The sequence below is a fragment of the Megalops cyprinoides genome, chromosome 10 (assembly GCF_013368585.1).
Source record: "Megalops cyprinoides isolate fMegCyp1 chromosome 10, fMegCyp1.pri, whole genome shotgun sequence".
Classification (NCBI taxonomy): domain Eukaryota; kingdom Metazoa; phylum Chordata; class Actinopteri; order Elopiformes; family Megalopidae; genus Megalops; species Megalops cyprinoides.
The window spans coordinates 10361583-10419859 of NC_050592.1; the positions used below are offsets into that span (position 1 = coordinate 10361583).

Below are 58277 nucleotides of genomic sequence, written 5' to 3' on the forward strand. Positions count from 1 at the left end.
GAACTGTACTGGACTCCCTTCTTTCGGCCTAATTCGAAAAAGCTTTACTGGCATTACAATATTACAAGTTTTGCCAAAGCATTAACAAGACAGGCCATTGCCAAAAGAACAATACAGGGGAGCAATAAATGCCTTCGTTTTAATTTTCAAATTCACGTTTTGACTCTGAGCCTCCCCCCCTCTCTCTGCGCAGGGGTCATCTTTATGGCCCCCTCTCCCTCCCCCTGTCCCTGTCCTGACCCAGGTAGTTGGGGCTCGACCGTCTTTCCGTGATGTTGATGGCGGTGGCTCCCAGGGGGATGTCCAGGATGCGGTGGTACCCCAGGGGCACGGTGGTGTTGAGGAAGCTTCCCGTCACCCGGCGACAGGATGCGTCTCGCCCTCCGCACACCCCGCATCTGTCCCGCACCAGACCCGACCCCAGCACGCCATCGCAGCCCTCACTCTGTGGGAGGGGGGAGGTGGGAGGGGCACGTGGAATGAGCAAAGGATGGAGAAAAGGGGGGGAAAAAATCAACAGGCTGGTTCCCCAAATTCCGGAATGTCATCTAGCAGTAAGAATGGAGGGACACATCCACTCCTGTGCTCACCAGGCAGCGTCCCCCCACGCAGACGTCATTGGCGGTGTTGTTGGCGCAGGGCGTGCCGTCCCTCACTGCCTCGGCCTGGCGAACGTAGAACCTGTAACCTGCTGGTCTGCAGGTGAGCTCACACTGCTGCTCCTGTCCCACTGAGAGCGGGAACGAGGCCGGTAGAGGACAGAAAAACATAAAATAAGAATGAAAAAGACATTATTCAAAAATCTTTAAAGCCTTTGTTGAAAGCCTTTGTTTTAAAGCAAATCATGGCTCAGTTTGTTCCTTACAGTCTTATCGACGTGGTTTGACTCTTGCCCAGAATTTCACGTTTGTGTTGTAGCGTTTGTACGATGTACGTGTATGATCGGTGTGCAGCAGTGTTAGCATGTGTGTAATCAGCGCGTGTTGTAATGTAAGCACGTGTATTATCAGTGCGTGAGTCTGTATGGTCTGGAATGGAGCAGACAGAAGAACACGTGTACACACTGAAGGCTTGGACCGAGAGAGAGATTTGAGTTAATTTCCATGTGTACAGGAAGCTGTAGTCAGACTCATTTAAACGCTGTCACACAGGCAGAGAGGGAGGGAGGGAGAGAGAGAGAGAGAGAGGGACAGACGGGGAATAATATCTGTGTTGTGCTGAGGATTTTTTATGTCTACGACAGAACGTGAGTGATGGTAAAAGAATTATGAAGGAAACGAGAAGACAGAAAAGAGGAAAGATGGAATGATGAGAAGAAAGGGAGAGCTGGCGACAGGGTATAAGAGAGAAGGAGGGAGGGAGAGAATGACAGTGAGAGCTGAACCACAACAGACAGAGAGATGGACAGAAATATAAGCAGCTTGCATACCCTTTTAACAGTGTTTTGCTTTAAGTGGATTGTCATTATATAGGGGGAAACCAGCATGTCATGGAAAAGTGGGCTCTATCACCTGGGTCCAGTGTGAAAGGGGGTCTTTATTAGGAAAGATAACCTTCCTTTCTGCTTCCCTTCCATTACACTGCACTATATTAATACCTAATAAGCTTCATCAGACTCAATTCAGCACATTTCTGTTGAAACTGGGGATGTCTACCATATCATATAAGAAAGTTGGAGGGAACAAACAGTCTATTTAAGTGGTAATACTGTTTGTGGGGGACATTACCTTAAATGCAGTACTGACTGAATTTTTACATATTCACTGACATATGTCTAAAATTTCAAAATACATCTTCATTTGGTTTGATAAATGCACGTATATTCACATAATAAATTCATACATATGGTTAAGTGCCTCCCCATTAAGGATCATCTGCCTTCTCTCCTCTTCACAGCAAGTGAGCTGGACGCAGAGACGAGCGCCACCGAACAATGCAAGAACGAGAGTCATTTCCAGGGGAGCTGGCACCAGGCGCTCACAAATTCAAAACTCATGGTCTCTGTCGTCCTCTCTGCCTCTGACTCCCTTCCTCCCATAATGCTTCAGTTGTCACTGTTGGCTCGCAGGACAGAGCGTGACAGAGAGAGAGTGTGTGTGAGAGAGAGTGTGTGTGAGAGAGAGAGAGAGAGAGAGAGAGAGAATTCCCACCCCTCTACCCCCCCCCCCCCCCCTTGCGTTCCCTCTGCCTTTCTGTTACAGTTATCTTTGTGAGATTAGAGTGGAGACAGTGACAGAAAGAGAGAGCCAGGGGGGAGAAAAGAGGGAAATGTCCCGCACCCCTTGGCATCCCCCTCTCTGTCCCCCCCCCCCCCCTCCCCTCTGCTGTCTCTCCCTCTCTCTGCTCGCTCTTTCGGACTGAGATTAGTGCTCAGACAGTGGAATATATTTTGTCTAACCATACTTCCCCGCTATCTCCGTCTCTAAACAAACTCCAAGGGAGAGGAACCGGAAAAGGGACAGAGAAATGACTCGTAGCATGCCCAACAAAAATTAACAGTTGTGACACCTGTCAGTAATCGCTCTCAATCAAAATGCCTACAAAACAGAAATGTATGGACTAGCTCTGCAGTCCAATCCCTCATTTATTTCAATGAGTTGTTTCGCATTTCTAGATTCTTACATTAAGGTATTATATGAAATATACAGTCTACACATGAATTAGGTAACTTTAACAGTATACATTTTACTCCAACAATGCACTGTAAGGACAGCAGTGTGAAAGCAACAGTGCACTAGCAGCTCACAATAAGATTCCTGACCTAAACTTGGCAGACAACCTTGCAAAATAAACATACAATGTGCTGTACATCATCCACCCCTGAGTTGATATCTGCAGAGTGAAAGGTGTGACAATCAACAAACCGATCAACCGAAACAGCTGAACGAAGTTAGAAGCCTCACTGTGAAGGACATAAATGGAAGTAAGAGCAACGAATGATCATTAAGTTATTTTTGTATTTTTTTTTTATATTTGCATGTATCCACTTAATAGGTGTTTTGCATCTTCTTAGATTGTGATCCCAAGCCATGCTGTGAAAGCCACAGCTTCAGACTGCACAGCTGGTGGTGTTGGCCACTGTCACCAGTGCTGTTTTGGTCCCTGTGTGTGCTGTGTCTGCAGGGGCTGCTGTCTTCATGTTGGCCTGGACCAAACATCACCACTGACCCAGCGGTGAACTCCAAACCTAGTATGGCTGTCACCACGTTCACTCTGACCAGTAACAAAGCTGTCATCAGTACATTGTTGGGCATTTGTGATTAGAGGCAGAGTCAAAGTTTTCATTGAATCAGAGCCCTTGTCAAGTCAATATATTACAGCACCGGAATTGAGACAAGGGACACACTCTCTATCTCTCTCTATCACTCTCTCTCTCTCTCTCTCTCTCTCTCTCTCACACACACACACACACACACTCAGGTTTCATTGTAATCTTTGCTGATTTTGAGATCTGATCCCTGGATGAGAGATTACACTCATGGGTTCACAGCAGGCTTTACAGGTTACAGGTTCCAAATACCACCCTGTCTCCCCTGTCACTTTCAAACATGTAACTGCCACACACACATTCGCACACGCACACACAGACACACACGCACACACACACACCGACTCTCACATACTGTCTCTCTGCCTCACACACATCTGTGTGAACAGTAACAAATACTGATGATATCACTCCACAGCTGTGTCTCTCCCCCTCTGCTTCTCTCTCTCTAAATCCCTGTTTATAACAGTCTCCCAACTCTACTGTCCTCACTATCCATTTTCTCTCTTGCTCTCTTTCTCTCTCAAATTCTTCCTCAGTTTTTCTCAAAATCTCAGCTTTCTTCATTGCTTATCTTTGTCTCCCTTACTCCCTCTCTCTTTCTCTTTCTCCGTCTCGCTGGGTAAAATTCTCTCTCTGCTCAGTCAGAGTTGGGTGGAGAAAGCTGGCAAAGAATGAGAGAGGGATTTTGGAGAGATGAGGGGAAAAAGAAAGGCTGGATAATGTTTCTTCACGGGAGTCTCGTTTCTCTTTCTTTCTCTTTATGACCCCCCCACACCCCCCCACCTCCTACTTCCCTGACTGTGGCTGGCACATTCTGCCCTTTTTTCTTTCACAAATTCAAACTGAATTCAAAGGCCCTGGTGGGTTTGGCAAACAAATGAGGCATGCCAAATCTTACAAAGAACTACACAACAGCAGCATCCAACAACAATTACACATACAAAGCAACGGCAAGAATGACATCGCCCCATTGCCTAACCTCTCTCATGTGTCTCTGGAAGCCTACGAGTCATTTCAAGGGTATCCCCTTGAATCCCCCCCCCCCCCCCCCACATTCTTCTACCTGTGCTTCTCTATGACTCTTCAGTTCCACTTGTTCAGTCCCCTCACTAGGTCACCCACTTTCTCCTCTTCTCTATTCTGCTTGGCCCAGCTCATCTCTCTTCCCATTGCCAGCTCCAGGCACCAGTTCCTCTCTCCTCCTCCTTCTGTCCCATTCACACTCTCTCCTCCTTAAACCCTTCCGTCCCTCCCTCCCTCCCTCCCTGCCTAGCTTACCTTCGTTAAAGGGCTCCCAGGTGTACAGTCTGCCCATGAACTCCTGGCTGTCGAAGGCTGAGCACTGCTCCGCTCTGGGGTCCACGGCGCGACCCGGGCATGGCTGAGCAAAGAGAGGGAGGGGAGAGAAGGAGAGGGAAAGAAGGTGAGAGAAGGAGAGAGAGAGAGAGAGAGAGAGAGAGGAAGGTCATGGTTAGCTGAAGCATTTAAAAGTTGGAAAAACCTCACTCAGTTATCACACACATACTGGTATGTATATATACACACTGTATATGACTGATACACTGATGTATTAATGGCCATATGGAAATAATAGAAGTCTGGAGCAGGGCAGAGTCATAAATACTTGCTGTTTTTCTATTCAAGGCTGAAATGTTCTGGGACTCTAAAATACAGACAAACTACAGCGAACTGAACTACACTGAACCCTACAGTAGTCAAAGTTTGACTACACCCTGCAGCAGTGTACCGCAGTGCAGTGTGTGGTGTTGTATTGCATGGGTTCTCTGAGGCAGTCCAACTCAGTGCAATCCAGTTCATATCCTACATTATCAAATAATTTTGATATCATCTTGAATCCTCTTGCACTTGTCTGTTGACCTTGTCTCTCCATCTGTGTGTGTGTGTGTGTGTGTGTGTGTGTCCATTCCAGCTCACACCCCCCTCTTATTCTCAGCAAACTGTTTCCCAGTCCCTCTTGTACACAGCTGCCACAAGCAGCTGGACAGTTGACACACACTTTACCAAGCTGCCTGGAGAGAGACATACACACACACACACACACACACACACACACACACACACATACACTCACAGAGAGACACAGAGAAACATACTGTACTGTACATTCCTAAAGACTGGTACAAATGTAGAGACACCACGTAACTAACATGACAACAAAAACAGATGCCCATACATTCCCACATTTGCACATACTTTCACAGAGTGTATCAACCATTGCCGTGCAAACTAAATTTCACACACAGGCATTTATGCCCTGTATGACCCTGTATCACTGAGAAAGGACATATAGCAAAAAGTGTGCTTCATTGTGAGAGCATGCAGAAGTACACAACTGATGACGAGGCTGAAATGTATACGTGTGTGTGTGTGCGTGCGTGTCTTTCTGAGCGCGTTTTGCGTCAGTCAGTGCTTAAGTGTGTATGAAATGCGGTTAGTAATGGTTGTAAATATTTCTGTGTGTGGTATAAACACTCGATGACCCCACGCTGACTGTCTGAAACTAAGGCAGAGTGCTGTGAGGAGGGCACTTTGAGAGACAGAAAAGGTAGAGACAGAGCGTAGACGATGGAGAGCGAAGGGGAGAGATGGTAAATGGGATATGAGTAAGCAAGGACAGGGAGAACAGAGTGACTAACTGTACTAACACTGCATTCCCACACTAGAGGCTATGGGGTTATTGTGCTCCTCTTTAAACTGTCTCTGTAAACAGTACACTGGAGCTCAGAGAGAGTAAACTCAGAGGGGCCCCTGACTGGCAGACTATGAAACACACTGTACACACACACACACACACACACATTGCATACACTCTCACACCCACAGTACATACATGAATACATATACACACACAGTGGACATACTACAATGTATCTACAAACACACACACACTCTGTATACACACTGCATGCACAAATACAGTGTATACTGACTATATACACACAGACTACATAAATATACTATACACACAGGCACACACAAACGTACACGCAGACACCACACGGGCCCCACTTCCCAAACACATAACCGTGCATGCGCATCCACACGGACACCCACAAGCAAGCATGCACATGCATATATATGCAAGCACACATGTGCACACACCTACAAAACCCCCGCACACAAGCTACACGCACAGCATGCTAGAATAACTGCTGTTGGTAGTTCAGATTGGAACAGATATGCAGCACGTCCACCTAGGCTAGCCATTGTTTTCTTGTGCTGCTTTGTCCCATGGGGAATAATCACATCTTGGAAACCATTTGCTACAGCTGGGTTTCAACAGAGGCAAACCGGGTGAAGGCCAAAATTACTGTAATGTCCCATCCAGGACTTCCATTTGATTTCTTCCAGTCCCACTCTCCTAACTTCCCTTCGCTACCTACCACAGCTGTACTTATATTCAGTTATAATTACAAGTTTTGGTAATTATGGAAGATTGCGGTATGACACTACTGTAAGGGTATGCTACAAACACCAACATGATTCTTTAGGTTGCAGGCGTATGCCAATATTTTCTTCAGCAAACGTCATTTTACCACAGGTAATGACGCACTAACCCAAGGTGTGTGTACTATACCTGTTTCCTATAACAGCTCTTAATTAACCGCGATTTGCTCCTGAAGTGTGGCTAGCGCACAGCTGCACTTCAGAGCTTGGGGGTGGTTTACCGCAGTATATCCGATGGTAAATTTGGCTGATCTCATCCCTCCTCATTCCTCACGAGGTATTGTGCGAAGCTTTGCCCTTTGACACAACAGAGTAAATATTTGTTCAGCAGTAGGGGAAGGGGAGGGTGGAAAAGTTAGAGAGAGAGAGAGAGAGAGAGAGAGAGGGGCAGCATTTCTCAATGGTCCTATTCACTTCAAAAGCCCGATCAAAGTTTACCGATCGGCCTCCCTGCCTCCCTCTCCTTCTCCTTCAGTGCCGTTCCCCTCTTCTCCGTTTCTTTCCCCTCCACTCACTTCTACTTTCCACGCTCCGTGTATGTTTTCTTTTCTCTTGCTTGTATTTTTCCATGTATCCCTCTTTCCCTCCACCACATACTTCCGTTTTCCTTCCTGACTCTCTCTCTCTCTCTACACTTGTTCCCTGTGTGTGTGTATTTCTAAAAACAGTGCGCTCTTTCATTCCACTACGACTTAGCTGCATCATTGCCCCATCCCCCCCTCCACTTTCCCTCTTTCCCTTCCCTCTTTTACTTTCATTTCTCATTTCTGTGTAATACACATACACACACCCAAAGCTCACACGTCTAAAACCCCATGTGCCCACAGTAAACACACACTAAATACAAACACTCAAAGACAACAGAGATAAGACAAAAAGCATAAGCACACACCAAGCACACAGTCGCATACCAACAACCATACATGGTCATACAGATAAAGAGTAAAAGACAGGCATGCGCTCTGAAAAGCTCACACACACACACACACACACACACACACACACACACACGCACAAAAACATGGAACTCAGTGACTCAGACACCACATGACTATTATTAATATTACTGGCTGAGAGTGACCCTTCCTATTCCAGCATCTAAACACCATTAGTATCACAGTCCACTGTATTCCCAGTTCTAGTGACACCCATGTACCCTGCAGACTTAGGAACATTCCACTTCACTGTGCTCTGAGGTGCAATACCCGCTATGGGACCATCTGTGTTTGAGGAAACTTTGTGCGGGTTTAAAGCCACAAATTAATAAGCCCCTCCTGGACTGTACATGTGGACTCATAGGGCTCTCTGGGAAAACTGTGGGTTATATACTGCAGGGACCTCATAAGAGCGTGTATAGGCCAGGTAAAAATTAAACATGTTATACCAAGAGGACCTTTGTCTCTGTGTTCTCATCATATAAGCCAATGAATACACTGACTCAAAACTTTTCAACTCATAAGCTATCTGAAAGTATGAATTTGTAGATTTCTTTTGATTCCATATTGTACAATCATCCAGAAGACAAATACATTTCCATTAATAAAGAGTTCCCCTGCTTGACACAGGCTCTTTGAGCACCATGTGCTTAGCTACAGGGGCTATACAAGGGGCAATACAAGGTTAAATATGAAAAGTTACAGAAAAGATCAAATATTGTAAAAAGATGTAAACTTATATTGAACCACTTAGACATGATTCTCTGCATTTTCGGCTTGGCTGTTTTCCCCACCATTCTCACTAATCTCTGAAAACCCCATTCATGGTCACAGTCTCACCGTATGCTATAACTTGCAACTTCATAGTGCTGAACACGAGATATATAAAAGTGAAAATCAAAGATTTACAAAGATATGCAAAGGGGCAATGTCACACATTAAAGAAGAAAATTATTATAATTTGGTCAATAAGGTACAGCAATTCTCAGATATAATAAAGCCATATCAATAAATATGGAAAATTCAGTTGATGGCTGAAATTAGCCAACAGGTAACCAAGTGCCTGTCTCTGATATTAAACAGGGTGCAAGAGTATGGGTAATTCAATTAATTAACCTGTCTCTATAAGTCAAATGAGGGGTAAGTGGGACATACCTGTGTAGTGCACCTCCGGTACTCTTTCTCTGCCCCAACGCACTTGAAGTTTTGGGGGAGTACATGGGGCCCCCAGCTGGCCCCAGCTGGCCCTCTTAGTGGCCCCCCTTCTCTCTCTCCGCCAGGGAGAGGAGGCTGCAGGAGCCAGATGTCGGGGTTGTGGGGGCCTGGGGGTAGCTGTGGGCTGCGAGGCTGGGGCAGAGAGGCAGAATAGCTGTAGGGGGGCTCTGCATGAGGCACAAAGCGGTTGATAGGTGGAGAGAAGGGGCGAGAGACGGGAGGAGGGGCCCGTCTGTCAATTTGTCTTTCACGGTTTGTTTGCAAGAGTCTGGGTGTATGAGTGCCAGAATGTGTAGCCCTATCTCTTTCTGTTTGTCTGCCGAGGTTCCTGTCTGTGGGTCTGTCTGTGTGTCTGGGGCTCTCAGTGTCTGTGTTTATGTTGGTCTGGCTGCGCGTCTCTCTCTCTGAGTGTCTATCTGGCACTGTGTCTGTGGTTCTGGCTCTCTCTGTTGGTGCCGCTTTGGCTGTCGGCGCAACGGTGCCCTCTCCAGCGACCCTGTTACCCTCTTCCCTTTCTCCCAGCTCGGCCGTCTCTCTGTCGCCCTTTACATCCCCGTCCTGTCCTTCCCCCTCCTCTCTGTCCCTATGCTCTATCTCTCCTTCTCTCCTTCCCTCACCCTGTCTTTGTCTATCAGCTTTGGCCTCATCCGTGCCACTGCCCATGCTGACCACCCCCTCTCGCCCCGCTTCCTCCAGCTCAGGGCCAGCTGTGGTGCTGTTGTCCCCATGGGCGGTGTGGCGCGCGTTCCGGTTTGGCCGATGCAGGGGCAGAGAGAAGGGCACCCTGCCATAGCCAAACTGGCCCGGACGAATAGCAGAGCCGGAGGAAGAGGATCTGCGAGTGAGAAAAGAATGATAGAGGAGCAGGAGGATTAACTCTGACAGAACACAGTGCCTTTGCTATTTCACTACCGGACCATAAAATTATTGCAGGAAATCAAAGTAATCCACAGTATTAACCTGCTGAAAATGGAGATGAAACAAATATTAAGTAGTATGTGTGTGTGTGTGTGTGTGTTCTCTTTAGAACATTTCTGGTTATTACTGTGTTGCTGCTCCTGAAAAGCATTTGCACCAGTAAGCAAAGGATGTGTAACAATGGTATGTGAATTTGCAGTGTTAATGTTTCTGTACAAAAATAATGTTTTGTTAGCCAACAGCCTTTGTTCTTAGTATCAACAAAGAACACAATTCTAATCTGAAACTGAAGAAGGGGGAGATTGCCTCTACAAACTCAATATATGGCTTCTTGACTTTCTGGAAAAAAAACTATTTTGCTAAAAAGAAAAATCAGCCTACCTTCTCGAAGACGCAGCATCTCTGCTGGATGCCACTGACCTCCTGCTCCCACCCCCTCCAGTTCTGCCTGACCCCTGATTGGCTGGCCGCCTGGAGGGCCTTCTTGTCTGACCATAGCCAAGTGAGGAAGAGGGGAATGAAGGGGGGTGGTAAATGGAGACTGGATCCTGATTGGGTGGGGTGAATTCTGGCCGATACAACGGAGCCCCCTGACTGGACCGATCCACGGCAGCTGCTCCGTGATTGTTCCTGTAGATGGATATCCCCGCATTCTGATTGCTCACCGACGGAGGGGGGTAAAAAGGTGGCCTCTCACCACCTCCGAACTGGGATGGGTCAGACAAGGGAAACTGCGAGGGGTAGTACGGGCGTATCGCAGAAATAACGGGGGTGTGGTTTGGGAGACCCGGGGGCAAAAAGGAAGAAGCCCCCCAATTCTGAGGGATGTGGGGCGGGGCCAGGCATTGTCTCCGCCTCTCTGACACCCCTATGCCGCAGCTTTGAGAGCAGTCGGTCCAGGTGCTCCATGGACCCCACACCCCCTCCTGCCCCTCTCGTTCAGGGGCCTGACGAGACTTTCTGCCAGTCACCTGCAATAAGCATGTAATAAATACATATCAAGCACAGCAGTGTGGCTGCAATACACAATGCACTAATCAGAAGCATTCATTTATCAGTAACACACTGTAATGGCAAAACCATCCATCAAGACACTGACATCAACAGAAGCAATTTTTGTACGTGAAAAAGCTCTTGTTACACATTGTATCACATTACAGATAGTGTTTATGCAACATTTCTGAAAGCTTTTGGGACCATTTCATCATCACAATACTGCACCACACTGGTGGTTGACAATTCAAGGAAAATGGTCTAAACAACAATTACAAGAGGTCATTAAACTGCAGTTCATTCCCAAGCACCGCAAGCCTCAAAAACAATATTGAAATAAAATTACAAAAATACTTGGCCCCTTTTAAACTTCATTTGGAACAGGCACTGTAACAGATCTATCAGAGCTGTATAATTACATCAGGTACACAGCTGCCACGCAATTGCCAGCTTAACACTATAAAATCGTTACACTAAGTGGAGCACACAGCACCCTTCCACTCACTACACAGTGCTGAGTGTCTGTCGTAATTTTGTTATTCACACCATATTACAAGGGACTCTCTCATGGCCCTGTATGATGGATATCATAGCTCCCCATTTAGCTAGCATATTCTGAAGTAATTATTGATCTATACAATTGCAATTATCATTATTATTGTTATTGTTGTTATTAATATTAACTCACCTGCTTTTCTGCTCGAGTCAGAGATATACTGATCAACAGACAACTCCACAGCAAGCAGAGTCTGAAACAGAAGGAGCAACAGAGATGGCATAAGCAGGGTTAGAGAGAGCTGGAAGGCATCAAAGCACACAGCGCATTTCTGTCGCATATTTCCACATTCTTCAAAAGAAGAATGTTTGTGGAACACTTTATTGAAAGGGGAGTCGAAGCCGAGTGCTTTCAGCAGTTATTTTTTCATACTGTAATGAGTTAAAATACCACACGCAGCTGGTATTTGCAGATATGCCATTAAATCCTCCGGGACAGTGGCTGGGCTAAAACGAACACATCATGTGTCGTTCTTTCCCACACCCATTAATGTGTTCAAGAACAACAGTTTCTTTATCTCAGTGGGGTTCAATAAAGACTCCCAACTCATCCTGGGGACTCAAGAAGGTGTGAAAGTAATGAGTTCGGACAACTCCACGCTTGTCTTTATACTGACTCATTTGGGATTTTTTTTGGGCACAGTTTTCAAACTTTCATGACTTATACATTGCACCACATCTTACTGTTTGTAGGTCCGTTTTGATTAAAAAAAGGGTAATGCTGGACATTTGGACACACACGTGTTTTTTTTTCATAGAAAACACTTTCCGTTGATTTTGACATTAGTTGCACTCATCAGTTTTATTCAATACAAGTTAACAGAACATGCGGCGAACATCAATTCCACCACAATCCAAGAAAATATACAAAAAATGGATTCTACTGTACCATCCACCTCGCGGTAACAGCTACCATGACGCACGCTTCAGCCATCTGCGGGCTGTACTGCACTATGCGAGACTAAATAAAAAGAAGACTACACAATTAAATAGCGAAAAAAAGCTCGCAGAATTACAGTCCACTGCAGCTGAACAGAGTCGCTGAAGCCGCAATAACGACCCCCTACCCCTGTCCACGTTTCCCTCGCTGCAACAGTTGCATATTGCAGAATAAACTTAGAAACATGACAAAATCACGCATACTTCAACAAACCTCGCCCGGGGTTGAATTCCACATTGGAACGAACAACCGCGGGGCAAATAAAGCACCGAAAGACGCAGTTCTAAGGTATAAACTAATTCAGCAACATCTCTCAATGTAGGTGGTAGATGTGACAATAACCCCTAGACCACGCGATTTCAGCGTTTACAGACATACTATTTCGTACCGGAGGAGTAAATAACCAACACCGCGGCGTGCACGAACGGCAACAACGGTAGGTTACTCGGTCAGTCACCGTACTTACCTGCGTTGAATTCCGGTCCCCATTCTCTTAATCGCGTCGCTTTCTCTTTCGTCCTCGGTCAACGTGTTTGGGAAAAGAGGTAGATGTATCCAAAACCGTTGATCTTCCAACGTTAGTTTCTTAAAAACCAGCAACTTTTCTGAAGTGGTGAGGGGATTTCCTTCCCAGCACCAATCTCTCGCTGACCCTTCTCTCTGTCACACACGCACTCCCCCTCTTTTCTGTGTGAAGAAAAAAAATTGCGGATTTTTTCTCCCCTCTCTCGTTCAGTCGACAACTTTTTTGTCCTTGTTTTAAATTGGTGTGACGTCTGGCAGCTGGGGGGGCCTGGAAGGGCAAGAAGGGATTCAGAATTTGCAGATTACACAACTCACACACACACACCCTCTTACTCTATGCAGAAACGCACACTAATCTATAGTTGAGTAAGAGGGTGCTTGAGTTAAAGCTGCTTTCGCCGTCTAGTTGCACAATAACAAATTGAGATGTGTTATTATGATTATATTGATTAGACTATTAATGGTAGTTGTCTTGTAAATGTCAATCAGTGTGTCAGGTCAACACTTTATCCTTTATTGGATGAATTTAAAGTACTGTTTTCACAAATATACGTTCGTGCATACCAATATAGAACCAAGAGGTATTTCCATCAATAAAATATCAAAGTATTAAGCATGATAATAATACATACATGGCGTTGTTTTACATAATTATATGCTTCCATAACGTTCCATTCTTAACAACTTTTAGTTCTGCTAAGCTTCATCTTTATGTGAATTTATCTAGTTGAACTATGAGACCATAGGTTCTAATTGAAATTTTAACAGTCCAATGACCTAGAATTCATAAATGGTAATGCCACCAATCAGTTTAGGTATGCCATCTTGGACTCAATTTCCACGAAGATTATCTGAAGAAAATTAAAGCGACATGGTCCGCATAGAACGCCAACGCCCGGGCGAAACCATGACCGCTCTGAAGCAAAATTTGGAACGGCTAATAATCATGTCCCAGGAGGGAAGATTATGAGATGAAAGTGATTTCTCTTAGAACAAACTATTAGAAAACAGAGACGAGAAAGTGTCCGCATTTGTTTTTTCAGCTGCCGATAAGCCTTATACCATTTCCTGGCAATAGACTAAAAGCAACGGGCACGCAGTGTTGCCGAGTGTTGGTCGGGGATTTGGTCGCAGGTTTGTATGCTCAGATCTTGACTGGGACGTCCCACAGTGATAGGAACATTCCAGAACGTATTCATACCGCTTCTGAACTCAGAGTCAATGTGATTTACCTTCTTTACAGTAACAACAAAAAGATGATAAAGACTCGGCAAACAAATCAAAAGTGTTTGGTCTTAATTTTGATTGTGAAAGCAAATAAGTTCAGATTTATATTAGTATGTAAAACCTTTACAGTATGACATTTCTCAATTCATCAATTTAAGCATTATGACACAATGCGTTTTAAATGCCTGTCATGTTACTGGCGCTGCATATCACGTTCTGCAAAAAGGGTTATATACAAATTGTACAAGCTGTAATGCTGGAAAATGTGCAGGAGGAGGTCATTGATCAATGAAACCCTAAAAACATTATTTTTCCATCTTGTGATGTTTTAGCACCATCAACTTCTGTTACAGTAGAGCCAAACCTTGTGTATGTTTACCGAATAACAGCAGAGTATCAGTCATGTAAAGGGTGTGTGTATCCGTGTGCCAGCATGTCCAGCCTCAGCAGAGCTCATTTTAAGCCTGGATCATTTCTAAGTTCAGTGCCTTTCCCATTTTTATCGCTGTGAGTCAGCTAAATGTACACCCCCGTACCCCACCCCAAGACAGGAATGGAGCCTCTGTCTATATTAATAATGCTTCATGTCAATCAGGAAGGCAACAGGCATCATTTGTGAAATTTTTGTGTAACCTGCGCTAACTTGCAGGCTTTGAGTTTTTTGAACTGGGGAAGCCAACCCACAGGTTCACTGAGACAATATGCTGGGCTGGACTGCTGCACTGTAACGTGTAATTTGTTTATCAGCGAATCACTGTTGGTATTAATGTGCCTATCAGCTTGTATCAGCAGTGGTGTGGCGCAGGAGTCTGTTATTTGTCTCAGATTGCTGGCTGTGACTAATTACATCACAGGCCAGGGCAGTTCCCTCCTCGGGGGCCATTATTTCACCCTCCATCAACACCCCCTTGCTCCCCTCATATGTACAATTTTGGAGGAATGCCCTCCCTCAAAACTGAAAGGTTCAATCCAACAAGTCTAGCTGCAGAATTAACTGTTCCTGCAGTATTCTTGGTTGCAGGAGTTTTCAGAGTTAGAGGGAAAGAAAAGGTAACTTAAAGCATTACGACTGAAGTCTTTGTTAACCGTTGTTACTCAAATGCACACAGAGCTCTGGGAACACTGTAATTTGATATACAGTTAGGGAATTAATAATAATTATCTGTTAAATGACATTCCTATGACACACAATAATTACAGCAATCACACATAGATTGATGATAGTTACTATTAAACAACCACTTAAATTCAAACTGCCCATTATCATAACAGAGTAATAATACAAATAGTAGACTCCAGACTGCTGATAGTGGAGAGAGAGGGAGCAGGACTGGCAAGCAGTTCTGAATGTTAGGAGGGAGAGAGAGAGAAAAAAAACAAAGAAAGAGAGAGAGAGGGTGATTTGTCAGGGTCAGATGGAGTCAATATTTACTTCATTCCAGTGATATTATTGCGGACTAGATCAAAGGAAGGAGTGTGGGTTCATATATGTATGCTAGAAAGGCACAGAGGATGAACTGAGATCTGAATTTGAATTAGAACAAAGAGGAAGAGAGAACGAGAAAGAGGGAATGGGGCAGAGAGAGAGAACGCCGTGGCCGTCTGTCATACGAAAGACGGTGACTAGTTAAACAGGAATAAATCTGCTCGCCCAGGGAGGACGGTAACAATGAGTTGTAGCAGTTTGCTACAAGCATGAACTCTGTTCATAACCTTTAGAACATGCCTTTCTATGTTACTTACTTACTTTTAACATTTACACTCTTTGTGGCACTGGATATTGCTGCATTGCTTTGGCAACAAATAATTTTGTCATGCCAACAAAGCTATGTGAATGTTAATTAGACGGAGGGAAAGAAAGAGAGGGGAGGGAGAGAGAACAATAGAGGTAGGGAGAGAGTGAGCACCGCTGTTGTTACCACCATGGCCACTTTCAGAGTGATGTTAATTGGCTCATGAGGCTGTTTAATGAATTTGCTCCAATTATTGGACAAAGAGGGATTCATCCTACAGTATACATTATAATGGTATTTATAGATGTGCTGTATAGACATATATAAATATAGGCATGCATACATGCAATAATAACACACAGAATGGTCTGAAAGTCTCCAGTACCAGGTATCATTGTTTTATATCTTATGGTATGGCCAATCAACTGAGTTATTGTAATGTAACCCCCTGGGGTTTAAGGTAGTGTATGCTCTAAGGCCAGATGTTTTTCTAGGCCTTTTTGCTTCCGGCTCCGCAAGTGCATCTCTAGACTAAACTAAAAGCATGAGTATAGATCAGGATGTTAGGTCTGTGGATAAATATGAATACCGGAACATACCACTAGGCTAAACAATTCATCCTGGTGCTACACAAGTGTCTGACGCCATGCCTAGATTGTACCTGTCTGTAGGACAATTCAGTAGATCAGAGAATAGCGCGTGGTACAGTCCAGTTACAGTTGAGACCCGGCGTACATGTAAACTCACTGGATTTAGGGGTGAGTTTATCCGACCAATCTTCCACCTGCTCTGTATTAAAACACCGTATTCTCACCAAATACAGCTGTTTTTACTCATCTTCTGAAACATTATGTAACTTTACAGAAGACCAAAATAATCCAAAGCTCACAGAGGACTATAAACCACTATAAAGTGCACTGATACAAAACACACACTACTTACCAACGGAAACAGAATTAGTTTAATACTCAGTGCTGGCTCTTGAGAACAAAAATGTTTTTTTATTATTCTTATTATTATTCCAGTCCAGTGCACATCTCTACAAGTACGACTTTATTCCCACAGAGTTTGTTTTTGATGTTTTTTTTATCTCCAAACAACCAATCAGAACAGTCCAATAATTACAAAAAAAATCAGTTGCAAATTTAGTAACCACATTTGTAATACTTTTCTAACTGTAACTTTGATATTGATGGGCAAAGAACATTTAACAGTTGAGTACATTTCCAGCCTATCACAAGTCATAGAAAAAATGCTTTTTGTATTGTTTTTTTTTTTTCTTTCAATTAAAGTGTCGAATTGAGTTTGATAAATGTTCCTTTTAGAATGCTGCCACTGAAGGATTAATGAACATAGACTTTCTGGAAATGGACCTCTCTTCTCTTCTTCATTTTACGCAAATGTATTAAAGGAAAACTTCGTACTTTTCCTGCCAAAGGACTGTGCAGGGCTGGGATTCGGTACAGACCTACTTCATCTTGCTCAGCATTCGTCCTAGACTGACTCCGTCTGTAGTGATGTCATAGAGTGGTCTGTCTCTTTGGAACACACGCCCACAGGCACCTCTGCTTGTTCTGTCCTGTTTGCACAATTCCCATCTGAAGTACACGGGTTACACTTTGTCAGGTGGGTGCACTTTCCATATTGTGTCCATTGACCAGCACCGGCGCCCAAAACCACTGCATAAATTCTCTTTGTGACAACAATACAGCATGAGAGCCGGACAGCCAGATGAACGGTATTGGATGTCAGAACACGAATCATTTCCACAGAAGCTGGCACAAAACACACACCCAAATTAAAAACTGATGCTCAGCATCTCCCTCTCTCCCTCTAAAATGCATTGCCTACCAGGCATGCATGGCTAAGATCTTACTCAGCTACCTTAAGAAAAAACACTTTTTTTTTTTTTTTACACTCAATTATTGTTTACAATGTCATCATATTTCTGATGAAAACTTCATCTTCCAAGCTTTTTCTTGGTCAGTCCAGCACTTTTCTCACTTTCTTTCCATGTCTTTTACTCCCCTGTGCCTCCTTTTTCAGAGAAAAGAGAGAAATGGGATTCTGCTGGAATGGCATTCACTGACTGACAACTAGACAGAAAGGAAGGAGACAGTAGACCGTTTCTTTTTTTTTTTGTTCGTCTGTGCCTCCATCTCTGATTATGTCTCTCCACCGTCCTCTGTCAAATCAAAACCTCGCTCTTTCCATCTGTCTCTCCCCCCCGCTCGGTCTCAGAGCAATAGAGGATACGTATTCAGGTCAGCTCTCTGTGTTGAACATAGCAGGCATAGCTGAGAGGGGACCATAGCCAGAACTCTCACTGTACTGCACTGTCTTCGTCTGTCTGTTCGGGTCTGGCAGGACTTACTGAGCGTGCAAGGCTGCACCTATTACTATCAATGCAGAGCCAAACCTGAGCAAATATCTGCATTCAAAGGCACTAACTGCAGACAATAAAAGTAGTGTGGGGACCTCGTAGGAGCCAGGTTAAACAAAAACTTTGGACCATCTACAAATAAATCACAAACTCAATTCAAGTTTTGGGGTGGGGGGTTTTTACAGGCCTCTGAGATGTTAAAAGAACCCCGTGCGGGTGGGCCAGAGTTTTGGTTTTATTCCAGTCAAACTGGGTTTTGTCTTGCTTTTCTTGCCCAGTTTCACAAAGAAGAATGTCATGTGACTGTAACTGGGCATATTGCTTCGAATCAACAGAAATACAGCGCATACAGCACAAGTCAAGCTTGTGTGTGCATGCTAGTGTGTGCTCATTCACCGCAACAAATGTTGGCACCCATAAAATAGACCCGAACAAACACTCACACAGGCTCTGCTATTAAAACCCAATTGCAAAATGCAGTGTATAATCATGAGGCTAATTTCGTTCGGACAAAAACAAACAAACGTTCATGACACAGGCCGCAGCGCGGAGCAGGTCCCTCTCCTTGGGCCCCTCTTCGTCCGAGAGAGGAAATCTGAAGAGGGACTTGTCCGTGCGGTCGCTGTCATTGTTTGGTGAGAAATTCCATGGACCTCCTGTTATTGTTTCGGTGGCCCGGGGATCACGGCCACCACACAGTGAAACGCGGGTTATTTTTAACCAGGTAGAGGGGAAGGGCAGCACAGGCACACGGGACTATTTAAAGAGAGGGCCTTTCAATCACCACTACTTGACATTTTCATCACAGTGATATCAGGCGCACTTCGCCCTGCAAAGAACAATGAGGGCAGCGCCTGTGTTTGCTTCCCCATCCTCCCACTCTACAGGCACCCCATTTTCCAAACTGCCCTCTTTTGCTTTGATGTCACCGTGCTCCTTAGTTTCAAGCTCCTCTCTTTCCTTACCCCTGTATTTATAAACTACATGCCTATCTGTTGACATCTCCCATGATCTTTATCTTTACTGCCCCCATTCCCTCTTCCACGATGACTCACTCGATAAAACTTTTCTTTTGCTTTGCTCGACTACTGCACCCGCGTTACCTTCTATTGCTTACGCTTGATCGTGCACTTATTTTCTCCCTCCTCTTCCCACCATCTTCAGCCCCTCTCCATCCTTCCCTCCTCTTTCAAACCCTTCTCTGCCTGCTCTCCACTTTACTCTTTCAAACCCACTCTCTCTACCCCCTGGCTAAAAATAATTTCCGATGAACTCTGAGCGACTCCGAGTGTCGAATGAAGGATTGCTTTGTGCACCAGCAAGAGGGAGAGAAAAAGAGGGCGGGAGAAGGGAATGAGAAGCAAGGAAGAGAGGAGCGAGTGATATTGTTATCTTTAAGCTATGCTAATGGGAGTGTTCATGATACTAATGGTCTATGTCACCACTCTGGAACTGCTGCAACAGCTGGCCAGGCCAACAAATTGTTTTCATTTTAAATTTCAGAAGCAGAAAGGGAGAGGAGGGAGATTGAAACGGGAATTTCAAGAATTCAAAAATTTCTCCAGTATATCCACAGCTTCGTGGCTCTCTAAATCTTTTTCTTTATCTCTCCATCTGAACTGTTGTGGCAACTAAGTCAGCTATATTATTCCGCCTTAACCTCCCCTCTCTCTGGGCAGTCCAAATAACTGCAGTAAGTCAGTCAGTGTAAACGCTCCCAAATGACCCACATGTCAGAGTTCATGAAGTCAGGAGTTCATGTATCACCACGTCCTCCATATATGCCCATTCCACGCTCCTGCTTTCTCCATGTGAAACGGAGACGCAGTGAGGCCTGCCAACAGAAAGCACACTGCCTTAACAATGACACTGAGAGGGAAGGTTGAGGCAGCACTGTGTCCAGACTGGTCAGCGAGTGTTTGCTTTAATGACTGCCCCCCCCCCCCCCCCCCAAAAAAATGAACACTGCCCCCCCCCCCCCATGTCACCGTGACTCATGTCCTTTCCATTCCGTCGCCCTCCCTCCTCGCTCAATTAAAAAGAGGGGGGAAAAAAAAGGAACTCCCCTGTTCCTGACCTCCGTTCTGCTTTCCTGTTTCCATTAAAAACACACTTCTCTCGTTGTCCGCTCTCTCTCCTATTTTAGTCAAATTTCATCCCCCTCCCACCCATTTTTTCACCCCCTCCTTCTTTCTTTTAAAGGTATGCTTTATTTCCCCCACTGACACTCATAACAATATGTTACATAATGAAGAACGGGGATGGAAATACATGACAGTTGTGACCAAGATTATAGCTGAAAACTTCCTCCCAAAAGTGTTACATAATTGAAAAGTATGTTCCCATCAAATGAAACATGTATTTATATTTATCCCATAATCATCGCTGAGCCCGATAGCGTTTTAATTGAAACAAATCTATCTTTGTTGCCTTCACAAACCAATGCAATATTACATGAGCATACAATTGCATGTATTTTACATATTTTACAGTAAGTAAGTCCAGTAAACATATTTGACAAAACAATATCTTGAGCATGATCAGGTACTCATTATTATGAAATACAGAAACAACTTAAAGAAGGCTGAAAATCCTTACCAGTCTTCTTTATTGCCACATTATGCAGTTTCAGGGTCTTAAAACCATATGCACTCCGATATGCAGTTAATGGAGCGCCAAACATCTGTGTATTTGGAGAAATGCACTGGGAATGCAAATCGGGGCTACCCAGTGTCTCAGTAGTTAAGGCACTCACTTTGAGCGCAAGCTGGGCTCTGTGGCCCAGGTTCGACCCCAGCCGTGCTGATGATGACTGGGAGCCCAGTGCTGCGGGCTGTATTCCATGGGGGATGGGGGTAAGCAGGTCGGCCCACCCCTCGTCTCACTGCTTTAAGGCACCCTGTGATACACCAGGCACCTGCAAATTGGTCAGATGATGTCATCAAAGTAGTACCTATCCTCCCATGAGTGCCCCCTCCATTGTAGTGTACTGGGTTACTTGCAGTGGGAAAAATAGCTGTGTACCACTACCAGAGGCTTGCATTTGTCTCACTTCAGTGCTCCTATATGATTGCAGTGGTTGTCCTGGTAGCATATTCAATTGGTGGCTCAAAAATATAAATATAAAATATAAGTAAATAAAATAAAAATCAGAGAAATGCAAATCCCTCCATGCTTAACCAAAACAAAAAAAAAAAACAAAAAACAAACAAAACCAAACAATTATCAGCAGTCAACTTTCACAATGCATTATTTTATCTGTATCCATATTTTTTCTGTAAAAAAAAAAATTTCAGAAAACACATTTGTGGTATTGCAAAATGTGCTCCTGTTTGTTGATGTGTTACTGTGTGATATGTGTGCTTAGTGTTAGTGTTTACATTTACATTTATTCATTTGGCAGACGCTTTTATCCAAAGCGATTTACATAGGTTACAGTTCTTTACAATGTTATCCATTTATACAGCCAAGGCAATTGTGGGTTAAGTACCTTGCCCAAGGGTACAGCAGCAGTGATCGAACCGGCAACCTTTCGGTTGCGAGTCCTGCTCCTTAACCATTGTGCTACACTGCCACCCCAGTGTTTCATCTGTACTATATGTCAGTGGGTGGCTGTGAGTCTGTGTGCTATGCAGCATTCGGTTTATCCACGTATTGGTGGAGCAGTGCTCGGGAGTCCTCCTGGTTGCTCCTGTCTTCCCCCGAGCTTTGTGAGCCATCGTCAGCACCTCCTCTATGCCCCTCTGTCCCAGCGGCTTGCCTCCTCATGTCCACACGCTCACCATCTCACTCCCTTGCTCCTTCTGTCTCCCCACTGACTCCCACACACACAGACAGTGACAGGGGACGGGGGAGGAGACAGAAAGAATGAAGTCAGTTGCAGACGACACCCAACATGCACCCTTCCATTTCACATTACATTGCTGTCATTTAGTAGACGCTCTTATCCAGAGTGATTTACAGAGGTTACAGTTTTATCCATTGATATAGCTGGATATTTACTGGGGAAATTCTAGGTTAAGTACCTGGCCCAAGGTGCAACGGCAGTGCCCTAACAGGGAATCAAACTAGGTGAGTCCTGTTCCTTACCATTATGCCACAATGCTGACCAAATGTATTAGTTTACCCATTTTATACCTCAGGAATAAACAAGGAATCTTGTTCTGTCATAGTTTCCTTACATTCAAATTTTAATCTCCTCACAGTCACAGGTGTTTTCATCCCTATCCCATATGCTTTTTTCCACCTCACTCTACTTGACTCCCTCCTACCCCACAATCGCTAGTCTTCTCTTCTCCACCCAACTGCTTTGGGCTCTTCTTTCCAGCCCTCTCCTCCCACTCCTGTCCTACAGCAACGTCTCCCACTCCTCTCTCACATCCTTTCATCTCTCTTACCAAGTATGTAGCTGGACTGTGCAAGTTGTGCTGACCAGATCTTCTTATTTAAGGTGGCACCATTATCTGCATCCATGTCAGCCGCAAAACCAACCTCCTCAAATCTTCTCCCCACCTTAATAACACCAGAAAGCAAGAGTTAAAACTGGCACGAATCAGTCTGCACTATGACAGCCACAAAACAGGGCAAAAAAAAGGTTCTTTCATGATGGATAATATCTGTGTAATTAGGTGCTAAAGTAAACACTGTGTGTAAAAACTGTGTCACTGTCCACTTCAGCATGCCTGTCTGTGAGGTGAGGTGCATATCGTACCGTGCCAATGATAATAAGTAAATGGTTGTGTGTTACATGTGTTTCTTTTGAACTGACCTGTTGTGCATAGTCATCAGTGTTGGCTCCTACAGATATCGCCATCACCTGAGCGGGGGGGTCCACAGAGACATAAAAAGCCAGAGGAGAGAGAGTAGGCTAGTGTATTTCAAAGTTCACTTCAAACCAAGCAACAACCCACTGGTCAAATTCTGGCACCATAATTCTGGTGCTGGCCTGATTACAAGCAGGCCAAAGGACAGGGTTAGCTCAGTCGACAACAAAGTGTTTTTGGAAAAAGGAAACATGACAGGAGATTTTTTCATTGTCACTACATGAAATATTGTTATTCATCTGCTATATCTGTCTGTTAGAATTTTAAAAATTACTCTAGCCCTGTGGATTAATACAGATGAGTGACAGTTATCAATCAATGTAAACTGCATCATTCTTACAAACCCACTTACATACAGCTGAACACACACAGACACACTAACTTTTCTCACCATTTCCCCCAAAACTTCTCAGTAAGAACAGCAGTCATCCTCATGAGTGACTCCAGCACAGCTGTGGATCATTACAGGTTTGTACACCTCTCCATCCACACTATGAGGAAAAAATAGAGGAAATGTATGACTTGCCTTCATTACGCACAATCGATATGTAATAATATAGTTAATTATTATTGATATAGTAGAGGTACCATCATCAGCTGTCGTAGAACAGCATTCACTGCCTGGTACAGACTCAACCCACAGGATCAAAGGTTGAACCTAACTGGCAGCTGGAAGCCCAGCTGAACTGTGGCGCACTGGTGCTGTTGACCAATCTCATCGTGGATCTTAATGTCAATCTGGAGCAGTGCACAACAACAAACATGATGGGGAAATGACAAACTGCATCCATCTTTTGCTGTTCCGCGCCCTAAACCCACTAAGCCACAGGAATCTTAACGGTTCGCGCTCGGCTGAATTAGCGTTCTACAAAAAGAACAGCCCTCATCTGTAAACTTGCAGAATTTAATCAACAGGCACTCGCGTGGCAAAATAAATCCAAGGACAACACTGGCTTTCTTTTTTCTCTCTTCCTTGCTCTTTTTTCGCATTGGTCCCTCACTTTCTCCTGACCTTTCAGACCCCTCCTCTGTGTCCCATGCCTCCCTCTTCTGCTCTTCTTTATCTCCCTCTATCCACACCTCCTCATCCCTATAGGCACCTCTCGTCCACCCCCCTCCTACCCCCCCCCCCCCCCCCGGTCATCCCTTACCTTGGGTACGGTAGTAGCAGGCCCCATCCCCAGGATTGACTTCCCATGGCTCTCAAAACAGCTGCTGTAATGAAACACCTGAGAAAGAGAGAGAGCAGATGAGAGAGCGTCATCCCTGTGTGTGAACACGCTTCGGCTCCTCCAAGAACCTCCCTGCCATTCATCCAGAGCGAGAAAGACAAACACGCGGACTGACGAACTGACGCCGTAACACACTTGCGATTTCTGTTATAGGCGCCCTGGCCTGGCAGAAGTCCACGGGCAGGCGAAGACGGATTTACACTGCGTCGAGATATTTAATTTCCTGCACAGCGTGGTCTATGCGCTTAGCAGGTGCCCTTACGCAGGGTTCACTCACAGCATTCACACGTTTACTCAGCTGGGTGAGTAGAGCACTAAGTCAGCCGGTCGGACGACAGGAGCAAGTGCAAGCGACCGCGGGCCCCTCTGTCCCTCACCTGCCCGGTGCTGTCCCAGGCGGGGGGGGGGTGGCGTGTGGAGAGCTAGCAGCGGAAGGAGAAGCCAAACACCCTGTATACACTGCAAACAAACTCCAGACAGGATGGGATCTCCCATAACTGAGAGTCGGGGGAGAGAAGACATATAGGGTCGGGGGCAGAGGGGGAAGCACCAAGAGGGATTGTTGAAAAAATGTCAAACAGTCCTGTCAAAGTCAAGATACAGAGAGACAGATAGGTGAGAGCTAGGCCAAGATGAAAGAACACAGTGGCTGCAGTTTCTCTATGGAAAGAAGTTTAAAACAACAAACAGAAAACAGAGACAGACAACAATTTCTGAGAGGTAAATGCTGTACTTTAACCCAGATTATTTAATGTGCATGCTCTACGCTGAACTGCCTCACACAGGCTTCATACAACCTCAGATACTGGGTCCATTGTTACAGTTATAACTAACACTTTCTCTCTGTGTTACCTTTTCACCCTCCCTCTGTCATAACCCTCTGCCTGTCACTGTTGCATCCTCTAAGGGACAGAACAGAGGAGGGGAACGGGATGTACGTGCTCGGGGGTGCGAAAAATATGTGTTGTCCTGCCAGAGGCGAAGAACATGGGTCAGCCCGTCCCGTGCCTCTGACAGCTCATTGCGATGGTGTGCCCCAGAATCTGCCACCCTCTGTTCAAACATCACACTGGGGGTGGGGCAGGGGGAGGAGGACAGAGATGTGAGGTGTGACAGACAGTGTTGCGCAGCGACTAACTCATACCCCCAAACCAGGGGACAGGCACACCATTTAATGCCAAAACACTGATTAACACTGATCCCAAGTAACTGATTAACAGCTGACATACCACAAGACTGATACACTGTTTGATTAATAGGCACTGTAATTGAAAGACACTGTGATCAACAAGGACATATTGAAAAATGATCACGCTATCTACAGCTGGCAGACACAACCGCGGACCCCCTACATTATCACCCTCTTTACCAGCAGGCGCAGGGTTTCAGGGTGTAAGCGCCAGGGAGGTAATGTACAGTGAACATGTTCCCGCTGTAGGGCTCCCAATGGCCTGAGCAGTCCCATAATGCTTTGCTGTAGAGGGCAGGGGTCAGGACCTCTCTGAATCCATGCCTTTGGTACACAGCCTGAGAAAGCAGAAGATGAGGACAGGCAGGAAGGAGGAAGAGGGGGTGGAAAGGGAGGGGGAGGAGGAGGGAAACACAGACAGGAAGAGATGGGCATAAAGAGAGAGGGTCAAGTGGGAGGTCACAAGGCATCAATTTCTAAACGTCAACAACACTGGAGCTTTGTCATCAGTTGCTAAAAACAGCGTGCGTGTGATATGTGCTGGTACCTTGTTAAAATCGGAGAGTGTGTTGTAGCTTTTTTTGGCAGGAAGAAGAGGCCACCTGGAAGCTACCTCCACATCAATGAAGACCAGCTCCCTGTCCTGGGAGGTAGAAAGAAGCACAAGGATCAATGAATACCACTGCAGTGATGACACGACGGTGCTGAGTCAAAACACCACAACACTGCCCATACTGAAAATGAAAAGAATAGTGACACAGAACATACTAGCCAAATATGTGACCTAAGCATATCCACATAGAATCACATTCATGAGATTATTACCATATAACTACAGCTGTCACGTTTGTGTACACACGCACGGACACACATGGCCACACACGGACACACACACAGGCCTCCTCTCTCTCTCCTCGCATCTGCAGTCTCAGCGTTGGGCTTCCTCTTACTCTCCCTCCCACTCCTCCCATTCTCTCTCACCAGGGAATGAGACACCCAGCACTCGAAAAACACCCACCACACCCTCTAATACTTTCATTGGCCGATAATGCAAGAGGGCCACATATAACATCATCCTGTCCATCACAGCGGTCATCGTTAAAAATGGCCAGCAGTTGTGAGTACAGATAAGGAAACTAGACTTGGGACAAGAGCACTCCTTGATGTGACACTGCTAACTACGACTCTACTCTGGTACTCAAACACATTTCTTTAGTATACAGCAATCTACTAATCAAATGGCAATTCTTTAAAAAAAAGCTACACAACTCACCCTGCATAATGGCGTCTGCCAGAGGCAATATTAAATTTCCCAAACAAATCTACGTAATTAACTTTAACAGCAGTGGCATACCTAAAAAGGCTACAATTATTTTTCAATTTTTACGCACCAGTTACCAGCACCACAGTGTATGTTGAGGGAAACACCAATGAACATAAGCATCTCCCTAGCAAATCTGCAACATTTTTGAGATATTGAGAAAGCCACTGTGAGGGAGCAGAGGACCTCCACACACCACCGCATCACAACTCTGCATCCCCACAACTGAGCCACAGACATGCCTCATAAATGAGGAAGAGTGCATACACAGGCAGGGGGCTAGCTGCGAACTGGTATGCATGCTGTGTGGAAAGAATTATATGGGCGTGTAACAACCCTACACATTAGTCTGTTTTCATTTTTTTCTTTCTCTTTCACTTTTTTTTTTTTTAATCCCAGACGGACCTTATATAGACATTAAGTCACTCTGTGAATAATGTTCCAACAAGGTCAGACTACTGAAAACAGTCCTGTGTGACAAAGGGCTCCCCGAGCAGCTCGTTAAGCCGTTCCGCCAGGGACATGGGTGGGTACGTCGGCATGGGCTGCCCGTCACACTGCTCTCAGGCACCCTGTGACCCCTCAGGCGCCTGCATGTTGTTTCGACCACGTCAGTGAAGCCGCGCCCGTCCTCCAATAGGTGCTTGGCTCGCTATTGTGTGCCGGGTGACGCGCAGTGAGAAAAACGGTCACGGTTGACGTGACTGCATTGGCTACGCCCCAGTGCTCCAGGCCTCTGAGACAAGCCTAATGCGTCCAACTAGCCATTCGAAAGGAGGGCTGCGTACATGAGAAGCATGCTCATGCTCAACAGGTACGCAAGGACCCTTCAGCTACTTAGTACCTTAAATGAACCAAGTGAATCACCGCTACCAATTGGGAAACTGAATGAGTAGTCCTACAACATACGTGTGATGAATGTCTGTGTGATTTGCCGTTTTCTTTGACAAGACCTGTGGACAGTCATGGTGGGACCAGTTACCACCCCCTCAATCAGCTGCAGTCTCATGCAACACAACGAACACACCATTTAAAAACAAGTGTCATACCCACAGATGCACAAAAAACAAGCCAACTCACACCATACATAATCGGCTAAGCTGCAGTTCCAAGTTTACCCAAAAAAAAAAAAGAAAAAGTGCCAAAAATAGTAGGCTGCATAGTGCATCTACAAAGTGTGCACTCCCACTTAACCCTCCTGATAGTGCAGTATGTGGGCAATCTCTGAGAACTGTTATAGATATCATACAAAAAAAAAAGCACATCGTGCAAAAATTCCTTTTGTGCCTCCATTAATTGAAACTAGGGCAACAGCACCATCTTGTGATTACTGTTGGACCCGGACCCAGACCCAGCTAGCAAGGTAACAAAAGACAATGTGTTAAAAGCTGCACAGAGGAGGCTAGAAGCCCATCCCATGCTGTCTTGCACACAAAGACTGTGCCCTTCTCACAAGGTACCCTTATTTCTAAATACCCACGAGGGAGGAAGAGGGAGGTAGGTCATGGTGCAGTAGCTCCAGGTTTCGGTTATACAGTCTGGTGTTAGTGGGGCGTGCTTCCAACCTCCTCTGTAAGCTGATAGAAACCCAAGGGGGATTGCATAATCACAGAAAAATGTGCAAAGGAGATGCATACAGTACACGAGGCAGGGGGAGAGACCATTACCTCAGAGAGCCACTGACACAAACCAGACTGAAAAACAGCTTCAAATAAAACCAAAGAGATATACTGTACCTTGAAGGGCTCTTTCAGCTACTGAATATGGAGCTCCATTCTGGAGAAGGGAAGCTTGAGGGAGACTAACTCCCTGTTCCTCTCCTTCACCTCCCCTAGAGAGAAAGAGAGGGAGCTGAGAGAGAGAGAGAGAGAGAGAGAGAGACAGAGAGAGAGAGAGAGAGAGAGAGAGAGAGAGAGAGAGGAGGAGGAGGAGGAGAGAAAACCAGGTTACTGTTCTCTGAAGGGGTGATTACAGCAAACATTCTGTTTCACAGTTGCAGTCCTGCAAATGTAACACTTAAGCAAGATTACCAATTCACCTCTGAACAATGAGATAACTGAGTCAACACTGAAAAAGAATATTCAGAATGCACTGGTATACATTTACTTTACATTAGGAACATGGCTCATGGCTATTTTGCGGTGTTATGACACTTGGCCATCACATTCCATCAAAACTGAGTTTTAGCAGGGAACTCTGACCAATAATTCAGTGTGGTGCCACTGACCTGCTCTCCAGCTGGTAATCCCAGCAGAAGCCAGTCTCTGAACTACTCTCCCAACACACCTCTGCTCCCACATGTCCCTCCAGACTCCCCTAGCACACAGTCTGCTGACCGCCAAGCCACCTCAGAAAAAATGGTGAAGGTGGTGGGTAATATATACTGTCTATCGCTGTGCTACACACTGTGTGAGATCAACATGCCCTCCAACCTCAACAAGTATCTTTTAACATTAATTTTTAGAATTGTCAGGTAGGGGGGTGGGGTGGGGCCTGAAGACTTGTTTCCTTACTTTGTCGAGGAAAAAGGAGAGGAGTTTGAGGCAATATACAATGGAAAAATAAAATTACAGTAAAGTAGTTTCATTGTATGATAAACAAGCCACTTTATTTATGAGCAGTGCGACACTACACTCCGATTGATAAAATTGAGCCACATGATGGGAGAAAACCAATCAGTGGCCACTTTATGCAGTGTATGACAAAGACTGATACCATCTCCCAGACAAAGCTGTAGGGCACTCATTTTACATTGTCTCTATTTCAGTATTACATTACTACATATGGTATTTGCCATCTATTACAAATATGCTAGTGTGTACTGTGCGTCTCAGACAACAAATCAAATCCTCTGCTGGAGTAGCAGTCTGCAAGCCCACCACATAGAAGCACTTAATCACTCCCCTGCTCCTGTTGGGAGTGGCGTGTTCCTCACAAAGCCCCAGAATGCTCAGCAATATTTGAAGTAACACTCAACAGGCCTAAGGGCAGGGTTGTCAAATCCTTTTTCTGGAGAGCTGGAGTCCTTCAGATTTCCTTACCACCTGACCCTTTAAGCACATGACTAACTTAACTACTTAGTTTAACCAATTTAATCGCTTCTCCCAGCTGTGAGCCAGCCACTTTAAAGAGAAATAAAAACCTTGCTGAGCGACTGCCCTTTGGGACCAAAAATGGGCGCACCAGCCTAACAGTACTTCTACAAAAAATGAATAGAAACAAAAATAGGAAAAATAAGTCATTATACTCAAAATCCCCAAAACTGTATTTTTTTTAATCAAAGACAAATGTATTCTGACATCAAAGACTTTAGTTTTTTAGTTTAAAGGAGCCCTAAGTAGTCACAAAAATGCCAAAAGAAAGATATTTAATGGACTGTGTGCCAAGAATGATAGAAATCTAAAATCTAGTTGAGCACAGCTTTGGATGAGAAAAAAGCAAGCTTTCGGAAAAACAAATCTGACGTGGCGTGTGAGGCTTGTTCACACAGAATGACCCCACAATCTAAAAAAAGCCACGGTTTTAGTGTTCCCAAAATTCCCAAAAATCAATTCACATCAGTATGAAGTTCAGCCCGTACCTGATTGCCCTCAGCACCGTCAAATCCCAGCAGGTGCAGCTCAAAGTCTGCCTCCAGGGGGCACTGCAGCTCCCAGTTCTCCATCCATCATTCCCACCACTGCACTTTGGATACTGTGAACACACACAGAGCCAAGAGCCTTAAAACACTTCAGCAGTGATTCTCACACTAACGCACAAAGCACTGCATCAACACTCATGAGACCGCATACCCTGCCAAGATAAACACATGATTAAATCAAGGAAAACCAGCTCAGTTTCTGAAGTGCCATAATTGTTGTGGTTTTCTTTACATCTACATCTAGATTTAAAGGGGATCTTGAGAACTTATCCAAATAAGATCATTATCCTGGCCCTGCCACTGGGCTGCGCAAACATAACAACAGCCATGGCTTGATGGCTCGACGGCAACTCCATTAGTTTTAAACACTTTCATGTCCGTTTGCGTTTGCTGTGCTGAGGGCCGCCATGTTACCGAGCTTTTCTCTGCGATGACTAGAGGTGTGGTGACCCCTGCTGTGCCCTTCACTGTCCTGCCATCTGGCAGCGTGACTCGAAGTCCCTCTCCAGCCTTCTCCCCCCTCCATCGCTCTTCCCGTCTCTCACGCAGAGACTCGGAGGCGCACAGGCGTGCGGATCCCCACGCGGGCGACCACCGCTGAGGACAAATGGAGAGGTGGGAGAGAGGTGTGTGGGTGGGGAGGGCGAGAACAGGGGGGGGGGGGGGGAGAGATAAAGAAGGAGAGATGAGTCAGGATGAAGTAAGGAACAGAGGATAGAGAAGAATGGGAAGAAAATTAAGGTAAATACAGATGAGGGTGAAGGATAGTGCCTGGGAATCATAATAACAGGTCACACCAATATCAAATAACAGCAGCCATGTGTAAAATTTGGACAAGCTCTGTACAGACTGATATGCCATGTAAGATCTGACCATATTGTTATACAGGAAACGTTTGTCAACACAGTCAGGATGAGAACAGGAGTTAGGTAACACACAAGAAGTCAGCACTCATCCTCGTGTCTCCCATCCACTTAGTTCTCAATGTTAGTGATGACAACATTGAGGACACGTTTTAGCATACCTCTATTATGTATACCTCTATTATGTGTATAAGTACACATCACCACCATGTGGTTTTACAAAAACATGCCAGACACAACCCCGTCATCGTTACCATACTAGCCTGCAAATCAGATACAGTATTTGTAGTGTGTAACACAAAGTCAGTATTATTCCTATTAATGGTCTCTAGCGAAAGAGCTTGCTACTACTGTTGACAGCAAGCCAGCTAGCTTCCAAGCTAACTGCATTTAATTTCTAATTTAGCTAACGAGTTAGCTAACTAACGGGAACTGTAACTGCACACTCCTTTCTGTACGGCCTATCAAAACGCCGCTGGGCGTGCTGTTGTCTTAGAAACGAACAAGCTGTTAATCACCGCAACTAGCATCATGTTTCCAGCGTTTACTGTAACACAACTGTGACACTGCTGCTAGTTTAGCCTACCACCCCTTTGTCCCTCCTCCTGCTCGCCGCCATAACACCGGAACCAAAGCGATAAAGCGTACGAGACAGCCGATTGGCTGAGAGCGGACAAGGGGGCGAAGCCTACACACGCGAAAAAAAGCGAACAGAACAAAGTGCGTGCTTGCATGCAGCTCTGCGCAGCAACTGCGGCGATACGCCGACACTTATGTTATCTGGACAGGCCTTCTGTCACTCTGTGAGCGGTCCCCTCGGCCGAGCCAATCCAGATACTGTAAGTGTATCTGCGCAGTTGCTACGCAACTTTCAGAAGCGCATCTGCTGCAAACTGCACGGGTCTGAACAGATAGTCACTGAAGCGCACAGGGAACGATAGGAGCCAGGGGCTGCCTTTAAAAGTGCGAGATATGCGTATCGCTCGAACACAGACGAGTGTCCCCACGTAGCTCTCGCTGTGCTGGATGGAAATGTACCAGAGATCCCTAACTGCAGTGCGCACTGCAGTGACCGAAATACCAATTTAGAAATCCTCTATTCTCCACTGCATACGATTTTAAAGACATTTGATGACAATATCTAATAAGACAAGTGTAATAAAAATATTAATAACGGTATCCTGGCGATATGCGGATCTTATTTTTCACAAACCAATCATATTAATCTAACTTTATAAATTAATTTCACCAGAAAATTTAAGGTAAAGCATTTCTGATTGGGGGCACAAAAGTAATGCCCCTTTAGGATTACAGCCCGTTCTTTGGGGACCCTAATTATTTTACAGTTACACAAAATCATCCATTAATTCCGACAGAAACAAAATTAAATCGTCATGTAACCTAAGTGTGTGTTTATATACACAGGTCTAAACCTGTTGTCCTGTTTTCAAACGAGGTAAATGTTCAATGCAAGCCGAACTCTAATTGATGTGAAGTCCGCAGCTGAACAATTTAATTTACAAGTTTTTTTCATGTACGCTTCAGTCAGCTGTGCACACAGGTGTTCTGCCGAGTAAAGTTAAAAATACTCCATTTACCCTCTCGAAATGTATTTTCACGTGATAAAGGAGCCTACCCTACACCTACCCACGGCATAAGTAAAGTGTAGTCTCAAAAATATATCAATAAAAATAAAGCGAATTAATAACGATAGAAACGCATTAGTTTCAAAGGAGGGCATGTTTTTGACTGATCTCATATGCACACTTTTTCTGTATATATGAGCAAATATTTTCCATTTTTAACTATCGCCGACAAATATCTACTTTAAATAGGAGTGTATCAATATCGGTGTAGGTTTCTCTTTTTATCGTTCAGACGTCTTGGTCATATTTTATTTCATTTATGTTTATCACTGAGGACTTTAAAATTCTTTTTTGACGTAAACGTATGTGTGCTTAAATTTTGTCATTTCAAAAGGCTTTTTCGTGGACATCTATTTTCAACGTTCTAACTGAGCACCATGACAGAAAACTGGGGTAAGCGCGACCCTTAAGTCAATTTAAAAACAAGAAAAATACAAAACAAAATGAACAAAAACCCGGCGAAACACTAGAGGCGCACTACACGGCAACTCGGACACACAAGGCGTTAGCGTTTGCACAGCAATTCCCCTGTGAATATACACGTGTGGTTAGAAATGATCAAGTAACACTTCGGTATTAAAACACCTCCCACACACCGAACCTTCTTCATCGAACTTCTCACACTCACTTTTTCCCGGTACACATTTATCCAAACACGCACACACTAGATAGTGCGCATTCACTCCATGTGTGACTTGCAATACACTGCAGGAGGGCTGAAACTCGGTCCTGGAGCGCTATATTCAAGCATGTTTTCAGGTTTTTTTCTTTGTGGTGGCCAATGAGCCAGCTGTCCACTGAGGATTGCACTAGATCGGTGTGTGGTCACATCCACCACCGTGGTTAAATTAAAGCACTCATTGATTCAAGTGCTTTAGTGTTCTGGTAGCTTGACAAGCTGGGGTTCTCCAGGACCAGCTCTAGGTACCCCTGCAGTGCAGTCTATAGTTGGTGTGATCAGTCAAACAGAGGACATCTGTGGTCAACTACAACTGGTAATTGTATGAACCAAGCTCCTGTTATGTTGAACAGTTTTATTGACACCTGAAACTTGCCAGTTCTATTGGGCAGGGTATGTGGCTAACTGAGTTACGCAGGAGGCAAATGTTTCAGTAATGGAATTTTTTTTCAAATAGCTGTCAAAAATAAAAGCATGTGGGCAGATATTATAGTGCCATTGATTTGGGGGAGGTGGCAACTTAAAAAGAAACAAATTGGCAACATGCAAACAGGACCAAAAAAAAAAATTAAACTGAACCCTGACTTGTATATAGCTCACTGTAAGCATGTTTGCAGTGTGGAACAGCTCAAGTTCAGTGCAAATTTTAAATAACTGATGTTAAATCATGACCCAATGTATTGCAATAATATCCCAAATAAGGTTTGTGGGTGTGGAGACAAGACCACTTACTGGACAAGTTAGCCTTTTGGACACCAGTGAAAACTTATTCAATGTCTGGGAACAGGTTGGCATGACATCAGGCTAGCCATACACTTCAGACTGATACTGAAACAATCAATATAAGCTTCCAAAAACTGCAACCAAGAATGCAAAACAAAAAAAACCCTGCTCCAGAGCTGGAATTCAGTAAAGGTCAATTTGAAATACATGCATCTCTAAAATCTAGTGGATGGAAACACAGTTTTACTATGAACAACTGGACACCTTCTAACTTGTAATTAAATTCGCTGTGATGACTAGCAGAGAGGAGAGAAAAAGGAAGGACATATTGTGAACAGTTGAGGCAATAACAATAAATGAATGAAAACAAAACTATGCTGATCAGCATCTCAGAGCATCAAAGATAACTTGATCACAAAATCCGGTTTATAAATGCAAAACAAGACACCACTTATTTCCTAAATTTTTGAGCATTTCAGTAGTTCAGTAGCATTCAGATGCATTAACACCGTCCACATAAGACTGTATGTCAAGACTTGCATTGTTAATGTTAATACAGAATTCCGAAATTGTTCACAATTCAATCACAATTAGCTGAACTGTGCTGAGAGAGAATAGCAGAATATGCTAACGAAGAACTACAATTAGTACATGAAACAGTATATACAAAAGGCCTACTCTTAAATTGAGTAGTTAGCTGAGATCTTACATTGTAAAATGTTTGTCTTCATTTCTCAATCTTTAAGAGGTATAAACCATACACTGGCATTCCCAGTTAGCCCTACAGTCACACAAACACACACACCACACACAACATGTACACACACACGCACAACACGCACACGCGTTCACACACACACACACACACACACACACACACACACACACACACACACACACACACACCACCAACACCACCACCAAAAAGGCTGTAGAGTAACCAGGACAGGCTACGACACAGGAGTTCGTAATGACCAGTGCCTTTAAAGTGAAGGCACCAGTGACAAAGTTATCATTTCGTGTAGCTGTGCACATTAAAAGGAGGAACAGGCAGACAAGGAGATACAGGGCAAATGGAGGCAGAGAATACCACACAGCTGAGAGAACAACTGAAGCTGTGGTAAGGTTAAAAAAAAAATCAAAGAGGAGGTGTGGGGTAGGTAAGAAAGAAAAAACAAGAGGCCAGCTTAACAGATCAACAGAAGGGAATACACAGATCAGAGAGAGGAAGAGGGGAATAGAGAATAGAAAAAACAGCTGAATGTAGAGAGGCAAGGCTGCCTGCTGTGAAGCTGCTCAGTGTGTCTGATCTCCAGCTGCCGCTGTGCTGGCATGGCTCAAACTGAGCTATAAAACTCAGAACTGTACATCTCTTGCCCAAACTTTACGAGTGTGTGACATCAGAGAACATAAACACACACATACACACACGTTCGCACACACACACACACTCACACACAGACACGCACAACACACACCACAAATCAAAACACAGGAAAGGAAGCCTAAACAATCGTAACAAGCAGTTGTGATAACGACAGTAGTGGTAATATTCACCAACATACAAATCCTCATTACAGAATCCACCACATTAGCTAGCCATGATAATGATGGTAGGAAAAACCATGACTGTAAAGAAAGTGTCCTTCCTTGATTGTTTTCAAACTCTGGTTTTTATTAAAGTCAGTACATGTAAAAGCCGCGTGAGAACTGGAAGAGAGTTCAATCTCAAAGCACCCTCAGGTAATTTTATTAGCTCGTCCATTCCCTCTTAATTACCTTTTTGTTAAGAAACTTTTTTCCCCCTCACAATATTACTGTTACTTTCCATGATAGCTTTTTTCTTCCTTTTATAGGCACAGCTACCATCTTCCTTTCACTCAGAGCCAAGAGATGGTGACAGAGCAGATGAGAGGTGTATTTATACTATGTACAGCATGACGTTTCTATTACACTCATGTTTAAACTAATGTTTCACAATCTTTATAATAATAACAATGATGATAATAATAATAATAATAATAATGATGATTGAAAATCCATTTGTCTCCAGCTACAAAACAGTAATTGCAGACAACAGAAGTGTATTGAAGTAACACAATCTACCCTTTTTTAATCTATATATTCACTTGTGGAAATATATAGAGGAAGATAGACTAATTATTATGTACAATATTACACAGTCAGGAACGTGGTTAGGACTTTGGGTAGGGGATGGAGGGGTGGGGATTTCAGCATAATTTTCCAAAATTTTAAGAGATGGTCATAGAGATGGATAGAGGATGATTATATAATTTCCCCATTTGTAATAATCTGTGGGTCAGGAAATGCCTGTTTTGAAAAACAAACAAAAAACAAAACAAAAAACAGCTAACTAAGAAAATATTGTATGACCACTCACACACAGGCAAAATCCAAGTAAAAACTGAAACTGAGGGGGGAAATCTCTTCTTATTCAAACCGTTGTATTACACCCAACCATGAAATGTTTCTCTTTTAAATCACCCAGTAGCTTTAAGAAGACAAAAAAGGAAGACAAATTACAACTGAACTGAATCAAATAACCACCTTGTCTTTCTTTGATCTCTCTCTGCAAATCCTCTCCAGACTGCCATCCCTCTTCCTCCTAGTTCATCCTCCCATCATTTCCCTTTGACTTCTCCATGTGAGGACAAGAGGAATGACTGTATCCTCCAGGCCCTGGAGATAGAGCGGGGGTTGTAAGGGGAATACTTAATTATCTATAACACTGCACACTATGCACAGCCCTGTAAAGGATTTAGTGAGAGATGACAGACCTTACATGTAGCAGTGTGATAACTACATGTGGTACACAGCGTGTTAGTTTCATTGCGAAGTGATGGGTTCATATCTGACAGGAAGCTGGGGAGCTATTGACTTGGGATGACCCCTCACCCTTATTTATACATATGCATATTTCTCAAGGGTAACTTTTAATACTTCAGTAGCGTGGGGGTAAGAATGGTCTTTTTGGAGGATAGAATGGATTACCTCCCACCCCTCCTGCCGGAGAACCACTAAATGGCGGACCGGGTCGCTTCCCCCCAAGGAAGGGGGGGTCTCGGTCAAACTGAGGGGGGCGGAGGGGATGGGGAGGCCGGCCGCGGAGGAACTGTCTCTGAGGGAGAGCAGCTGGGTGTGGGGGGCGGAGGTGAGGCCGGGGGGTGGGGGAGGGCAGGCGCAGGAGCGAGAGAGGGGAAGGGGGCCGTCTGTGGTTGCGGGACTGAGCAGGGGGGCTGGTGGGAGGCCGCTGGTTCTGCTGCAGTGGCGCGGCGGGGGCGGGATGCCGGTTCGGCGGAAGGAGGAGGGGAGGGGGGTCACCTGAGGGCGAGGGCGGGGCCGAGGAGGCCGAAGAGGCCGGCGGGGGACTAGGGCCCTCCCTGACCCTGCCCAGCAGGGGAGGGGGGACCCCTGGGGTTCCGGGGCGGTGGAGAGGAGGGGCGTGACGGGGTGTGAAATGGTCTTTCACCGTGCCCAGCCGGGGCAGCGGGGGGTCGCCAAGCAGGGAGGACATGAGAGGTGGGGGGCAGTGGGGGTTGGGGTTACCTGCCCCGCTAACACCGGAGCTGCCAGCAGTGCTGCTACCGGCCCCACCCCCCCGCTCTCCCCCGTCGGGTCTGGAGGGAGGGAAGGGCAGAACGCGATCGACGGGCACTAGCACGCCCCCGACCATGACTGCGGAAGGCGGAGACAGGAAGTCCTGGGGCGGGGGCGGCGGCTGGGGGATGGGCGGGGGAGGCGGCTGTGGGATGGGCGGGGGAGGGGAGCTGAAGAACGAGGATGGAGGCGGGTGCGGGAGGGGGTGAGGGCGAGAGTGAGGGTCTTCGCCCGGGTAGGCCATGTGCGCCCTCTCCTCAAACTGGAACTGCCCCGGGGGCAGGTGGGGGTGGGAAGGCAACAGATGCGACGGCGGCGGGGGCAAAGCAGAGCCGCCCAATTCGTCAGAGCTTCCCTGCGAGGGCAGGGCGGGGTTGCTGGGACGGGGCGGGAGTCCGAGGGACGGGGGCGGCCCCAGGGCAGGAGGGGGCGGCCCCTCCATGTAGGCTTCGTCGTACCAGCTGCCTGCAGCGGGGCCCGGCCTGGCCCCGGCCCCGGCTCCTCTGGAGTGGGGTCGCACGCCTCGGCCGATCACCCGAATGCTCTCCACCGTCTGAATCCTCTCCCCCGACATTCGCCGGTTACTGTACCCCAGCGTTTGTATGGGGGCGCCTTCCCCGCACGCCGAGGAGGACACCAGAGTTTCGATCCGGTGGTAGTGCCCCGTCTCGGACTCGCTGCCTGGAGATGTCCCAGAGGCCTTCTCCTTCCCGCCTTCGCCCTCTCCCTCTCTCTCCTTGCCCCCTTCTTCCAGCCCACCGCCTGCTTTCCGGGACCCTGCGGTCTTCAGGGGGTGATGGGGGTAGGACTCGCCCGCGGTCGACCCTCTCCTCTCTCCTCCTCCATCGTAAACGCTGGGCTTGCCCAGGCTGCTCCCGGCACCGTGCCCGTCCTTCCTGGCTTTGCTGTGGCCGGGCTTGGCGTCTTGGGAGATGGACAAGGAGGAGGAAGAGGAGGCAGCCGACGTGGACAGAGAAGCCACCCCCTTCCTCTTCGCCGCGTCCTCCCCTTTCGGCTTCAGCGCGGACTTGGCCAGCTTCTTGTCCGTCCCAAAACCGGAGTAGCGTGCGGAACGGTAATCCCCGTCACGGTCCTCCGCTTCCCCGAAAAGTGCCTGGGGCGAGATGGAGGCGTCCCAGGAGTCACTGCGGTAGGCGGTGGGGGAGAGGTCATGACCTGTGGATGACGCCAGCTTCTTCACCCCTCCTAAAGAGCTGGAATCTGTGAGGAGCGCCAGGGATTCCGATCCGGGCTTGTCCATGATCTCGTCCTGAGTAGGGGTGCCCCCCGTCTCGTCCCGAACCGGGGTCCCGTCCACGTTCTCGGACCCCAGCAAGGGGCTGTCGCTGCTCCCGCCAGGGCCACTGCCCAGGATGGGGATACCGAGGTTCAGCGCACTGAACCCCGGGTTCCCCTGGAGAAACTTGTGGATCTTCGACTCCAGGCTAGAAGGGGGGGTGGACACAGAGGGAGCGGGCTCTCTCTCTTTCTCCATCTCTCTCCCCCTCTCTCTGTCTAGCTCACGCTTGTAGTTGTTGCCCAGTGGCAGTTTTTGCTTGGGCGTCGTGGGTGTGGTGGAGGTCTTGCCCCCCGCCGCAGACGACGATGACGACGACGGGGTGGCCTCTGGGGCAGTGTAGCTGTGGCCCCGGGGGGGTGCGGCGGAGCTGGAGGCGGGGGGGCGCTCCTTGCCCGCCCCTGAGGTGGCATTTCCAGCCACACTGTGCAGAAGGGAGGACAGACCTGAAGAAAACCAGAGAAAGAGTTTACACCAGTAACCGACACTGAGGGCTCAGGCACGTCCGTGGGGACGGGAGAGAAGAGAACAGACAGGAGCCGGAGTATCTCACAAACGCACTAGAAGGGGACCATCCGACAAACCCTCCCCGACATGCAAACAAATGAAATGCAGGAAACCGTACAGCCATACCTAAAAAAAGGCATAAACAGGAGAGAGAAAGAAACGCTTGCTCATCAAAATCTTGTGCTGAATGAGACACCAAGCACTTCAGGTGCCAGCACAGTGTACATGATGGTGGTCGAGGCGTCGATTGTTCTCAGCGGACGCGAGGCAGCGAGGTGTTAAAACACTGATTGCTGGGCGAGCAATCTTCATTTGTCTTCATCTGAGCGGTAACATTTTCAGTGGCTGCGCCGCAAACCATTTTGCTGTGAACAATGTGGACACATTAGGTAACAATGAGAGGCTCCTCTGTTCAAACTACACAGCACAATGAGGAATACACCGTTATCATGGTGATGTGTGGTGTAGTGGTATGGAGCAGGATTCATAATCGAAAACCTAAAAATGCCTCAGTAAATATCCAGTAAATATGGAGCCATATGAATGGATGATATTTAAGGCTGTAACCTATGTAAGTAGCTCTGGATAAGAGTGTCTGCTAAATGTCAGTAATGTAATGTAATATATGTAATGTGTCCCGAATCCTACCAGAGAACCCAGGGATGCACAGGTCTTAAGGACGACGTAAACAAGGTCTTGCCTGGTAAATGTTTCCATTAGTGTGTAATATGTGTTTCACTGCAGAACACATAGCTAGAGATTACAAAACATGGCATTTTGGAATAAAGTAGACTCCTATCTAGTCTGCTGAGCACAAGGCAGCTTGCATAACTTAAAGTGTAAGAATATGATTATACTGACATTTGCAATAAGTCAAGCTCATTGGCAGTTGCTTAATAATTAATCTGAACCACTGACAACCGCTCTAGTCTTTAATATTCAGCTGAATAGCTTTTTATAGTTTAAGCATTCACACATAACTGACATGGCAAGCGGTCATAAAAATAGACATTATTTATATGTGCAAACTATATTGACAGCAGTGTTAAGCACCGATGGAACGTTGAAAATCCAGAGAGAAAATAATAATTTCCATTTAGTCTACACAAGCCTATGTTCAATACATCATTTTATTCCAGCTGAGTACTCTGCATGAGCGGGAAAACTGGGTCACCGCCTGGCGACTGTAGTAAGATGTGCAGAAGGCTGTGACGCGGTTTAGCGTGCCATCTTTTGGCGACGGTCAAGATGTGCCCGGTCCCGCCAGGCGCCACTTTTTCGCGGCTTTACTGCAGAGCGAGACGACGAAATCTCACAGGAAATTACTGGCGGAAAAGCTCGCTGTCCAGATTCTCCCGCGGGTTATCGCCACAGTCCTTCTTTTTTTATTGCCTCTTACCCTGCAGCCCGCCACTCTGCGCCTGCGTTTTGGACAGGGCGCTGAGGATCCCCTCAGGGGTGATGTCGACCCGGGACAGGATGCTGGCCAGAGGGTTAGCAGCTGGGGGACCTCCGGGGGATGGGGTGGGGGGCTTGAGGACTGAGGGGGTGGTTGGGGTCCCCGGGGAGGGGCGTGACACTGGGCTTACTCCTGAGAGAAAGAAGAGCGAAACCAGTGACAGTGACGGTCAGAGCAGCCAAATGGATTAAATCAAAAACCACTATTAAATCAATAGTGAAAAGTAAAGAAAAGTTTGGAGTTGTGGCAACTAAATCATTTATTACTAAATATAAATTAAAAAGTCCCACCCTACTAATCTTTGACTGAGCATGTGGCCTTGCTGCAGATCTAGTAAGGAGGCCATACCATAATTTTCCAAAAAAATTTGGGTTGCAAGGCACATGGCACCAACAGTCAACATAAACTGATGGTGGGGGAAAACTCAGCCCTGACAAACGGAGATAAACAGCAGCACAGCAGCCCCCCTGATCAGCGTAAGTATTGTATTAAATGACGTTGAGAAAAGGTGGTAAGTCGTAGTTATCAGTAACACCTATACATGCAGCTTTCTGGTGTCTTAATTCAGACAACAAACGATTGTGTTTTTCACCGCTTCAGAGCTACGGTGGCTGTGATGTCACAAAGTGAACTACTCACCAGTGCTCTTCATCACAGAGGTGAGGCTACTGAGGATGGAGCTGATCTTGCCCAAGTCCACGTTGGCCAGGTTGACAGGGAGGGGTGTTGCAGGAGTCCCGGGGGTGCTGGGAGTGGGGGTGGGGGTGGAGGGAGGTGCGGCCTGTTTGGCGGGAGGTTCCTCTGAGGCCCGCAGTGGTGGAGGGGCAGCAGCAGGGGCTGGCTTGGATGCAGCGATTGGGGCTGGCTTCTCTCGTCTCTCCTCTACTACGGACACAGAGGAAGAGGATGTACACGGAGACAAACAACAAGCATTGAGCAGTTGATTTATTAACATTCCTGCTTCTTTCAATCTTCTACACCTCTCTGTCTCCCCAAAAAGCCAACAGTCTTCACGCCATATCATTTCTCTCATGTATGATCCATCAGCTGCCCTTCCCTCAGCAGTCTCCTTCTCACTCTACCATCACACTTCCATTACCATCACTTTCACCCCATTACCCATAAGACCTCACGCCTCACCAATGATGCTTGTGCCCTCTGTCTCCTCCCCCTCAGAGAGCTCCATGTCCTCCACGTCCCGGTTGTCCCCTTCTCCGTGTCTGTGCGTCTGTCCGTGCGACCGGCCGGGAGAGGACAGGGGGCTGGGGACTCCCCCCAGAGCGATGCGTGCGCCGTCTCTGTCGTCCATGACCCGTCCGTCAATGTCCATCGTGTTGGCCCCGTCCGTTGCCCCCTCTCCCTTGGCACCCCCGACCCCCATGCCGTGAAAGGGGGACTCCGAGCCCGTGGGAGAGGGGGCGTCCTCGGAGGGGGAGGGGATGGGGGAGTCGTCAGGGTCAGGGAGAGTGGCCTTCAGGGCGTCCAGCTTGCGCTTGAGATTTGATACACGGTTGGCAAAGGTCTTGTAAGCCTGAGAAAGTGGTTGAGAGAGTTATAAATTGCATTCATTACACTTTTAAACAAATGGCAAAAAGGATCATGGATGGACTACTGAAACCTGATCATGCAGCACTTCTAATATTGCTGACTCCTTACATGGCTTTTTGCTTGTGTTGTACCCGGCCTCACTTGTAAGACGCTTTGGATAAAAGCGTCTGCCAAATGAATAAATGGAAATGGAAATGGAAATGGAAATTTCACACATTAACACCTTCAAAAGCATTTCATTCCCAAAAGAATCAACTGCAATGCTTTTCTGTGTGTAGTGCAACTTGTTATGTCAACAGATAGCCTACCCTCACGTATAAACCAACTTTCCCCCGACTCACATTGGCGACAATCTTGACCTCCTTGTACTGCATCTCATAGAAGACGTCTGCGTTGCCCAGGGCCTCCAGAAGGGGGGGCCCTCCTTTCATCTGCTGCTCCAAGAAGCTCACAAACTCCTGCAGTTTTGCACTGCCCTCCTCGAAGTCCTTCGAGAACTTCTTACCCCCTGCCTTGTCTGAGGGGCGGAAAGACAGTGAGATGGTATCCTCCACATAATAAGTTTATTTTAAAATAATAAAATCATCAGCACTGCCTAAAGAAGAGAAAGCTGAAAGACAGTGCTGCAGTCTCACCTTTCAGTCTCTTCAGTGCCTCTGTGCTGCAGACGTCCACCCTCAGAGCAGAGAGCTGCTTCTCCTTTAGCTCCGCCTCCTCCACAGATCGCTTATACACTGACAGCTGCTCGATAAATGCCTGAGGCTGTGCGCAAGACACACAGAGGGAGCAATCGGCGCATGTGAGTGTGAGTGTGCATGAGTGTGAACGGCAGGCAGACAAAACCTAACAAGTACTGTACAGACAAAATATTTCAAACATAAGGGTTCGTGCTGAAAAATCAAACCAAGAAGATGTAAGATCTTCGGAATCTATTGACAGAAATGAAAGACACTCACTGCAAACTCTGCTACTATCTTGGACTTCAGGGTGGCTTTGGGGTTGACTGGGGCTGAAACGACATTGAACAGTTTAATGGAACTATTGCTGCACAGTAAAATCCATCACACATGCAGCTCCAACACATTCTGCATTAAGAGGCCCACAGGTGTGGGCCATGGTGTGCATTATTACTTTGCTAGTAGGTACACAGCTGTATTGTGTAGAGTGCCACTCACTTTGAGGCTTACTGGCAGGGGGCTCCTTCTTCACCAGGCAGGCTTTCAGCTCCGTAATGAGCTCCTCGGGGTACACGTTCCTCTCCTCCCAGATGGTGAAGATCCGCTCCACAGACTTGCGCACTTTCCCGTCTCTGAATGGTGGTGAGACAGAGCAGGGTCATGGGGTCAGTGCAATGACAAATGATATATCCAGGAAGGGTTTCCAGAGCACTTTTCATACTCTCCAGCATCCATGAAAAAAAAAAATCAGTGAGGCTTAAAATGTACTTTTCACCAAGATAATTCCTTTGGTTCTGCTCTGTATTATAAGTAATGTGATTAAAAATTACTCATTGCTAATTGCTCATGTTAATTTTCAAAGTAGAAATTTATACCTAAAAATAGCTGAGTGTTTGACGTTCAGAATGTGAGATCTGAGAAAGTTAAGATTTACTAGACTAACTTTCTCTCCCACAATACAGAGATTGAGGGAGAACCAACTGCAGGGCTTGTGGTGGATTTTGTTAAGTTGATACTGAAAGATGAAACACAGTGTCAGTGCAGGGTGACATGCATTCAGAGCTTTAAAGGTTATCAAACTCCGACTCTGCACAAAGACTAATAATAACCTAGAATGACAGTTATGTACATGTGCATCACAGCCATTGCAGCTCCTATTGCATTGCAAAAGTGTCTCCTTAAGCGCGTATCATTCCGTTAGGCGCGTGCCTGTACGTCTGTGTGTGTGCGTGTCTGAAGCCTCCGTGTCCTTACTTGACCAGTAGGGCAGCTTCTGGAAGCACTTCTGCGAAGGAGGAGCGATAGACGATGGCATTCTTCCTCTTGCAGTTCTGAATGACATCATTGGCGAGGTAGAACAGGTTCAGTCTGTGGGGGGCGTCAGCTACAGAGGGGGACATGAATTTGCCCGGTGAGATCATCAGAACTTATAACTGTGCACAGATACGACATTTCCAGGTTACTGGTTTTGGTGACTTTTGTGGGATGACATCTAATTAAATTCAATTCAATTTTATTTGTACAGTGCTTTTTACAACACAAGTTCAACACAACATCAATCAAATAAAAGTTAGCTGAAACAGTTGACCAACACCTGAATACAAAAAACCTACAACTGTATGACATACAGCTTACATGGATGTCATAACCAATTAGACACAACTATGTTTTTATGATGTATAATAAAAGAGTTCAACATGTCACATACCAGACAACAAACATTCTTCTAGTTCTGCAACAGCCCCAAGTTCAGTCTTCACAAGAATAAAATATTGTACACTTCATATTTAAATCAGTATACATTTACATTATCCTCGCTGATGGACCTCTGTGGGATCTTTATTTGTATGTCTCCCATTGCAAATATGAAGGGGATGATGCTACATCAGGTCCCAAACTGTACATCGTCCTCCTCAGATTTGCAAGTTAAAAGAAACAAAATGCAGACACACCAGTTCTGCAGACTGTATTGCTGTTGGTCTGAAAAAAGTTTCTGTCAAAAGCACAACCCCCTAATCTTTACAAATCATAAAATACTACACATAATCAACTATCGAAACACTCAGTTTCAATACAACTCTTTTATGACCCTTCTGACTCTCCCACTGAAACGGCAAACAAACTGCAAAGTACCAAATATGATTTAGAAGATAAAGTGCTATATCTATAAACAATGACCATATAACACCATTTATAACATGCATTGTTGCTGGGCTATACTGTTGCTATTACCTGAGAGTGAGTTTTGTCTGCGGTGAATCTACCTCTCAGTCCAAACAATCTATTTAAAAGCCACTTAGTTAGGATCTATAAGGAAATTAATATTAAGGCAAAGCGTTTTGGTGGATTTACCAAGACATTATAAACCAGACCTGTAATTGGCTCAGATCAGGCTTGTTTGACAACTGCTAAACATATACATAACATAACATAACATAACATAACATAAACATTTTTGAAGTTTTTCAGTGCATGTAAAATTGTGTAGTCCATTTCAATTTCTCGTGCTTGTAATTTGTACACTGTTCTCAAGTGCTTGTTTTCTGTCAGTCAATCCTTCTAAAGTGACAAAACGTAACAATACAAAACACACATTCATTTAGGAGAAAAGTAGATTTTGACTTACGGAACACAAACCAACGATCAAGGAGGGAATTCAGTTTTGGGCTTACAGAGTACATGCTAACAATCAGGTGCAGACATTTAACTGTCAGCCTCAATTACTCTAAATTAAATGCTTAACTCTAACTGTTCTAAGCTGCATTAAAGATACATTAAACATTCCAACATCCTGTTGTGTGCCATTGCCATTTGTCCACCATTGCTAAACTTTTACTTTTACTATTACATACGTATTACACAATCAGACGTTACAGTTGGTCTCATTTCACTCTATATTTCTATCAGTGAAAACTGCCTCTGCGCACATCCAGTTAAAAAACAGACAGAGCTGGATGACGCTGCTTCTCACTCCACGCTGGCACGTCTGCTGCATCAATATCACGGCTCATGGCTAACTGTTTATCATTTCACAAATGACAACGGCCACTTTCTAAGCCAGACGACAACTGGATGCTGTCAGCGCTGCCGTTTCATTCCCAGGACAGCTGGTCTGTGGAGTATAAATTGCACTTCGCGGCTGGCGGCGCCTCTGTTCAACAGCTAAAAATGTTAATGTCTGTAACTGCTGCTGACTAATACATCCAACTCGCTCAGCGGATCTGATGCCCGTTCACATCAGATCAACAATATTTTCACTTTTCTATCTTAATTCAGAATGCTAAATTATGCTAAATTCAAATTATTATTATAAATTATATAATAGTAATCAGAATAAATTAGAATGATCTAAATTAGAACGCTAAATTAAGACAATACGTGGCATCTCCAACACTTTATAGCTAATTTAAACCTTGTTATACTTCAAGGTCTTGCAAACTTTTCCTTTTCTGTCATAACCTATACACCCAATTTCCTAACATGCAGTAAGACCGTTGCATGATCAATGATCACCGCTTGATCATTATTGAAGACTTCACATTTATGTTTTTTTCCTAAAGCATGAAACTGATTATAAAAATTAAAAACCACCCACAAAATACCAGTCAATATTGTAATACAACAGCAATTATATTAGATTTTTTCACCATTCTATTACGTTCACTAGCATATTGGCAGCTAGTCAGCTAGGATGGCATTGTAGCATTCAGTAGTGGTAATAGTAGTAAGGAGCAGGACTCATAACCAAAAGGCTGCTGGTTCAACTTCCCTCTGGGGCACTGCAGCTGTACCCTTGGGCAAGATACTTCAGCCACAATTGTGTCAGCAAATATCCAGCATGAAATGGATAACATGTAAAAACTGTAACCTACGTAAGCTGTTCTGGATAAGAGTGTCTGCTAAATGCCAATGATGTAATGCAATGTAGTCAGAAAGGCTGTGGTGTGCGCTCAGTTGCTGAGTGTAGCGAGCCATTTCGGTTAATTAAATGCCTCATTTTGTTGAAGGACTACAACTGGACCAGGAGGAGGACGTAGTGTGCCAATATTCTACTTTGGGACTACATCCTCAGTGGTTCTCACTGGCAGAAAGAGATAAGGGGGGCTGTTTAACTGACCACATGTCACTGTTAACAATACATCAGTCTCCCTTATTAATTAGTTGAATTCCCCCATGAAAATGATGTCTTCGCCCATCAATTCCCCAATGGCATCCTTTTCCTCATTTTCTCCCTCACCAACTTGAAAATTCCCTCAAATGGGTGATTTTTGCCTGGTCTGACACCTGGGGGATCTCAGTTGTTGACTTCCACATAGAACAAATAAGATCAGAAATTACATGGATTTTAGAATTAAGAAAATGGTGGGTTTCACATTGGTTGAAATTTGCTGCAGTTCATGATAACCATTTCTATGCACTGACCTACTGGAGTCTAATGTCATTTCCAGGTGTTAAAGCTGAAAACAATGCTCCTTCAAAATTATATGTTGATCTTTACTGCTTTTCAGAACTACTTGAGTGGCATTTTATAATCCAAAAGACATGGCACCCAGATGGTATAAAAGTCTGAAAAATTCTGAACAATACATCTGCAAATCTTAAACAGCGGTAATAGCAGATTCACTTGTCACGGATTTGTTTATTCAAAGCATGCAGCTTGACTTATGCAAGAAAAGTATTCACAATGAAATCAAATGGTTTGTCTTGGTGATAATTACCAGCTGAAATACCTAGGCTCATCTCACTCAGATAATCTCATGCATGAGTGCTGAAATGAGATGATTGCAATACTCGATGCTGTCAATGGTGATATATTGTGCTACTTGTTGGTAACCAATATTCCAAGCATCTTGTAGCTGCCTGCCAAATCTCAGGGTGTCTCAGAGCAATGAGACGAGGAAACCCTGGCTGACCTACCAACCCCTACGTTCTGCAGCTGTGGGCTCCTATTCATTGTTGACAGACAATGTGGTCTTTCGTGAAGCTTGACTGAGGGACTCTGCATTCAACATCAGCACCTTGATAACTGACCCACTCAAGACCCCCCCCCCCCCCCCCATGGTGACATCATATTTAAAGAAGAAACAGATCTAGATCTTAAATGCAATCAAATGCAATGACACATTTTCTTACCCTTTAAACATGGTCAAGGGGTGAGCATCAGACAGACAAGTAAAACTACTGCATCACTGCAGAATTTGCATGTAAAGTTGATATGCAATATATGATATACAGCTGCTGTTAAATAACTTCACAAGGTGGTGTGTGTGTGTGTGTGTGTGTGTGTGTGTGTGTGTGTGTGTGTGTGTGTGTGCGTGTGCGTGTTCCTCTACTAAGGTCAGTCATTCCTATTCCTATTTTAAAACCTAACGTTTATGCCTTCAAACTCAATTCATACAGTTAGCTAACTTGCACAGCAGCAGCACAGTCTTAACTTGCAAAGCCTAAGAATATACACTAACCAGCATGCATGCTAGAAACGAAATGCCCAATTTTAAGCTGCAATGGACAATTTTCACGTCGGCAGGCTCAGTGCTCCTCCTCTGAATCGCACGACGACCCCATTAACACTGGACCCAGTTCAGCCAAGCTGCTCAATAGCTTACTTTTGAGGTGAGGATTACACAGATAAACCTGATCTGTGTCCAAAGCATAAAGGCTCTTCCTGTTCACAAAGAACCCCTCTGACAAGACATGGATAACAGTAAAATGAATTTTACACCAACAATTTATAGGCATTTAAAAATGGTGGAATTAGGGGGATCTTAAAAGCTTTTACCACAATTTTGCAAGTTATTTTAAAAACTAGGAGTTATTTTCCCAATTAAGTCTCAACTTTGCAAGTAGATATCTTAGTTATAGCTGTCAGAGTATTAAGCATTCATTTAATCAGAAATATGCTTCATCATGAAAAAGGCTGTGTTTTTAAGCAATGAAGTAGGGAAATAACAAAACTAAGCTAAGCCATTTGTGTAAAAAAAAAAAAATGAATGCCCACTCACACACACACACACACACACACACACACACACACACACACAGTGCCCTGACAGTTGGTGTGGTAGAATCTGGAATTGTTCTGACACAATGGCTTTTCACACCTCTGTGCTGGGCATTCCCCAGAATTTCAGACTGATTTACTTCAAAAACAAGAATGGTTTTCCGCCCTCAACAATGACAAGCAAGGATAAAAACTGCAACCAAACCCAAAAGAGTGAGGCTACATGCACACACTGGGACAAAATATGTGATGTATGACCACATCCACAACCACATATTTACACTGGGATAGGACTTTCCAAGACAAATGAGCTTTTGATCTCTGACCTTTTAAATTAGGAGGGGTTATGAATGGAAGCCTCAGTAGAATACATGTAGTGCGATAACACTTTAGGTTCAAATAGTGTGGGGCACATTGTGAATCAATTAAATTACAAACACACTCAAGTTTTACCTTAACATTCAAGAGGGGCTTCCTGAGAGGTCTACCTTACATGCAATTCTCATTTAATACATTTGGTACATTTTTTTTCAGAAATGCTATGATTAAATAAACACACCCATTTTGAAAATAAACAGATTGCTAAAATATAAATGACATCACACAAGAATGCGTAGATAACACAGGCAAATGAGATTTGGGTCACACCCAAAAATCCAACAACTAATTGAGTGGCACAACATCTTGGCATGCCAAACTTCTCTATGTGCCTTTAAAATTCAATGCATTCAACTGCCAAGATGTTGCGCATCACATGATGGCAACAAGTGAAGAGTAAGCTGAGCGCTAAGCACCATGCGAGTTGTGACGCACTGAGAAACAGGCATGCATCTAAAACACTTGATTGACAATACAAAAATGCTGACAAAAGTTTCATTATTCCTCCTTTACTGGATCTTGCCAGTTAACATAAGGCTAGCTGGCTAGATCTTGAAATGGTATGCTGTGCGATACCATTTGTTGGCATATTGCACAGTCAGCACGTGAGATGACACTCTGATTAGTCTCATTCAGCCCGCGGTTTGTGTACATGCTGCCAGCCTGTCTTACTGCCCCCTGTGGTCAGATATAGACATTGCATCCAAAAAAGGAACAATTCACAAGCATTGTAATCAATAATGAGCTACGAGAAAAACATGAAATGAAAGATGGGATTCTTGGCATATTTTACTCACCAATTTTTCCTGCAAGGCATTAAATTAACTTTGATCTGGCTTACATGGCTAGCAATCGATTTAGCTAATTACAATGAAAGCACCTTTTAAGAGCCCTAACCCCTGAGTACATACTCCAGCTGCATAGTTTCAACGGGCATCCAAACCTTGATGGTATTTAAACACCAGCTGATATGTGCAACATGCAACGGCTGCTTTAAAGTGATGCTTGTGAAGAGGCACAATGCAACAAGCTAGGTACAACTAACTGCCCAGTCACCCGCCTCAGAAAAATGACTGACTGTGCAGCCAAGGTCCATTAGCTAATAAAAGCACGTTACGTTATTAAATTGTTCGCTACTCATTCTGATACAGCCAGCTATCAGGTTCAATTCTATAACGATCTATCGGCTTTTAATTGAACTAATGAACTAATGTTCAGTTGATCTGCTAGCAGGGTGAAGAAGCTAAACCTCACACAGTGTCAGTTGGGCTGTTTCATCAGAAGTCATGTGACAGCACAAGCCCTCTTTCCATCAACAGTGCTTACAGAAAACTGGACTGCTCGTCTAGCCAGGTTTCTATTATGGAAGCAGTGTATCTCCAAACCTGTAAATTAAATGTGGCCAATTCCTCTTTTGGAAATCATCCATAGGATTGTCAAATAAAAGAGCTGTAACAAAAATCCTGTGTAATGAAAACCATGCCTTTATTACACAGTATTAAAGTTACCCATCTTAACAGCTCACCAATCATACATTTTCTAATGCCCAGCTATCTACATTAGCAGAACAGTTCCACCAGCAGTTTTTGTGCCAGGCCAGGCCATTCTCATCAGAGAATGCACTGCTAAAATTTGATGTGATTCAATTTTACCTCCCTGAATTCCTTTTCATACCATGTGCATTCACAGACACAGATCCACCATGGCAACAGAGGAGAATCCATCAGCAGCTGAGTCTTGAAAACCAAAGAGAGCCACAATTTCACTCAGTATTCTAACAACAAAGGTCACCATACACTCTCTTACTAGGTAAGAAAACTATAAAATTGTCGTTTGGAAGCAACTTACTGGTTGAATTCAGCATAAATGCAAGATGGATGAATGAAAACCTTATAGGCATTATAATGCTTTATAAAAGACTTCTTCCCTAAAAACCCTCAGACAGCGAATGACAAGGAAGCTTTGGCACACAGCAGTCAAAATTGTGAGCCCGTCTAGAATAAAAGTGTAAGCACCATTCCATTTTGGGAGGGGAATGAAGTGATCCTTTCTCAAGCCTTCCTGAAGCAAGTTCTGAATTAGAAACCCTACGAGTGTTCCATCACACGGATTCTAAACAATGGTTTGTTTTGCTCTTACATTTACATGTTGTAGCTTAACAATCTTATCCAGAGCACCATAAAAACTGCGAATGTTATAAAGCAATCAATTCAAAATTTTATCCTGATAAGTGTACGACATGGACATAAATATAAAACCTTCACAGTCGACACACGCTTTTTGAAAACATCTATATTTCCAAATATTCCTTCTGTTTTGTTTGTCTTTTATTGTGTTCCATTTTCCCCTTCTCCAGGAGGATTCACACAGGGAACATACATTTATGTATGTATTTCTTCTGTGGTTTCCCATTAATTTTTCTGGTAATCTGCAAAATTACAGAACTAGGCCATCGCGGTTGGTGTGGTGACTGCAATTACCCACATGTGGGTTTATGTGGACCTCATGCACGTGTGTCAAGGAGACAACAGCTCTCAGATACAGACCTGAAGTGCAACTGGACAAATTTGGTTCAAAAGTCCCGCTAACAAACCACTAGTTTCACCTCAGACAACTGCACCTGACATTGTGGCATTCATTGCTCTCTTTTCATTTATTTAAATGGATAAAAATATCTATCCATGTGGTAAGAACACACTAAGTTAGTAGTCATATACAATTAAAAACCACTGAGCAGCAACCCCACACCTCTTTTTGTATTTAAACCTATAAATATAACTATCAATGTAATTTACAAACACTTACAAAAAACCAAAGATGGACAAGCAGATGGCACATAGATTTAATTAGCTAAATGATACAGGTTAACACAGCAATCTGGCAAATGAACTAGTGACCTAATAGCTATGTACATTAACATGTTAAAGCATTAAGCATGTTATCTGAACTCAGTATATGAATGGCTTTAAAAAAAAAAAAAACTTACTACTTAGAAATGTGCTTCTAATGCTTTTCTTTCAAGACATTGGTTAGAACTAGCATACAAATAATTAGTCTAGAACAGGATGACCATCAGATTAAATTAAGGAATTAGAAAATTTCATGACTTTTCAGTGACTCTGTAATGACAAATGTAAGATTGTTAACGATTATTTTTTATTGCTGCAGTCATCAAATTCCTATGAAACTGAGGTAATTAAGGGGAATAGAAATACTTTGACACATTGCTTTCAAACATATCATGTGCCTGCACAGACACACACTTGTTTGCTGGTTTAGCAGCAGATACAAGTGACCAATAACTTCTGAAGGTGGTCTTAAAGCGCAAGCCAGCAAGCCACCATTCATGGAAACTGAAGGCAGGGTAGGCCAAGCCCCCAATTCAGCCTGGTGCCTCGCTATGCAACCACAAAAACTGCACGCTACAGCCCACCCCCTTGTATATGCCTTTATGTCTCACCATGTCCCCTGAAAACATCCACCTGTTTTATATGTAAAAAAATAAATAAATTTGGTCAGGAGACACATTTGTTCAGACTGATAAAAAAAAATTTAAGGTAGTAAAATAACACATAATAATGAATTAAACCAAACAGACCCACTCTCCCCCTTAGCAGACTAATCCTTGCAGTTGTCACAACTGGTAGACGGTGTAGTAGGGAAAATGAGCAAGTGGTTTGTGCATTGAACACAGCAACTTAATGTCAAGTGAAAGGAAAGCAGCAACCAACAGTTTTGACAAAGACAATGACAAAAAATGAACAAAAGAACAAACAAGAACCATGGTGAACATCAGCTGTGGCTGTTGGTCCTGGAAGTAGATCTGTGAACTACTGCAGATGACCACGTGCAGTCTATTGAAATATACACATGTAACCCATTTTAACATTGCAAAGCTGACATTTTTGATATTACTTAATATTTTTGTCATAGAAAGTTACATTTTACTGACCATCACATTGAACTACATCTGAACACCAATTTAATCTCCCTGTCAAGGTCAGATTTTCACTTCAGAAGCCAGATCACAGCCTGAGCAACAAGCCTGTCCCTGGTACATCAGTGAGTAGTGTCACAACTGGAATACAAACTGGCAAACAGGAAAAATGGATTGGAACTAATCATTTTATATTTTATTCGTATGATATTTTTGAAGAAGATTACTTAGTTTAAAATTGGCTAGGATGTAATGTAATGTGGTAATTTGATTTTGCAGTATGTTCTCAGGGCCATGAAACATTGTCATTTTCTGATTTTATGAAATTCAGAATTATGATATTTTGTCTTGTGTCTACTGTCTACTTTTATTTTTATTAGTTCAAGACAAGAGCTAAAACATTATTTCAGAGGGAAAGCTTGTGGTGAAAATTCATAGATTGTTTTTAGATTAGGAAATACAGTTAGCCATACATTACCATACATTACAAATAAGAGTGTTATTTTATAGCAAACAACATCTTTGAAAGCCAAATACTGAACTTCTAATATCATTTTCTTTATGTAAGCATAAATCACTGAATGATGCTCCTAAAAACAGAACAAAGGAATCAAGCTTTTCACTGCTTTGAACACGACAGGCCATTTGTTTTACTTGCCAGCTGGGTATCTGTCTTGTTAGTACCCCATCCTTTCCTTCCGCCAAGGTCATGAGAATCAACTCAATCTCACAGAAGACAGAACTGCAGACAGTTCAAACTACAGAAATAACCAATATAATGTATGCACGTTGGTACACTTTAAATTATCACATGGTAGTTCTTAAAAACTGAATGGCATATTATGAATAAAAAAAAACAGTTAGAGGAACGTGTTATTGAGAAAATAAAGTACTGAATAAAATCCTGTTACCTTGACCCTATCTACCTTCAGAGACAATGATTCCCTTGCAGTACGAGCCTGAAGATGTAATCAATGTTATTCAAAAAGCCAGCGCTCTTTGTTAAAACTAAGTCTAGAAGTCAAGAACAACAAATATTGTTTGAATACTATTAGCTTGGTAGTGTTCTAAGCCATTCTCTAATGGTCATCAAAACAGACATGTTAACTTAGCTCAATTTCTATATGTAACATGAAATGTGTATTTTGCAAAGTTTTGAAAATCACCAAAGTCCCAGTCCTAGTTAAAGCCAATGTAAGACAGGCAAACATATTTAACACACACTATGCAGCATATGCAAAGTCAGAGTTAGTTCCTCACCAAGACCACAGAGGAGAGTCTACAGACCACATCCCATGAGAAAGCTTTCATTTTTCCTCTCAATCAGAATAGTCTGAACGAAAACCACCTAGGCAACACATCAATCACACTAATGTGAAAGGGCCGTATTATTTCCATCCAGTATAGTGCAAAACCATCAAAGAAAAAAAAATGTCTAAAAATTCTAAAAACCCATCATTTGCTTCCCTAACTGAGCAACTTACTCTGTTGGGAAAAAAAAAAACTGAAAGTGCCCAGCAACGGCAAAAATGGTTTGTTGCGGAAGAGCACAAAATGACACATGAGAAAAGCACAAGCCTTTCTCTGAAACAGCATTTCACAGGGATTACTGAGAGATACCATCTTTATATTTGGCCAGCTGACACGCACACAAAATACTTCAAAACAAACACTTGACTCATCTGTCAGTCTGCTTCTCCTAGAACCTGCCTACTTTAGGTTCTAATTATAACGCATGCAAGTAGTTGACTGTAAACTTGAATTGGAGTCTGCTCTTGACTGTAAACATCCTCTAATCTACCTTGTAACTTGGAACATAAGTTTTCCTGTACAATTCTCTCCAATTCTTTCCCTTCCTTTGGGACTATTACATGATTTTTTACATGATATCTTTTATTTATTCCATCCTACCCCTTAATTAGCCCTAACTGAATGATGTTTTTCAGGTCAGTAATTACACATTAAGGACAGAGGTGTCCAGTCCTGGTTCTAGAGACCTATAGTGAGTCCATCTCAAATCAACCAATGCCTGACACTCTTTGATCTTGCATTCACTTCATTTTGTTATATTAGACAGTCATTCAGTGAAACAAATCTCAAGGCTAGGCTCCACGCTCCAAGGAGTCTTTGAGAGACAGGTGCCAAAGTGATCTTTACCATTGCAGCTGTTGGACTTTGCTGTATATTCTGGTCCAAATATCTCCAGAAATATTTTTTATGGAGGCCTGATATTTTTGGGCCAGCTAACATAGACACGTCACAGCAATGTTGAAAAACTATGAATACAAAGTCTAAACTTTAAGTTTGTGCCTTTGAATGACTGAGGGATGTTTGCATATCATCTGATATAAATCAGAGACAAACGATCGTCTGACTCCAGTGCTAGAGACGCCCAACACCTGCACGAAAAGGCTACAGTTGTGGATTTCTAGTGGACACGAGAACAGGCGTAACATTTACAAGTTGACAGACTCATGACCACGTCACCTTTAGCTTAGTTCGCAAGGCAGTATTTCAGTGGTTCAAAGTATCAATTACTACTAACGTTAACACTTTTATGCAGATGTATACAAAGCATACAAAGGCTAACACATAAATGTCAATTTTTTTGTGTATGTCGCTATGCCTTCCTCAGCTAGCTGGACTATCCTCTAAATTGGTTTTAACCCCATAATTCGCGACTCCAAAGGGTGCGCTTGTCTTATAACACATATGATTAGCTCGTCTTCTCGAACGTGATTAATAACTAAAACACTGAAAGAGAAACAGCGTTTGTTGCTCCCCCTACCTGACCGCCATCAAAATATTGTGACGACGTAAAGAAACAGAACTAGAATCTGTGAGACTATACACTTCCAAGGTTCGCTGCCGCAGCTGGCTGCTTTCCAGACAAAAAAACGGTACCCACAAGCGAGTTAGTAGACTATGACTTAGTCACTGCTTCGTTAGCTAGATTTTCAATACCTACAATAGCAGTATCAATTTAAATAACTAGTAGATACCCACTGAAACAAAATATACCGTCAGACTAACAACCTTATTAGTCTACATGCCCAGATAACGTTAACAGAACGGTGGCTAGCTACATTAGCAAGAAAATTATTATAATATTAATGGATGCAATTTTACTTCTATGTATAGCACTTGATTACACACTGCAGAGGTCAATACTCTTGAAGTGAAAAGTGTTCATAAACAAACTTTGTTTTGCGTGGAATTAAGTCAGTTTGCTAGCTAACGTCGCTAGCTGAACAGTTACAATTACGCATCAGCATAAAACAGGTCTGCAGTACGTCACAATCATGTCTGCAACATTGAGCTAGCAAGTTAGCCAGACAGCTACCTAGCCAGCTATTAAACTCGCCGCTTCTCCAAGCAGCCAATGAAGAATTGCATACGAACACTTGGCCGGAGACTTCAAAATGCAGTCAACCATAATTAGTTACAGTACAGTTTCATGGCTAGCCTGCTGGCCACTAATTCTAACTGCAGTCCCATAAACAAACCGGATAGTTGCATAGGTAGCTAACGTTAGCAAGCCCACGAAATGTATCCAACCCAGTAGCCAATTTAAACAGCTAGCAAGCTACTTGCCTAGCTTGTGGATACTGTTCGTTATATAGCAAGTGAATTCACTGGCTGCCATGAAGTTATCATGGGCATCTGACAAAAACGTGCCACAATCGCTAGGTAACGTTACATGGTGTCTATGGCCAGCCCACATAATGTCGTTAGCTAGCTACTTACATTTTCTCAGCCATTTCATCCAGTACCGCACGATCAGGCTGTGGTATTTCTTGTTTTCGATGCACCAGGTGGATAGTCCTTGTATCGATTCCATTGTGTTGGACACTCCTTGAAATCGCCGGTCCAAAGACGACTCCAAAGTGGCGGACGCACCGCGACCACCGTGGCCGCTTGTCGCACCAGCTCCTGCCGCCATTTTTGTGGCCCTCCTCTCTGTTACTGTGTCGCGGCTTTACACACACACACACACAAACAGGTCCACTTTGGACCGCAAGGGCGCGCGAGTGATAGGCATAAACGGGAACACGCCTCCTTGATACAGTGTGTCTGTAATGAATGGGTCTGTCTCAAAATTCAAAATCCAGCTGGTTTAACGAGATAGCTGTTTCGGACTTGTTAACTAAACGGGCCACTTCTGCAGTGCACATCAGGTCAAGAAAATGCGTGGAACCCCCCACTGTTAAGGCACTTAGCCAGCATCAGTTATTTAACCTAGGCTCAAATGAAATTCATCTGTGACGGATGTTACAGGTTAACATATCTCACTGCGATCCACTAACGAAACCGTCACAGCAAGATGTACATGAGCTATTTTTCCAGCTAGCTAACACGGTGTGGATTAGTTTGCATTCCCCAACGAGTCCTGAGTGCGCCTTAAAGTTTGAGACGTTCTCTTTTGCCCACTAACTAGCTTGTTTGAGCTCGTATCTAATATAGCTTAAACCCACGTTCAATTAACAATGAACAATGTGTCTTCTGAAACATTTCCCAGACTCCCTTCTGCGCGCATGCGTAAATCATTCTCAAGATTAGAGTTCCTGGGGGTTTT

At 44.4% G+C, this 58277-nt stretch overlaps 2 protein-coding genes across 4 annotated transcripts in view; both read right to left on the reverse strand.

Moving 5' to 3' along the window:
• adamtsl4 (ADAMTS-like 4) overlaps positions 1–13007 on the reverse strand; it is a 19726-nt gene extending 6719 nt beyond the window's left edge. Inside the window, exons 1-7 of the mRNA XM_036538835.1 lie at positions 12762–13007; positions 11489–11549; positions 10189–10778; positions 8830–9724; positions 4550–4652; positions 591–730; positions 241–445 (exon numbers count right to left, since the gene is read on the reverse strand). Coding sequence (XP_036394728.1) covers positions 241–445; positions 591–730; positions 4550–4652; positions 8830–9724; positions 10189–10778; positions 11489–11549; positions 12762–12784 — 2017 coding nt within the window. The 5' untranslated portion in view covers positions 12785–13007. The remainder of the gene's footprint in view (positions 1–240; positions 446–590; positions 731–4549; positions 4653–8829; positions 9725–10188; positions 10779–11488; positions 11550–12761) is intronic.
• Positions 13008–24619: 11612 nt separating this feature from the next.
• On the reverse strand, positions 24620–57887 carry LOC118784544 (regulation of nuclear pre-mRNA domain-containing protein 2-like). Of its 3 annotated transcripts, none has more exons than XR_005005252.1 (17): positions 57449–57887; positions 44640–44769; positions 43884–44017; positions 43665–43717; positions 43344–43470; positions 43050–43225; positions 42301–42691; positions 41800–42042; positions 41101–41292; positions 37292–39640; positions 36848–36979; positions 30783–30965; positions 30309–30421; positions 28465–28579; positions 25955–26050; positions 25588–25745; positions 24620–24715 (listed from the first exon to the last, which is right to left on the reverse strand). XR_005005252.1 is itself a non-coding variant. In XM_036538825.1 (11 exons), exons 1-11 carry the CDS (start codon positions 57642–57644, stop codon positions 36906–36908), a joined length of 4068 nt encoding a protein of 1355 aa, XP_036394718.1. In that variant the 5' UTR covers positions 57645–57887; the 3' UTR covers positions 36479–36905. The 3 variants fall into 3 exon arrangements, 1 of the variants encoding a protein (XP_036394718.1); XR_005005251.1 differs by having other exon boundaries at positions 41800–42045; XM_036538825.1 differs by lacking the exons at positions 24620–24715; positions 25588–25745; positions 25955–26050; ... (1 more) ...; positions 30309–30421; positions 30783–30965 and having other exon boundaries at positions 36479–36979; positions 41800–42045.
• Positions 57888–58277: the final 390 nt, after the last annotated feature.

What these genes read in the sequence shown, in the direction of transcription:
- LOC118784544 (XM_036538825.1), bottom strand. Translation starts at nt 57,644, where the DNA reads ATGGCGGCAGGAGCTGGTGCGACAAGCGGCCACGGTGGTCGCGGTGCG. An exon ending in AGGTCAAGATTGTCGCCAAT is followed by an intron (nt 42,692 to 43,049) that starts GTGAGTCGGGGG and finishes CCACTTTCTCAG; the next exon opens with GCTTACAAGACCTTTGCCAA. An exon ending in CTCTGTGATGAAGAGCACTG is followed by an intron (nt 41,293 to 41,799) that starts GTGAGTAGTTCA and finishes TCTTTCTCTCAG; the next exon opens with GAGTAAGCCCAGTGTCACGC.